Source organism: Meriones unguiculatus, chromosome 9 (assembly GCF_030254825.1).
Source record: "Meriones unguiculatus strain TT.TT164.6M chromosome 9, Bangor_MerUng_6.1, whole genome shotgun sequence".
NCBI classification, from domain to species: domain Eukaryota; kingdom Metazoa; phylum Chordata; class Mammalia; order Rodentia; family Muridae; genus Meriones; species Meriones unguiculatus.
Genome location: NC_083357.1, coordinates 56,185,757 through 56,244,398, shown reverse-complemented (window position 1 = coordinate 56,244,398; position 58,642 = coordinate 56,185,757). Strand labels below are relative to the sequence as shown.

Here is a 58,642-nt window from a genome sequence, read left to right as displayed (position 1 = left end):
AACTGCTTGCACTCGATGCCTCAGGAGCCTCAGAGACACTCTCCACCTGTGATGGTTGATTTGGTCCCCTTGACTCAGTGTAGAATCACAGTGTAGCATCTCAGCAAGGACTTATGTGGATCAGGTTGGGGTGTGAACATGTCTGTGTCAGATTACAATGACCACTGTGGGAAGACACTGCCTGAACTTGGGCAGCACCATTCCGAGTTTGGGCCCTGGGCACTGAACGAAATGGAGACAATGAGCAGAGCATGCCATGCCAACATCCTATGCTCTTTGTTCTTGATAATGGAGGGATGTGACAAGCTCTTCCAAGCTTCTGTTGCTGTGACTTCCATTCTAAGATGGACTGTAACCCAGAATTGTTAGGTTACATAAATTCTCTTCCTTCTAAGTGATCTTTTTCAGACTCATTTGTCATAGCAATTGGATAGGGAAGTAGGACACCATCCTTACTCCAGCAGACGTAAGAACACAGAGCAAATAGATAGGAGGCAAGTGACTAGAGTATGACCTCAGCAGATGAGATGATTTCAAACAGTGAAGGACACTCTTTTGTGGGTAATGGCGGTCTGCAATGAAAGAGGGAAATACTTGTAGTTCCAAAGGGGATTGTGATGAGAATCGTGTGCAGTTGCAAGGGGCCAGGTACAGGTCTGCAGCCTCTCAGTCCTGGTGTTGTCTGATCATTTGAGACAGACTGTCTTTGGAAGCAGCCTCTCTCACCAAAACTTTTCCTTTCTGGGGATCGCTGGGGCCAGAGCAAGGACAGCTCTAACCTTATAGGGATTTTGTTTGTACAGCTGAGCATGAGATCATATGTGACCAATACATTATTATTTATTCTTCTATAAGTGTGGCAAAAGTTTTGTAAATCTACAAATGAGGAAGTGGAAAACCTCAAAGCTTTAGGCAGTTATATATGCTATTTGAACAAATTACAACATCCTTTAAGTTTATTTTCTAAATAAATATACTTTTGCTCAAATATAAAGCTTCAATTAAAAATTCAAATATTTACCAATAATGTTGTCATTGCTCTTGCTTTTCTTCTCAGTGTTACTCTCTTTCATTATCTGACAACAAAGATTACAAACTTTGCTTCCCTAGTTTGTATTTTGCATTTGTAATGTATATGTGTTTGTTAACAGTGTGCAGTGTATCCTGGCACGGTGGCGCATGGCTTTAATCCCAGCACGCAGAGAGGCAGGAGCAGGTAGATCTCTATAAGTTCAAGAGCAGGCTGATCTGCAAAGTGAGTTCAGGATAGCGAAGGCTCCACAGAGAAACCCTGTCATGAAAAACCAAACCAATCCAAACCAAACCACCACCACCATCACCATCAACAACAAAAGCCAGTGTGCAGCTCTGTGTTTTTAAAATATATGCCAATAATAACTCATTGTAAGCATGATTGCCAAGGTTGATGTTTTCACTAAAATAATTTGAAAGCACGGAAACTTTGTAATAACCTATTTCAAAGTTTTGAACTGCTATGAATCATCTTAATTCAAGAAGAAACAATGTGTCACTTTCAAAGGGCCTTTGGTCAGGGCAGTGCCAGCAGAAGTAATGGCAGTCTCAATCAGAAGTCAGGTTCACAAAGATCAATAGGTCACTAGCAGTCATCTTCAGCCCTCTGCACAGTTCAGTCTGCCTGTATCTGCCCTTGCCACCTCTCCTCCCAAGTCAAGTGCACAGCTATGAGGGAACATGACCAAACAGACCACCCAGACTTAGAAGAAGCATGCCACAATCAGGCACTGATACTGTTACATTTCAAAAGCCACTAGGATTATTTTTAAGTATTTACAATTTCCATATTTCTCTTATAATGTGAGTTATACGGGTTATTCTTAGTTAAATTTATATTTCTGTGAAGAGACACCATGGCCTAGACAACATATAGAAAAAAGTTCATTTGGGCCTTACAGTTTCAGACAGTTGAGTCCCTACCATGAGCTTCATGGTAGGGAGCATGGCAGCAGGCCCGGGTGCATGGTACTGGAGCAGCCCCGAGACCATACATCTTGAGACACAGCACAAGGCAGGGAAAGTGACACTTGAAATTTCTCAAATCTTTTCAAACCTCAAAACAGACCATGCCTAGTAACTCTACCCAGTTTTATCAGCTGGGAACCAAGCATTCTTGAACCTATAGAGACCATTATCATGGAAAAAGACCATAGTGTTTATTATTTTTTTTATCTTTTAAAAATTATCATTTATTAAAGTTTATTTAATTTGTATCACTGTTGTCGCCCCCTCCCTCATCTCCTCCCAATCCCACCCTCCTTCCCTCTTCTCCCATTATGCTCCTCTCCTAGTCCACTGATAGGGGAGGTCATCCTCCACTTCTATTTGACCCTAGCCTATCAGGTCTCATCAGGACTGGTTGCATTATCTTCCTCTGTGGCCTTGCAAGGCTGCACCACCTCCAGGGGTAGGTGATCAGAGAGACTGTCATTGAGTTCATGCCAGACAAAGCCCCTGCTCCCCTTACTAGGGCACCCACTTGGAGACTCAGCCTATGGTTTGGAGCTCCTGTCCCCTCCAGTTCTTTCTATCTCCCCCTTCTTTCATAAAATTTCATGCACTCTGCTCAAAATTTGGGTACGTGTCTCACCTCTGCTTCGTTATTTCAATCAGTAGTCTTTCAGAGGCCCTCTGTGGTAAGCTCCTCTCCTGTTCCCTGTCTTCTTCTGCTTCCAATATCGATCACATTTGTCCTTCTGAGTGAGGACTGAACATCTTCCCTAGGGACTTCTTGTTGTTTGCAACCTGAAGGCAGAAAGAAGAACATGGTATATGGTCACTTAGAAGTGGATATTAGCCATATAATATAGGATAAACATACTAAAATCTATACTGCTATTATTATTATTCTTGAAGTGATGGAGACTGACCCTAAGGCCTCATGCATGATAAGCTAAGTGCTGTATCAGTAAATAATACCTATGCTATTTAAAAATAAATTATATATATGTAATAGAAAATTGTCGTTTTTCTTTGCAAAATTTTATTAGGCTTAGTTTCTAATGATGAATGTTTCTAATGTGAAAAAAAAATGGTATTTTAAGTAGTGGCATTCCTTTAACAATATAACATTCATTCATGTATTAATTAAATAAATATTTTAGCTATTTTTTTAGGCTTATTCCATTTGTCCAAGTATGGGGATAACACAATTGAGAAAGTTTGTTTCTTTCCTCAAAAGTAATTTGGTAGTGGTTAAATATGTGTTAACATTCCTTGCTTGTGTCATTTTTTTTTTCCAGTGGATTACAACATGTACAAAACTGGCTACATGAGACACTTAGAAATGACATGGAAATGTATTACCAGGTAATACAACACACAAGGTGCAATTAAACCTGTCACAACTACTATTCAGAATTACAGAAATACCATCCCATAGCTACAGGTGTCGTAGGCAAAATAAAAGAGCCAAGAACAGCACACTGTCATTGACTTCTGAGAATATAGGTCAACAATCTTCCAAGGTTCACACATTGCCCACATGTGTATGCGGTGTGTCTACCCAACACATAGCCATTTCCTGTTTAATTCTGAGCTCACAATCATCTTTTCACTATAACTGTAATCTTTCCTAACGTAAAAGGTTAGGGTCCACATCATCCAGTAGCTCAGAAAATGAACTCCTTCCTTGGCCTGATGATTATACTCTTCTTAGTGCTTGGTAAGTGGAATGACTCATTGAGCTTCTGTCTTGCCCCATGCTATTGATGTAAACTTTTAAAACTCTTTTTCCTATGAAGCAGAACCCAGATCATAGCTGTACTGAACTGTTATTAATTTCTCTTTTTAGGAGAAAGCAATGGAGACTCGGTTACTCAAACAGAAGGCCAAGTGACACTCTCTAAAGGGAGTTCTATGACTGTGAATTGTTCCTATGAAACTAAACAGTACCCCTCCCTGTTCTGGTATGTGCAGTTTCCTGGAGAAGGTCCACAGCTCCTCTTTAGAGTCTCAAAGGCTAATGACAAGGGAAGCAGCAGAGGGTTTGAAGCCACACATGATGAGGAAACCAAATCCTTCCACTTGCAGAAAGCCTCAGTGCAAGAGTCCGACTCGGCTGTGTACTACTGTGCTCTGAGTGACACAGTGACAGAAACCGCAGGGGGAGCTGAGCACAGACTCTGAAGAGGAAGAGACTGGCTGCTGAGTGTTCTGAGATCACTCTTTTAGGGACCACAGGCAGGTCTTCTATTGTTGATAATCACCACACACCTAGGTACTTCTAGAGTACAAAAGCATCCAAACTAACGTTAAGAACAAATTAGGAAGGAAGCATGACTTACTTTAGATTTTATCAGGATGAGTGAAAGCAGTCACACACACAGTGATTTCCCTTTTTTTTTTTGTTTTGTTTTTATTTTATGAGATGGGATTTCAGGTAACCCAAGCTGGCCTTGGACAACTTGTGAAGCTGAGGTTGGCCTTGAACTCTTCTCCTGCACCCCTAGTGATCTAGAGTTATAGGCATGAATCACCATCAAGGCAGAATGTGTGATTTCTTAAATACAAACTCTTTTGTTGAATGAAACTGTCTGTATGCTCATCATCCTCTATAATTCTAACCTGTGGAACATGACTCATGTCATTCATGGAATTATTATGTGTAGAGACAAGCCAAGACTTATGAGGTTGCATGTTCCTTCACATCTTCATTGTAAACTGCAGAGATAAAGGGTTAATTCTTTATTTCCTCTCAAAGTCTGATAATGTATTTGTTACTTGTAAAGATTCTTATGTTTGACTGAATTTAGAAGTAGAAGCTCTCAGTGGAAACAATTTATGTCTTGTGAAAATACATTCCTCCCATTTTTATTTGGCTTTCTTTGTTCTTTTGGCCAAAATCTAGCACATTCTGTAGCTTCTTCCTTATGTTTCTAGTGTGTTCTTTTTCAGTGTAATCTGTCAGCAGTCGTGATATGCATGGACTAAAAAGGTGATGCATCTTGGGTGCTTTGGTCCTGGGGGAAAAGTAGAGTAAGATGAAGAGATGAGAGGACTCAGTTCTGTTTACAGGTCAAAGAGAGAAATACTGAATCAAGCACTGGGCAATTCAGAGGTGACCTTGTTAGGAGAAATAAACTTGGATTGTGGTGCACTTAGAAGATAACAGAGGGCAAGAATTAGATAAAGTGGTATAGACAACTATTCCAAAGAGATTCATAGACGTCCAGGAAATCTAGGGACAAATAGATGGACATTCACAAGTTGATGGAAGGAATATTCCTTCTTTCTGTAGGATATTCCAAAAGACAAAATGGATCCCAGACCCAAAATGTAACAACCAACTTATGAATCATTTTCCAAAAATGTATTCAGTTTGGATGGTGTCTCTGTGTGTGTGTGAAGGGAGGGGGAAGAGAGAGAAAGGGAGAGAGAGAGAGGACACATCAAGTGTCCTAGAGCTGTAAGTTACAGGCATCTCACAGCTGGGAGCCAAACTGCAAAAACAGTTAGTGCTCCAAGCTACTGAGCCATCTCTCAAGCCCCAGCATAACATGTTTAAGTAACAGAGGTAAACTTTCATGACATGATTTGGGCAAATGTGTCTAGGTTATGACAATGAAAGGGCAAGAAAACAGTGAATATAAAATATAAACTGAAGATAAAATATAAACTGAAGATAAAATAGTTGGTCCTCACCGATGTGAGAAACATTTAATTTTTTAATTAATAAATTGATTAACCCTAAATTCTGGTTGAAACTTCCCCTCTGTCTTCTCCTCTAAGCCCCTCCCTCAGTTCTCCCCTCCCCACCACCTATGCCTACTTCTGTTCTTCTCAGAGAAGGGGAGACCTCCTGGGGGTATCAACCCACCTTGGCAGATCAAGTAGAACAGGGCTCATCTTCTTCTCTTGAGGCTAGACAAAGCAGTCCAGATAGAGGAGAGAGATCTAAAGACAGGCAACAGAGTCAGAGATAGTGCCTGCTCCTGCTCTTAGAGTTTCCATATGAGGATCAAGCTGTATGTCTGAAGAAACATTTAATTTTTACTTTTTTCAATGCTAGGGTTGAACTTAGGCCTCAATGAATGCTAGGCAAGTGTTCTTCTAAGAACAAAAAGTATATCTTTCCTTAAGTGTTCAATGAAAATATGACATATTGCAATGCAACAGAAGACAGACCGAAAAAAAAAAAAAGAGAATATCATCATAGGCATCAAGAACACCAGAATTTTAGAACTGAAAACATCTTAATTTAAGTAATACATGTATTACTTACATGATTGGCAAACGTTTCCTTCAACTTTGGGATTCTCTTTTTGCTTTATTAATGGTATACTTTAAATCATAAACATACTTCCTCTGGTATGTCTTCTTTTCTTGAGTTACTATTTTTTAACTCAATCTCACTGGCTTGTTGAAAGATACATACCAGCTGTATATCTGATAGAATTCAGAGTTCATCAGTTTGACTGATAAACTGTAGTTATAGCGCACAGATGAGAAGTAACAAAAACAAGGCCAGCATGCAATACTGAGAACATGATTGCACCCTCTCTCCCAGTCAGATCCTTTATCAACTTCCATTTTCACCTCCTGCGTATATGAAGTTCAGAAGTTTTAATGTCTTTAAGTAAAAGCTGTCAAATTTCACAGATCATGAAAGTAGTTCAATTTCCCATATATCCAATATTTTCCCTGAGAGTGCAAGAAACAAAAATAAACAGATGAGAAGAAAACTAAAAAAAAAGATACAAAAAAGGAAAAGGAGATAGAAGACCGTGTTATATATAAGCAGTAATGCCTGTCCCGATCAATCTCCATGCTGGACTTTGTGTCTGCCATGAACGTGCACAGGTCTCGAGCATGCTGTACCAGCCACTCTGGGTTCACATGTATAACTTCCCGCTGTGTTTGGAAAATGCTTTGTAGTCACCCACCACCTCCACTCTTGCATTTTCCACTTTCTCTTCTGCAATAACTCCTGAGCCTCGGGAGGAAGGATGTAACACAGATGTCCAGTTTTTGGCTGGTCACTTTGCAGTGTCTTGTCTCTGTATCTTGGCTGGTTGTGGGTCTCTGTGTTAATTTCCGTTTACTTAAACATGATGAAGCTACACCATATCACACTACTGAAGAAAACCTGACTTTCTCCCCTAGCAGCTAACAACTGCTAATAGCTCCTCATCAGGGTGTGGGAACTCATGAGCCCCTCCTCCATGCTGCAATGCTGACTGGCTTAGTCACATTCAGGTCTGTTCAGGCACTCATAGCATTCTGAGTGCAACAGTTCTGTCATATCCTGATGTCACTATTTCATTCCTGACCTGTGGCTCTTAGAACCATCCTACACAACCTTTTCTGATATTTTCTGAGCCTTCTGGAGGAAGTGCTGTTATATAGATGCGAGGATTATAGCTGTGCACTCCGTAGACATTTAATCTTAGCACTGCGACTAGTTGCTAGTATATGTATTAGCCACCATCTACAGCACACACAAACGTTTCTCTAATTAGGACTGACTGCCACACTGACCTATGGATATGGTGAAAGTAGAGGGAAGTTTGATACTTCATCCATTTAGCAAAAATGATATCAGTAGCTTCCCCTCGGGGCCTATTAGCTCCATAGGCATAGGTTCTTGGCCAGGTTTACAGTAGCAGCCATGCATGTTTCTGCTGTGAAGAGCCTGCAATCTAATCAGAACGTGGTTGGCCATCCCATAACATTTAGTCCACTCCTGCACCCATGGGCAGATCTGTATCTTGCTATGCTGGTCATTATTGAAGCTCTCAGTGCTCACAGCTGGTTAAGGCTGTTGTTGACTTTTCTCCCCTAGCAGCCTGAGTAGCACTTCCTAACACTATAAAATGTAGCCAGCAGGAAGGAAGTCTCCTGAGTCAAACTGGCTTGATGTCTCTAAGTCCTGTGACCAAAATGTGTCCTGTCTTCACAACATGATCCTGTAATCAAGTTCTGGAGGGTAACAAAGAGCAGTGGCAACAGGTTATTGTTTTAGGGTCTCTATGACTGCCTAGACCAACAGTTTTAGGGGATGTGTCCCATACCTGGTACCAGACTTTTTATTTGGCAATCTATTGCTCCTGGGGGAAGTATTAGGCTTTGTGTAGAATAATTTACTTAGTCTCTCTCTCTCTCTCTCTCTCTCTCTCTCTCACACACACACACACACACACACACACACACACTCACAAAAATACAATTTTCAAACATCCTCTATGTTAGCTGTCCCTCCCCCCACCTGTCCTTTCTGCTATACTCACCCCCTCCAAATTTAACATTCTGTTGTCCAGAAAACTTGATATTGACTGAAAATTAAAATTTATCTTTCCTTTCTCCATAAGGATGAATCATAGTGACATTTTGATTTAAAATGTTTTAACTCAGCTTGTTATTCAATGGCTACAAGAGAATGTACCTCTCTCTAGTTTGCTAGTAATGACTCAGAAATTCAACCACTCCCAATCTCTGCAAATTTACTCACAACATGAGGTAATTAGGGATGTGTCCACAAGGTGGCAGGAGGCCGCAACTGATGAAAAGTGTGCAGCAAGCTCTTGTCATTGCATTCTGAAGGAATAGATGAGAGAGAAGCATATGTTTTCTTATTGGCTGGTTAAATAACATAAGAAGAAAAGGGGACAACCTGGAGACACAAATAGCTTGCTTGTCAAGAGATTGCAAGTCTGCATTGACCCAGGCAGGAAGAGCAATGAAGCCATCCATTCCTACTGTAGTCCCTTTCTTGTGGCTGTGGATGAACTGTGAGTTGAAGTTCTGGGGGCAAGAGAAAATATGTGGTGGATATTTCTTAGGCTTCCATGGGAAATCCACTTCACACAGTTCCCTCTAGGTATCCTAGACAAAGAATTCAGCAGAGTGCTGCTGACTGTCCTCCTCCTTTCTGTTTTTCTTTCTGTGTAGGGGAGAGCCTCGGAGAGCAGGTGGAGCAGCACCCTTCTTCCCTGAGTGTTCAAGAGGGAGGCAGCGCTGTCATCAACTGCACTTACACAGACAGTGCTTCCTTATACTTCCCTTGGTACAAACAAGAAGCTGGAAAGGGTCCCCACCTTGGGATAGACATTCATGGAAATGTGGACAGAAAGCAGAACCAAAGGCTCACCATTTTCTTGGATAAGAAAGCCAAATGCTTCTCCCTGCACATCACAGACGCTCAGCCTGGAGACTCAGCCGTGTACTTCTGTGCAGCAAGCACACACTGGTTCCCAGGCACTTGCAGCCTGTCCTCAAACTTGCTATGGGGGTGGAGACCCTTGCACATCCTGTGTCTTGCAACCAAGCATTTGCCATATTGTCTATTGGAAACTGTAACATACAGGGCAGGAGATATGCTTTCTTCAGAAATTTGCTCCCTGGAGGTCAATAGCAGGTCTTCCTGACCACCTAAGTCAAAAAGACGCAGTCTAGGGTCTCTATGCTTTTTTGGTCATGGTTATGGGGCTGGGTTAATGAGTTTTTTGATTTTTCTCTATGATTCCTGAAACAGTACAGTTAACTATTCAAGGAAATATATTTTTGATAGTTTACCAAAAGCTTTAACAAGAATAGGGCAGAAGAAAAGTAGTTTTAAGAGAAGTAATGAATTACATTTAGTATTAAAAGTATAATAAGAATAGTGAAAAAATAATGGGCTTCTTCTTAGGAAAAAATAGCATGAGAAGTACAGCTGGCTCGAGCTTGCCCCCCCTTAGCATCTTGACTTCACTTTGGTGGAAAGGTTGACAGAGCTATCTGTACAAATATGACCTGAGTTGGCCCTTTTTGTTCTCAGGACCTATCACCCAGAAGAGACAGAATTAGGGGGGGGTGAAAGCTTGGCTTGTCTTACAACCCAGCCTAGGTTTCTCAGAGCAGGCAGACCCCTCCCTGAGCACAGCCAAGAGCATGGAGACAATTGCTTGGGCCTGGGGTTATGAAAGTCTTAAGTATCACTCAGAGGAGACTCCCCCAGCTTAAATGCAAGCACAGTTACATAAGTATTTGGCTTTTCTTGGAGGGGACTTCATGGGGTTCTGGTTCACTGGAGTCTTACTGATAAGGGTCTCTATGGTGCACATGCAGGTTTAGTATCCAGAAGGCCTGGCCTGAGTGTCTGTGCCAAAGCCCAGGAATCTGGAAGTCAACATGTCCCTCTAGTGTCTCATGCATAGTCTAGGGTTATAACTGCTCTGTGCTAAAATAGGAATTTTAGAGAGCAAATGACCTTGTGAACACAGATGAATACTGGAGAATCCAGGGAAGTTAACACAGAGACTTAACCTACAAAGAAAGGAGATGTTTACTAGTCTCCACCCCCCCCTCCAGGAATGGTGGGAAAGACTGTAGTTTAAAGTCTGATGAGCATTTCCAATTTGAAGAGAATTGTATGGCCCGTATCACTCAGAAATGATTTTTTGTCCTGTATGCTTCTCACCGGAATCTGGAGCATTGCCTCTAAGTTTATTAAATCCTTCCTCATGAGAGATGTCACTTGTAGTTTATAGTAACCTAAGTCCATTTTATGTGTTTTTAGGGCCTGGTCCATCTGGGTTACAATTGGCATTATGCTTACCTCAGTGATTCTCCCCAGACCTTAAATTTTGAGCACTGTTTTTGCATCAACACTAACCATCTGTCAGGGAGATTCCATATGGACTTTGAAAAGAGATTCCATGTAAACATGTCTTAAGCTTTGTCATAGACACAGATTGAGCTAATTCTTTTTCAAAGCTGGTGGTATGTTTAAATATGTCTAAAACAAAGGACCTCATGTCAGACTCTAAAAGTATGAACCCTTTATGGACAGCTAATTCAAGCAAAACTGTTTCTTGTCTCTCCCTGGATCCTTCGGCTTCTGGACATGTATCCTTAAGGGACTCCTGCACATCGTATTGTCTGGGAATCCCACATGTTTCTGAGACTAAAAAAAGCTAAGAATAGAAGAGGAATCACATTCCTATGAAATTCAAATGAGTCCTTCAACTCAGGAGTACTCCAAAGAGTCTACTTGCACATTCCTTTAAAAACATTCCTGGAAGGTACACTGAGATAGAAAAGAGGTAGAACTGGTTTGGAAATTTGTGGCTTGCACAGATGTGTGTGTGTGTGTGTGTGTGTGTGTGTGTGTGTGTGTGCGCGCACTCGCATCTCTGTGTGTTTCAGGTTGTTAGGATATTGTTTTCAATGCTGAATGCTGAACCCAGTGATTTGAGTATGCCAGGCTGCTCTCTACCATGGGTGTGAATATTAATCCCCTTTCTTCTTTGCCACATGAGATGGTTCCTCCATAACTCAAGCTTTCCCATTTGCTCAGTAGAAAGACTAATAATGTTATGTATGTCAGAGGGTGACTCTGAGGACTGAGTGATGGGAAGCTAAGGAGCCTGGGATGCAATGGACTCCACACTGAGATTTCAGGTCCCTTTGCTCTTGTCTGTTGGTGAAGAGGAGGGCAGTGCTGGGGAGAAGTCATTCCAGGGAGGGAGCAGCTGCCTCCCAGAATAAAGGAGGCTCAGAGAGGTAGAATACAGGTAACCATCCTGGAACCCTGAGGAGGGCCTCCTCTTTAATGAGAAACCAAGTGGGGAAGGAAAGGAGAGGAGGGAGAGGAGTGGGATTGGAGTGTAAGGTGATTAAACAAATAAAATTTTACAATGTGTGAAGAGATGGAATCTGCCTTTTTAATGTTTTGATAAATGAATTATTTTTTATTATTTTTTTTATTAATTACAGTTTATTCACTTAGTATCCCACGGTCGTTCCTTCCCACGTCCCCTCCCAATCCTACCCTCCCTACCTCTTCCTCACCCATGACCCTTCCCCAGTACACTGATAAGGGAGGTTCTCCTCCCTTTCCATCTGATCCTATCTATCAGGTCTCATCAGGAGTGGCTGCATTATCTTACTCTTTCTGGTAAGGCTGCTCCTCCCTCAGAGTGAGGTGATCAAAGAGCAGGCAATCAGTTTCTGTGTGAGACAGTCCCTGTCCCCATTACTATGAACATATTGGACACTGAACTGCCATGGGCTACCTCTGTGCAGGGGTTCCAGGCATCTCCGTGAGTGATCCTTGGCTGGAGTATCACTCTCAGAAAAGACCCCTGTGCCCAGACTTTTGAATCTGTTGCTCCCCTTGTGGAGCTCCTGTCCTCTCCAGGTCTTACTATCTCCCACTTCTTTCATAAGATTCCCTGCACTCTGCCCAAAGTTTGGCCATAAGTCTGACCATCTGCTTTGATACCCTGAAGGGTAGAGACTTTCAGAGGCCCTCTGTGGTAGGCTACTGTCCTGTTCCCTGTTTTCTCTCTCTTCTGATGTCCATTCACTGTGCCTATCTGAATGAGGATTGAGCATCTTAGCCAGAGTCCTTCCTTCTTGATTAGCTGCCTTAGGTGTACAGGTTTTAATATGTTTATCCTATACTATATGTTTAACATCCACTTATGAATGAGTATATACCCTGTGTGTCTTTCTGCTTCTGGGACACCTCTCAGGATGATCTTTTCCAGTTCCCACCATTTATCTGCAAATTTCATGGTTTCCTTGTTTTTTTATCACTGAAGAATAATTAATTTATATATATATATATATATATATATATATATATATATATATATATATTACAATTTCTGTATCCATTCCTCAGTTGAGGGGCATCTGGGCTGTTTCTAGCTTGTGGCTATTACAAATAAGGCTGCTACAAACATGGTTGAGCAAATGTCCTTGTTGTATACTTGAGCATCTTTTGGATATATGCCTAGGAGTAGTATAGCTGGATCTTGAGGAAGCGCTTTTCCTAATTGTCTGAGAAAGGACCAGATTGATTACCAAAGTAGTTGTACAAGTTCACATTCCCACCAGCAGTGGAGGAGGGTTCCCCTTTCTCCACATCATCTCCAGTATGTGTTGTCACTTGACTTTTTGATCTTAGCCATTCTGAAGGGTGTAAGGTGAAATATCATGGTTGTTTCAATTTGCATTTTCCTGATGACTAAAGACATTGAACATTTCTTTAAGTGTTTCTCTGCCATTCATCAACCCTATATCTGACAGAGGGCTAATATCCAGTACATATACAGAACTCAAGAAGTTAAACAGCACCAAAGAAGTAATCCACTTAAAAATGGGGTACAGAGCTAAACAGAGAATTTTCAATACAGGAATCTGCATTTTTAATCATAAGGAAATACATTTTAAAAACAGTTATTAACAGGGTAGTCAATAAAATAGTGAGTAATCTAACCAAAGTTTATAAAACAATAAGAAGAATATATAAGTCAAAATAAGAAATTCAAAAACCAAAACAGCCAAAATAACAACTACCACAACCAAGACAGCAAAACAAAAAACTGAAATTTGCACAGAAAATTATGCTTATCAGTCTTCTCTCAGTGAAGATTTAGCAAGACGGTGCCACAGCCTGTGGCTTATCTTGAACACTTAGTGGCAAGAGAGACAGAAGTTTTCTCAAGGGGAGTTGTCAGAAAAGAGAAGGGAATGAGAGGCCAAAGCAGCCTAGCTGGCTCACTGGCTAGATAAAATTAGGGCCTGTTCATACAGAGGAAACCAATTCTGCATAATACAATCCCTCAAAGGAATTCAGTGTTTCTTGGGGCTGGGGATCAGCAGGTGGCTCCTGATGCAGCAGCTCCTTCTGCAGGAGTTTCTCCTCATGGGCTGTGGCCACTTCCATTTGAAGGTGCAGCTTTTCAGACCTGGGAGAGGAAGGCAGTTAAGACACAGTCCTGGTTGCAACACCTCATCTCAGCCTTCAAGCTGCTCCCTCCCACCACTTCAGCTGTGCTCCACAGTCAACATTGATCTCTTCATTGAAGTCATTGTTTGTAATTCAAGACATGAGGGTCATACAGTATCTGTGCCTACAAATGTTTCCGCTATTAAATGCATGTTAGAATTAGATCTAGGAACTGTATGTTCTCTGTTCTACTACAAAGACTAGCCCTTTCTCCTACAGCCCAGGAACATCATTATATAAAAGAACCTACCCAAAAATGACCAAAATATAAGTTATTCATGATGACTCACTGATGGATCACGTCATTTAAATAGATAGAAATACATCCTTGCAACCTGGGCCACTGAACAATGTCATGAGGCTAGCTCATTTCTCCTGCTCAGGAGGCTCCTTGTACCCAAATACCATGCATGATGGAGCCTGGCATGCTGGAGCAGCGTTTCGTGTGTTGTGTGCCTGCCAACAATAGTCCTGCACAGGCTGAGGTACCAGACTGAGGTACCAGACTGAAAGCTGTGTTTTCCTAAGAACTAGAGCTGGCAGACCACATCCTGGCTCATTATGGGAGTGAGTTACAGAACACTCCTTGAATGTCTGATAGTCCCTGCTTCAGAGACATCTGCCTGGCTTCTGGAAACTCCTTAACCTATTCTTTCCCGAGAACCCTTCTCACAGAAATGGGTAAACACTGCAGAGATTAGGGCTTAAGGGGAGAATCTGATCACTACACGGGTTGCTCTTAAACAAAAGTATAATTTCAGCCTGGTGTGGTGTGCACATCTTGAGTTCCCATCACTTGGGAGGCAGATGTTGGCAGATCTTGTGACTTTAAACACAGTCTGCTAAGGATATTGTAAAGAACTAGGAGGGGGTCACAATGCTCTAGACACATAAGGTGCCAATCACATTGTTTCCTTGACAGAAGTTCCTGTAAACTGGGTCAGCACAACTCTTTGAGATGTTCTTTCCCAGGAGGGGCTCTTAGCCTTGCTGGAGAGCAAAAGCCCATTAAAGACAGAGAATCTAGGTACAGGGTCCCCAGATGTCTTCAACTTCTCCTCCCAGCCTGGGTTCCTACCTCATCTGGAGGACTTCAAATTGATGCTGCATCTTTATGGCTAAGTCCCTTTCCTGTATGGCCAGCTGAGTCTGCTTCCTCAAATACTGCAGGAGTTTCTCCAGTCTTTCCCGCTCCTGTTCATGACAAGATGGTGTTCTCAGTGGAGGGCTGCACACTGGCTTGCACACACTGTCTTACAAGAGCAAGCATAGATAGAGGACCCAAGAGCTTGCAGGACAGCCACCCTAGCCAGAAGATCCAGCTTCAAGGGAAGTAAGAACCCTGTTCCAAGGTAGAAACTGACATGAAAGAAACCCAATGGCCTCCTGTGGACAATGACCACATGCATGATTGTCCACAAAGATCATGGGCTTCCTGCTAGAAGAACATGGAGTTGAGACATAGCACACAAGCAATTTTTCAATGGTCTCACAACTCTGCTATCATCCATTTGGGAGCTAAGTTAGCTGTGAAGAGCTTGCTCTGCTTGGCTAGACTATGTTGAGGTGGTTAGTTACTTTTTCCCTCTGAAGTCTCAAGATTCTGACCTCCACAAATTGTCTGTCAAAAGTCCTTCCCATGTCCCTTGATGTCCAGTCAGCTCCAGACTATACACACTCCCGCAAAACCCAAAGGAAACAGGGCTAAGAAACTAGAAATCAGGCATGTATCAGTGTGAATTAAGAGCTGGCCAAATAGAAACAACCCATTGCAGTGACGAAGAATGGGGCAGGACACATGACATTGGCATTGATGACAAAATTTGAAGAATAGCACTAGGCTCTTCCTTTGCAAGCTCCTTCCTACCTTGAAGTCACATGACCCTACCACGCAAAATAGTCACAGGACCCAGAAGGTACCAATAATCAGTTTACATTACAGCCCAGCTATCCAGGGACCATGTAATTGTGGGTTATCATATTCCCCAACTCTGCGTTTTGGAATGCACCTTCAAGCAGAAGAGGAGGGTATGCTTGCCAATAATAGAGTTTCTCACAAGGGGTTAATTTTCCAGAATACTTATGCAGTGGCAGAGAAAAGAAGTCAGATGGCATGATGTGGGCAGATGGTGGCAAGTATAAATTAGTAAGGAGGGTGATGGGTGAGAGCTCAGGTATGTAGATGAGCAGACAAAGAGTCCAGTGGGCAAATGGTTCCAGACCTTGTCCAGTTGCGGTGTCTGGTGGTCACTGGTGTTCTCCTCTTGGTCCTTACACATCTCCTGCATTTCTGCCAACTGGTGCTTTAACAGGACCCAATTCTCTTGGGCCATCTCATTGTCCTGCTTCATCATGTCCATCTTCTTTTTCAGCTGAATCTGTTCCATCAGGAGCCGGCTGTGGAGGTTGCTGGAAACATCCTCTGAAGAATAAGCCTCTGCCAGCCTCCTCATGCCCCCCCCCCCCCCCGCCAGCATGCATTTGCCATTCCTACCTTCAGGGCCTATCAACAGCACAAGGTTTCCATGTGGATCTAGGAAAGAGCCCAATACAACCATGCCTGCTGCACTAAGCAGACCATAGAGAGAACAGCTAATTCACAAAAGAATATCAACTACAAAAGTCCCCAACACTGATAGGGTTCCCTGTCCCTCATGAAGAAATAGAAGTCTCCATGTGTCCTTTATTGTTGCAAGTAATGCTGAAACATCAAAAAATGTGAATAAATGCCCTCAGGGTAGGAAAGGAGAACCAAGGGGAGCACATTCTGTCTATCTATCTGTTCCATAACACCCAGGTCTGTAAAACCCTGCCTGATTCCCAGATACCCAGTACGGCCTGTGATGCTATGAATTGATTTCTATGTAGAGTCTCCTGAGGTTCAAAACAAAAATCCTTGGAGAGGCTAACAGTCTCTTTCATACTTAGCAAATCTGAGTCCAAAAGAAACATGTAGGCAGATGGCTCAGAGGCAGAAGGGATAAGACCAGTACTGGGGACTCCCAGTCCAGAATAAAGGCAAACAGAGACACCATTTCACAACTGTTGGGGTCCATGACAGGCACTTACCGATAGAAGCCAGTCTCCTTGTCAAGATCCTTGAGGTTCTGTGAGGCTTCAGCATGCTCCTGCTCCACCGTCTTCAGCTTCAATATCACCCGCTTGTGCTGAGTCTTGAGTATTTCATAGAAAGGATTTGACCTGGGGTAGGGCATGCCCCAAATAAAAGAAGCCCATGAATACAGGACTCAAGGAACTTGTGAATCCTGGCTGTGACCTAAACTATCCATGCACAGAAGATACCACATTGTGGACCCTCTAGACTGGTTCATTCTGCTGCTTATACTACTTGTTATCCTGGCCCAGGACCAGCAGAGGCTATAGTTATCCACCTGAAAAGCACCCTGGTTGCATAAGCTCACTCAGTAAGTGTGGAGGGGCTGTCTATCCCGTTACAGTTAAGGGGTGTCATTCCACAAGTGTTGGTCCACCAAAGATCTGTGATTTCATTCCTCCTGTTTTCAGAACAACGATTCTTGATCCTTGGTGACTATTTCTACAGAGTTGGACATAATTCTGGGATTGAGACCCAGCGTAGAGCAGCCTTAAAAACTGCCCAAGGGATTCTACTGTGCCTCCTATCTGGCCACATAGGCTAAGTAATGCTTAAACTGGCACACCCAAAACTCAGAACTGGCATCACATTAAGACTGAGACTCACAGGCCCCACCTCACACCACTGGCACCAAGACTCTAAAGGGATACACAAACATGCAAATATTTATGTACACAAACAGATAGACAGAGAGACAGAAAGAGAGAGAATGAGAGAGTGAGAGAGAAAGAGGGGGATATATTAGAGAGACAGATATATATAGAGGAGACAGAGACAGAGTGAGAGAGAGGTGACAGAAATAGATAAAGACAGTCAGTGATGAAATGAACATTGGGATGCTGAAAAAAATTGCATCCCATGTACTGTCTAAAGATTATAAGGCACAAGGAGAGAGATAAACATTGTTGAGCTCCAGTCCTTCCTATCCTCCACTGAGATAAACCTAGAGGGAGCAGGTCCCTGCAGCAGCTACCAGGAGCTTCCTGCATTAAATCTCCTGCCAGGCAAGTAAATATCTCATGCTAAACCCACAGTAGCTATTGTCTCACACTATCCCCCACATATGAAGACCTTTCCAAATGCATGCTGGGAACTCACTCTCTACTGCCTCAATCCCTGTTTTGTGTGACTCAGAGAACAGGCTCAGGGTTTCATTTGGAAGAAGCATATGTGTTTTTTCCAGATATCACTGCTGCCAAAGCTTAATTTCCTGCCTCTCCTCCGAGCAGCATTTAGGAACATGACACCCTGGAGGTGTCCTTAAAAGGATTAGATGACTTTGCAGAGCCAAGACTGATACCATGGGGGTGGAAAAAAATGGATACCGATTGTCCAAGGATCCTTCTGTGAGGAGCAGGAGGCGATCTTGCAGCTCATTTCTCTCCCTGGTCATCAGCTTCAGCTGAGTGGTCAACCTGTCCATTTCCTTCTTCAGCTGCTTCTTGGAGGGGAGCTTTGTGGGACATGGTGTCTCCCCACTGGCCCCTGTAGAGAGAACAAAAGTGAACTTATATAGTGAGAAGGCACAGTGGATGGAGACAAATAGAGCATGCCTAGAACCCAGTGACAAGATTTTATAGATTGTGGCTTCAGGCTGAGATGCCTGCTCTCTGTATCTCAGATCTGCCATCACTCTGTTAAGAAGTGGGTATCTAAGCAGCCAGGTATTTCTGTTGCTTCTCTACATGTGCTTCAGATGAGTACAGAGATGGACGCTTCAGGCTTCTTCACAAACCCACAAGATGCAGATTGGTTTTTGAGGCCTCAGGCCTGTGGTTACAGAACCCAAGAGAATAATGGCAGAGTTCACAAGCATTCAGGTGCTTTAGAGATATACAATGCTCCTGCCTTTCCACTCTATGACCACGATTGTGGTTTAGACAGTCCAGCAGCAGCAGAACATGATCAAGAGACTGAATAGTTCTGCCCAGAGACACACCAAAACACCACACAGCTGGCAGTAAAGACTCATTCTCTATCTGGTCTACTGCCTCTGACATTTTGCCTGTAGTAGAGAAATGCCTTCCACCCACAACTACTGATTCAGTATCCTAAGGGCACCACTGTCAGGAAGAGGTTTTCAGAGGTGTTATTAGTACATGCACATTTCTGTCCCTGTAACTACTGTCAGATAGCACCTAAACTAAACCTGTGAGAGTGAAGTGCAGTGATGCCCTGCCATAAACTGGGAAATGTTAATTAAACCCCTTGACCCTTGATGGTCTCCTTTTGTCCTCATGTTGAACCACAAATGCCCAATAAGTGTAAAGCTAAGAACTTCCAATGAAACAGCTTTGACCTTGCCAGCTCCTGGTTTTGGGGACAGACAAAATAATGTTCTGGAACTTTTAACTTTCATGACCTATGTTAAGCAGGAACATCCATTTGTTTTCCAGAGGGTCCTGTTCCACTGCCTTACTTTTGTAGCTCCCACCTCAAGCCCATCTTCTCTGCCCAGGACTCACTGTGCCTTCCCCAGGACAACTTCTTTCTTGATATTTTAAAATGAGATGGAAGGCCATCTGCCTTCTGCCTCTCTTTGATTTTTCGACTGTCCATATTCTCTTTCCCAAAGATACTTCTCAGTCTCGCCCACATGGCTGCTGATGAGACCTATAGGCAACTGCCCTAAGAGCAGTTGGTGTTGCCACAACACTAGTGACATCACGGCGTTGCCAAGAGCCCACCAGGATACAATAGAATGTAGAGAAATGGACGGCTGATGTCACGGGGAACCCTGCTGATGTTCACTTTATGCTTACCATTAGCTGAGGGGCCCTTTCCAGGACACTCTCCTGGGACATTGCCATTGACCACCACCTCTTTCAAAGCTACAGATAACTCTAGCCATGATTAGAATCATGTTAGTTTTGCCATGTGAAGAACTGAGTTTTAACTTTCCAACCATGCCTAGCAAAGTCTCATTCTTTCCTCAAAACCTCCTTTTTAGCAATATGAGAAATTAAACAGTATTGAAATCTCATAACAGGATGAATGTGGCAGAGGAATGGTCTCTTACCTTATGTGTACAAGTGTCTGTGAGAACTTCCAGGAAGAGCCTACAGTGCTGGTTACAATGTGGGATGTTTGCTAGAGGGCACAGTCACAGAAGCCATGTGCCTTGCCTTTGAAATTTGCCTCCAGATGCCTTAGCCAATGGAGAATGTAGCCATCATAGTGCACCGTTGGTAAAGAAACTTATACAGTGGAGGCACCAAGAGAAAAGGTCTTCAGGCTGAGTGTGGTGCTCTCTGTCTACCACAGATACCAAAGCCCTTTTGGTTACAGGATTTCTGTGACTTACATAGTGAGATATCATCTCAAAAAAGAGAAAAGTCACCAGGAGTGGGTATGAATATATGTTATTTATAGCTCACTTGGCAGAATGACTGCCTAGCATTGAATAGGTTAAGGAATTTCAGGCAGATGCCTCTGCTGTAGGGATGATCAGATCCATCACTGAAGTCCTCTGAAACACACTCACATAGAAAGCCAGCATGCAGTTGCTAGCTCTATTCCTAAGGAAATTGAGGTTCCTGTTCGGTGCCTGAGCCTGTGCAGTGCTGTTTCCCTCAGGCATACAACTCAGGATATGCTTCTCCTGCATGCCAGGCTCTATCTTGCATGATGCTTGGGTGCAAGGTGCCATCAGAGAAGGAAAACGGAGCTAGTTTCCTGATCTTGTTCAGGTGAGCTGGTAGCATGGGTATATTATGCCTATCGACAAAACTATGTGTTACATCAGCAGCTCATCATGAATAACATAGATATCACTCAGATCCTGTTGACTGTGATATATTTTTACAAAACAATGTCCAGTAATATCTGAGAAAGTAGTGTTCTCTCTAGTACAACAGAGAACATGCAATACTCAGATCAACTTCTGACATGCATTTAAGGATAAGAAGAGCTCTAGACACAGCTGATGTGTGACTCTTATTCCTTGGGGTGCAAACAATGACTTCAGTCAAAAGCCAAATTCAAGAATGGACTTTGACCTGAACTATTTTGCCAGAAGGACACATCAGGAGGCTCCTTGTGGGTGTCAGTGTCTATAAGTCCTGGCGACACAATGTACATGAATACATTAACAGCAGTGACTACTAGCATTTCAATTAACCTCGGAGTGTTTGTGCGCTGTCTGGGTCATGGAGAAATGCAGCTCAGGGAACTGGAACCATTTACAATCACATTGATGAGAGAACACACAGAAACTTAATGAGCTGAGTTGGGGTGTGAGAACAGAGGCAAACACCTGTCCAATCATTTAACAATATGGTCCTAAAGGGGTATGCACCTTGCGCGCAATAGGGACCCCTATCACAGGTCCTACTCCTGATAGCTGCTCCATGAGAGGAGAATTTCCCTCACCTTGGGGACTGCAGTGTGCAGTACATGGACCTCTTGCTGTTCTCCATGGTGTTGATGTACACCATGACCTCACTGAGAACAGCCACACTGTCACATTTCAGGGCGTAGATGAAATGGCTCAGCATTTCATTGTTCACCAGAAAGGGAAAAAAGTCTGCAGGACTGCTTGACAGTAGTTTTAGCATCACATTGAAAAGTTTCAGTAGTTCCACAGGTGCACATGCACACACACACATGAAGGTCAGAGAACAGTTTGGGGAAGGTTTGTTCTAACACGTGGGTCTCTTGGAGGAACTCAGTTCCATAAGCTTGGCATCATCTCTCAAGGCAGTCACCTGAATCAAGGTGTTTTATAGGCCACATAATCTGTATTTGTTCTCTATACATGTATCTATACTTCATTGGTAAGAACAGATTCCTTGTCCACTAAGAAAGAAAACTCGCCTTAGTGAAAATACATGTTACCTAGTGGAGACAATGGAGAGACTGGTGTTGAGTTGAAGTGTGGAGGATTTAAAGTGTCTATGGAGACACCCATTTTGTTGACTGTTAAAGGACAGGTTCACCTCTTTTTCTCTGACTGGAAGGCCTGGCTGTCAAGTGGCATTATTAGGGGGAAATGAATACGAGGCTTCTACCTCGAGAATGGTGGGCAGTGCTGGTCAGCTACTGTATGAGCTTCCAATTGTCCACTGGATGTTTTGTGTTCATTTTGGGTTTTGTGCTGGAGATGGAACCAAAAGCCTTTTGCATGCTTGGCGTGTGCACTACTGCTAAGCCACTGACCCGACTCTGCATGGACCTTGTGTCAGAAAAGAAAATCTTATATATTCAGGGCAGTGTCAACTACAATTTTGCATATCTTGTTACCTGAACGCTGGAGCATACCTGCTTTCTCCAGCCATCTCTAGAAGGAACAACTCAATATTTGTCAGCATTAGAATTTTCAAGTCCTTTCTAATTTATTTTACATAATTATTTCTGTATGAGTTTATGCCTCTTTGTGTGTACACGTGAACACATACATGGACACACACATGCCATGGTTCCAATGTGAAGTTAGAGGACAACTTGTAGGGTTTTTAACTCTCCTTTCTCTCAGTTCACATGGCCTGGCAACACATACTTTGCCAAGATGAGAAATCTAACCAGCCCCATCAACTACTTTCTAGAAGAAGGTCAACTTCAAGATGACTTGATATCTTTACCATCCTGTATTGACTTAAAATACAGTTGGCAGGACCTTCATTCAACATGCCAGTGCACATAAAAATAAATAAATCTTAAAAATGTATTATGTATAAAATTGCTTGTTTCATCATCTTACATACCTTTATAATCATAGTCATTTTTACGAAGTTCATTTTCATAGAAAATGACAGAATATATGTTCGTTTTCTCCACCCTTGCCCTGCACAACATCCTTCTGAATAAGCATCCATTGCTGCCATGTGGATTAATCTGTACAGCCCCAGGTCTGCTGCCATAAAAATGTCTCTGCAATACCAAATTCTCATTCACTGTGATTCCCTCCTTCCACTCTCACCTTACTTTTTCATGTCTGTCCAAAGGCAAAACACTGGAGTTTGGCTACTAAATTACCCTGTATTGTAATTTCATCTTTTCCTTGCAGGTGGAATGCCAAGGTGGGGCTTAGAAGCCTTCAAAGGAAGCAGCTTTTACAATTTTTGTAAGTGTGCTAAGGTGTGGTAGGTGTTCAGATAGAAAGCTTACCCCCTCAGACATTTTAAGGTGGGGACCTGGGAGAAGTAGAAGGGAGGAACGTATGTGTTTGTGATCAAAGCACATTGTGTACAATGTATGAAATTCTCCAGTGATAAATTAAAAAACCAGTACAAAGGTAAATATTATTAAGACATTCATATTATAAAACCAGCCAACTCTAGAACTCTTCATTCTGTGAAAATAAAACTTTGTACTTTTCAAACAACCCATTTTCATTCAATTTTCAGCTATTGTCTGTGTATAAGAATAAATTTCATATCTGATGTTTACAGAGTTTCTGTTTAGGATAGTTCTGTGAAAAGTTCTGATGATGTGACTTGTAAAGAGAAGAGAAGACGAGAAGAGAAGAAGAAGGGATACATGAACTCAGTATCAGGCCTTGGCTTTGTTCCTTGTGTCTGCATCTGAGGAAGCACACATAGGTTGGTTCTGTGCTGATGAGCTTCTTTATCTGTGGAGAGTTGGTGCCAGCCTGGCCCATGCTCTAATCGGTGTGGAAAGCATCCTTCCTGCTGGACTGCCATTGGAGCACAGCTTCAGCACATGCCTCTTGGTCGTCAGCCCTACGCCGAAGACACAGAAGAGGTGAGTCAATAAGGCATCAAGATCAGATCATTGGATAAGGATTCAGTTGTTTATGTTATGGAGTTTGTTCTATCTAGAATTCATACTTTCCAGTTTTCAGTGACTCTGAAATATCAGTAGAACTTGTATATAGATTATGGAGTGAGGAAAACTTCTATAGAAAGATGACGGTCTTAAAATATTGTTTTTATGGCTGTTCAAGTAATGACTCTGCTCCCCAAACCAGCTCTTCCTCATTGGTATTTCCTTTCTCAAATACAAATTGCCATCTTGCACATGTAAATCTCTGCCTTGTAGGTTGGAAAGCGGTCTGATGGAGCAAATTCTCCATCACAAGTTTACTTCTTACTGCTTTCTGTGGTTTTAACCTGAAGCACTTTCATGGGATTTCTGTGGGTTGCCAGCTGACTCATGAAAGATGCATGGACATATAAAGGCCTATGTTCAAGGGTCTAGCTTCGATCTTAAGTAAAAGAACCTTGAGGTGCTCTCCTATGGCTGATGTATGCCGTAATAACTGTGCTTAAATGTGAAGGGTGGAAAGACTGACATCTGCATCATTAACAAAGTCAGAGAAAGGCTCAGGTTAACATCCATGCTCAGTTCAGTTTCTGTACAGCAGGGGGCGGGGTCTCCTAACACAGGCTCATTTCTGTGTCATTTATATCTGAGCAGAGTCATAGCTTCTCTGAGTTAACACCTCTTCATGCTAAACATCAAGACCGTTTTCTAGATGACAGTAAAGATGGACTTTTCTCCAGGCTTCGTGGCTGCGCTGATTCTCATACTAGGTAAATAAAGTGACTTTAAATATCAAAGTCTTTAGCTGGAATTTACTTAAGAACATTATTCTCAAGGGGATACTGAGAGCGTGCGCTCTCTCTCTATCTCTCCTTTTCTCTCCTTTCCTTGCACTCTAGGAAGGACCCATGGAGACTCAGTGACTCAAACAGGAGGCCAAGTGACCATCTCAGAAGGCAAGTTCCTGACAATAAATTGCACGTATTCAACCACAAGTATAGCATATGCTGTTCTTTCCTGGTATGTCCGATATCCTGGAGAAGGCCCCCAGCTCCTCCTGAAAGTCATCACAGCTGGCGAGAAGGGAAGCAGCAGAGGGTTTGAAGCCACATATGATAGAGGAACCACCTCCTTCCACTTGCAGAAAGCCTCAGTACAGGAGTCAGACTCGGCTGTGTACTACTGTGCTCTGGGTGGCACAGTGGCAGACACTGCCGGGGGAGCTGAGCACAAACTGAGAGGAAACACGTGGCCTGGCTGCTGCGCACCTGCCTCTGAAATCACTGACTTCAGCACAGTCTCTGTGAGGCCTTCCATGTCTCTGCTGGTGAAAATCACAGAAATGTCCGCATGCCAGGCCACATTAACTTCACAAATTAGTAGAATGAAGACGGCTCCAGGGTCATGGCGGTAACTCATTTAATCCATGTTCTCTCAGTGATGGGGATCAAAACCAGAGCCCCGCACATACCAGACAAGCAGTCTACTAGTGAGCCACATTTTAAACCTTATCTGCCTTCAGGTAATCAAATGTGCTGGAGAAAGTGATGTTTACATAATGTGACCTAACAGAGTCTAGAAGAAAGGTGGCAGAAAATTGCCACAGACTGGCCCTGTCTTGTGCCCTGCATTCTTGGGAGAATCAGAGAATTCATATATCAGGAAGGCACAGATAGGCAAAATGACACAGACCACACCAGGTAGTTGGTTTGGATCTTCTGCGCTTTACTGAAGTCAAGCCAACACTTTTATAGTAATCTTACAAAGAAGAACCTTAAAGTTGACATATTTCCTGGAGCATTCAGACTTTTTACCAACTATACGAAGTTTACATTTTAACTGAAAGAGTAACCTGGTGGATGGAAGCAGTGTCTACAAAAAATCTTGACCTAACAGCCTCTTAAGAAGAGCAAACATAGAACTAGTGGTGTTTATGCAGTTTACTGCTACTAATTAGTGAGTGGAAGGCCAGGGGCTATCATGGCCCTTTGAACCAAGTTGGCTAAAGATTTACAACCCCTGCTAGAGTTAAGCATTGTGGGGAATTCCTCATGTTTCTCTTGCTAAGGATTTACAATCTTTCCTTAGAGATAAGCTGCTTGAGCTAACCTGTCTGTAAAACTTATAGTAACAAAACTCTCTGACCTTCTATGTTTGCCTATCTTCCTTTTGCCTTATCATAAACACCTGTGTTTGGTAATGGTTTTGAAATATTTTTACTGCAGTGGGAATATTCAGAGCATTTATCCTAACAGAACCTGATTAAATATTTTCTTTAGAAAACCCTAAAACTCTTGTCCCTTTATTATCTACAAAGTTTGGTTTTTCCACAAGCAATTCCTGATGCTGAATCTGATTTATAACCTCTCCTAAGATTTTATTTCCTTCTACTCTTATTTGCTAAAGCTTTTTAGTGATCCATTAGAAATGTTTCCTTGAATAATTAATTGTACTGTTTCAAGAATCATAGAGAAACAGCAAAAAACTCATCAATTTAATCCTGCATCAAGTAAGCGTGGGACTTAGAACATGTCTTTTGGCTTAGATGGTCATGTTAGGGTTCTTGCTAGGGACTTCCAGGAAGCTGATTCCCTTAGGAAATGTGTCTTCCTTCTTGTAGCACAATATATTGATATGCTACACTGACGATACTGGAGTTAGTGTAGCAGAAAATGGCAATGATTCCCTAACAAAGCTCTGTGGAATTCTTTCTTTTTCTCTCACATACAAATCCCAACTGCAATTTCCCCTCCTCCCACCAGTCTCTGTCCCTACCCCCACACCCACTCTCCCTGAACCATCAGCCCTCTGTTTCTCCTCAGAAAATAGCAAGCCTCCCAGAGACAACAACCAAACACGATAATACAACTTACAGTAAGACCAGAAATTTCCTGTCAGAAATAATCCCTGCTCCCCTTATTATAGGAAACCAATTGGTTACTGAGCTACCACAGACTTCATCTGAGCAGAGGTTCTAGGTTATATCCATACATGGTCCTTGGTGGAGTGTCAGTCTCAGAATAGACCCCTATTTGGTCTTTGTGGAGCTCCTATCCTTTCCACGCCATAGAAACTCCCCCTTCTTTCATATAATCCCCTGCACTCTGCTGAAGGTTTGGTTATGAGTCTTAGTATCTGCTTTGATACACTGCTAGGTAGAGTCTTTCAGGGGCCCTCTGCGGTAGGCTCCTGTCCTGTTACTTGTTTTCTTCTACATCAAATGCAACTCCCATTTGTCTTTCTAAGTGAGGATTGATTATCTTACCCTGGGTCCACTTTCTTGTTTATCTTCTTTAGGTGTATAGATTTCATTATGTTTATCATATCTTATAGGACTATGACTGAGTATATACCATGTGTGTCTTTCTCCTTCTGGGATACCTCACTCAGAATGATCTTTTCTAGATCCCACCATTTGCCTGCAAATTTCATGATTTCCTCATTTTTGATTGCTGAGTAGTATTCCATTGGGTAAAAATACCACAATTTCTGTATCCATTCCTCCATTGATGGACATCTGGGTTGTTTCCGGGTTCTGGCTATTACAAATAAAGCTGCTATAAACATGGTTGAGCAAATGTCCTTGTTGTGTACTTGAGCAAATTTTGAATATATGCCTAGGAGTGGTATAGCAGGCTCTTTGAACTCCCCATCCTCCAAGGGAGGAGCAGTCCTGCTAGGCCACAGAGGAGGACTTTGCAGCTAGTCCTGAAGATACCTGATAAAACAGGTTCAGAATCAGTGGACTTGGAAAGGGACAGGGAGGAGATGAGGGAGGGAGGAAGGGTTTGGGAGGAAATGAGGGAGCAGGATACAGCTGGGATACAGAGTTAATAAAAATGTAACTAATAAAAAATAAAAATAAAAAAAAACTCTTCTAACCAAACCAAACAAAACAAAACAAACAAACCAGAAATTTATAATCACATCAAGGCTGGATAACGCTACCCAGTAGGAAAATGGTCCCACAAGTAGGCAAAAGAGTCAATGGCAGCCTCATCTCCTATTGTTAGGAATCCTACAAGAACAAGCTACTCAGCCATAACATATACACAGAGGAGAGAGAGCAGACCCCTCCTGGCTTCCTGATCCCTGCAAGCACCCATGAGTCCCCTGGGTCAGCCCATGAGTCAGTTGATTCTGTGGGCTGACCCCTCTGGTTCCTCCAATCCTTCCTCTCCCCCTCTCCCTTCTCCACAAGACTCCAGGGGCTCAGCCTAACGTTTGGCTGTAGGATTCTGTATCTGCTCCCAGCAGTTGCTGGATGCAGTCTCTCTGGTCCCTTTGATGAAGATTCTGCCAGGCTCTACTCCCAGAACACTCTGCAGAAAGGACAAAATGTAAGTCTAAGGCTTTGTGGCTAGGCTGGTGTCTAAGTCCCTCCACTTGAGGCCTTGCCTGGCTTCAGAAGATGGCTCTGTGTCCCCATTACAGGAGTCTTTGCTAGGGGAAAGTAACCCTAGCAAACATGCCTCACCTAATTCTCAAGGAGAAGAAGGAAAAGTAGGGACTCAGGTGCTGCAGCATGAAGAGATGAAGGAGACACTGATTGTGCAGAAGACAGGTCACCTTCACAAGCCAAGAGAATGTCTTCTGTTGAGGGAAACTGCTCTCTCTCTCTCTCTCTCTCTCTCTCTCTCTCTCTCCTTTCTTTTCTTTTTCCTTTATTTTAATTTGAGACAGGGTTTCTTTCTATAGACTTGGCTGTCATGGAACTCTCTTTGTAGACCAGGCTGGCCTCAAACTCACAGAGATTTGCCCTCCTCTGCCTCCCAAGTGTTGAGATTAAAGGTGTGAATCACTAGCATTTTTCTTAAATCCTCCAAATGATCATATGAGATCCACCTATTTCACAGTGAGATTTAGCCGAGTGTTAGACTAATTGTCTGGGTTCTGTGGCCTGGCTATGCTGCCAGAAAAACTAGTGATCACATTGTCTTTACTTCTCATAATTCTCTTCTCAAAACCTGTCTTGTCCTGTATGAAAGAAGTATTCTAGCTTTGATTTTCAGCCATTCTTTTTGCTTATTTCATCTCTGTGAATTATTAGTTCTCATATATACAGTTAATCTTCAAATATCTAAACAATTTTTACATTTTGTATTTGTGCTCTTTGATCACCTCCCCCTGAGGGGGTAGCATTTTTACCAGGCCACAGAAGATGACAATGCAGCCACTCCTGATGTGTTCTGATAGAGTAAGATCAGAAGGAAGGAGAGGAGGACCTCCCCTATCAGTGGAGTTCCAAATTTCACTGAGAAATAAGAAGCTTTAAGAAAGGAATTTTCACACCCTTCAGCATATTCCACTTGTCAGTATTTCTGCCAGATGCTCAACTATTTCTCTGTTAGTGTGTAATTCCTGAGCACAGAATTGCTGATCCTTAGCTTTTGTGACCAACTTGAGGATAGGTCTTGAAAAGTATTTTTGAAATAATAATGAATGATTTAAAAGCCTATCATTACTAGAGGATTTAACATTCGCTCAGAAATACTTTGTATACAAAAATGAAATTGTCAAAGAATTAATACAAATATTTTTTTTACATTTTTATGAAAACATCTCGTATTTTAAGGGACTTGAACTTGGCTGTACCTCACAGCAGGTAAATAATACAACTTGAAGTCTATCTGACTTAGCCTGATATCCTACAATGTACTCAGCCTCTTTGTTTAAACAACCTTTAAGTGAACAATGTAAGTACTACTCTTTTTAAAATTTAATTTATTTTATTAATTACACTTTATTCACTGTGTCCTCCCATAAGCCCCTCCTTCCCCTTTCTTCACACATGCCCCTCCCCAAGTCCATTGATAGGGGAGGTCCTCCTCTCCTTCCTTCTGATCTTAGTCTATCAGATCACATCAGATCACAGTGGCTGCATTGTCATCTTCTGTGGCCTGGTAAAGATGCTTCCCCCTGAGGGGGAGGTGATCAAAGAGCACAAATAGAAATATTTTTAAACAGAATTTTAATGTACCCGTTTTTGACAAAACACATTTTTTTGAAACGGGTGACATAGTTGCAAATAGAACGGAGGAAATGTCACATTATAAAGGAATTTACATTTTAGGTGAGGGCCTAGTTCAGGCTAGTCATGATCATTAGCTCCTACTGTGAATCATTTCTATTCAAACTTTCAGAAGTCCTTAGGCATCTACTTTCAGAGAAGGAAAGTAGATATTAACTGTCTTATGTAGAGCCAGAGTTGAACTAAGGTCCTGAAATACAGTCGCATGGACACTCTACTGTGGTTTCTATACATCCATAAGAATTTACATTCTGCATCACATCACCAACAGTAAAAAGCAACCACAAAATGCTTACTCTAAGGTTTTGAGCAACTATAGCGCTGACCGCGAGATGGCAGTGTTGGCATTGGTCCTGTCTCCAGGAGCTGATGTGAGCATCGGGTCTCTGATTGGCTGGTAATACTTCTTGAGAGTTCTCATTTAAAGTACAGGAAAGAGCTGAGGAAATGAGGCAGCAGCTTTGGAGCACACTTCTGCAGTAAAAATGGAGAAGCACCTGCGTGCCTGCTGGGTGCTTTTGTGGCTGTATTTTCAGCGTAAGTGAGTGGAGGTGTTAGCCAGGGGCAAAGAACATTTCGTAGGATTTGGGGGAAAGATGAAATACCTTGGGGTGAAAGGAGGAAAGAAAATCGACCTATTTCTAGCTAACCTGAGATGCTTGTCTATGTTAAGGAAAGATGCTAACTACAAGTGCTAAGTGTGGATGATCGATGTCTGGAACTTCACACTGTTTTCTGAACAGGGGTGGCTGGCAAGACCCAAGTGGAGCAGAGTCCTGAGTCCTTGGTCGTACTTGAGGGAGAGAGCTGTGTCCTTCAGTGCAACTACAGTGTGAGCCCCTTTAACAACTTAAGGTGGTACAAACAAGACACAGGCAGAGGTCCTGTGTCTCTGGCAATGATGACTTACGCAGAGAACAAAAGGTCAAATGGAAGGTACTCAGCAATTCTGGATGCAGATGCTAAGCACAGCACCCTGCATTTCACAGCCTCCCTGCTGGAAGACACGGCCTCCTACATCTGTGTGGTGGGTGCACCATGCTCCCCAGGTACTTACAGCCAGCACCAAAACCTGCTCCTTGGAGGCTTCAGGGAGGCAGAGGTGATAGAGAAGTCTTTCTAACACTGTATTGGGGAACTGAATTTCGCTTTTGGGGTTATTAGTATCATTAGAAAGACAACTTTAAAATAGACTGAAAAGCAAGCTTGAGGATTTTTTAATAGATTTTTGAGAGAAAGACAACAGCATAGGAAAGCAGAATATCCTGGGAGTTACCATGAGGTGGGGAGATGGAAAAACCTTAGCCTTTCAGTTAAGCACAGAGGTCAAAGAACAGCTAGGAAGCCAAGAATGTCAAGAAAAATAATTTGGGAGCCTGAGCCATGCATCTCTGCACAGAGGGCAGGCAGTGCCACATCTTGTGCCCCAGATAAAAGGGTTGCACCAGAGTTACACATTTAGAAATGGTACCATACACTAGACCTGCATAGGTTCAAACCAGACAGGGTCCCAGAACTGATAGAAAGAATAGGGGTAGGATAGTTGGTCCTACTCATAATAATGAAGCTATTTGAAATGGATACCTGCTGGGAAAGAAAAAACTTTTTTTTTTTGCAGTAGATTTCTCACTGAGTAGACCAACCACACACCATTTTCCCATAATAAGGAGAAGTTGGTCAACATAGAATGAACTCCATGGTTTTTGTTGCTGTTGTTTATTTTTATTTTGTTTTTTAAAAAACATGTCTGTGAGGAGCTCTTTGTTTTGGCAGGTTTTGTCTTGTTTGTTTTTTTTGTTTGTTTGTTTTTATTTTTGTTGTTTTGGGTTTATTTATGGCTTATGAGAGAGAGACCATGAGAGCAAGAGTGAGCCCAAATGAGCAAGTGAGCCAGAGAGAGAGAGAGATAGAGAAAGAGAGTGAGAGTGAGAAGACATAAATTTGGATAGGTAGGAAGATGGATAGAATCTAGGAGGAATTGTTGTAGAGTAAAAGCATAATCAATATATTGACTGAAATTTTGAAAACACTCTCCAAATCGATAACAACTATTTCCAATAAACACAAGAAGTCTTCAGAGGAACAAAGAAGGGCCAGACACACTCTGGAGCTTTTGACTTGAGGGATGATAGACTGGTGAACTTTCTGGCTTTTTGTTTGTTTGTTTCACAACCTTATCCTGTCATGCATAAGAAAACAAATTGGAACAGTGAGTAGGCACTCTCTCTCTCTCTCTCTCTCTCTCTCTCTCTCTCTGTCTGTCTCTCTCTCTCTCTCATGTTTGCATACTCACTAAAGTCTCATGAAAATCATGTTGCCTTCAGCCAGATGCTCTCATGTTAAGAAAATCCTGTTATTAGGGCAGCTGACCCATCAATAGTAGCCAAAAAGCAGATAAAATCTGACTGCACAAGAACTAACAATAAAAGTAATTGAAAGTTGTATTTTCTTATTTCTGCTCCATGTTTCTTTATGTTTCCTTTTATTGAAAATAGATTTTTTTCTCACAAAATATATATTGAATACAGTAGCCATGACCTCTACTCCTTCCATTTTCTCGTGTCTCTGCTCTCATCTGGATCTAACATATTTCTCTCTCTCATTAGAAAACAACCAAGAGCTAGGTACAGTGGCATATACCTGTAGTCCAGAACTCAGGGAGGCAGAGGCAAGCAGATCTCAGTGAGTTCAAGGCCGGCCTGGTGTACAAAATGAGTCTAGGACTGCCAAGAGTACACAGAGAAAACATATCTCAAAAAAAAAATCAGAGTTCTAAAAGATAATAAACAAAACAAAACAGAACTAACATTTTGGAGTTGGACAAAACAAACAATTCAAAGGAAAAAGCCTAAGAAAAGGCACAAAAGAACAGACCCACTTGTTCATACATCCAGGAATCCCATATATACTCTAAACTGGAAGCCATAATTATATGTATATATCCAAAGGACCTGAAACCGATGTGTGCAAGACTATGCATTCTGCCTCAGTCTCTCTGAATTCATATGAGCTTTGATCATGTTGATTTAGAGGGCCTTGTTTTCTTGGTGTCCTCCATCCCTTCTGGCACTTATATTCTTCCTGCTTTCTCTTAAGCAGGCTTCCCTAAACTCTAAGAAGTTGAGTGAAGAGATTTGAAGAAGATATCTCATTTATGGCTGAAGGTTCCAAGGTCTCTCACTTTCTGTATAACATCTGTCTGTTAGTCTCTGTATTTGTTCCCATCTGCTGATGGCTAAGCAAGACACTGATCTATGAGTTTGGGAGAATGTCATTAAAAATAATTTAATTGTTACATTTTTGAAGAATAATAGTATTTTCTTTTGCCCTAGGTCCCTACGATATCTACTATTAGTTTCTTGGTCACTCAAGCAGTGTCAGGTAGGAGCTCCATATCATGGAGTGGGCCTTAGTCCCGATATTGATCGGTTACTGCCACAACCTTTGCCACCATTTCCTTAGTACATCTTGCGCACAAGGCACCATTGAAGATCAAAGGGCTTGTAGCTGAGTTGGTGCTTACATTTGTCTTTTGGTAGTGTGCAGAATATTTTTCTATATCAAAGATGCTAGAACATAGAGGCAAAAGCTCTGTATAGGCACCAGCTCGAGTTTACATGATAAATGAATTGTGTAAATGATGTCTTCAGCAATGAGGCCTTGCCATTAGTTTGTGGAGAGCAGCGTATAGTCCTGACAACAGCTTGGGTTGTTTGGGGAATCTCATGGGACCTCTTTGGTCAACAACTCAATTAGATATAATCCAATCACAGTAATGGAAGCTTCATTGTGGACAAGTGATGTCCAGTTGGGACTTTGTCTCCCCCATTATTTGGCAATTTAATTTAGATCAACTTCATATATGTATACATTTTATGAAGCTTCTACTGTATTAGGTTTCTACAGCACTCCTCAAATAGTCTTTAAAGTTCTTTAGCATTTTCTGTGTCTCTCCTTATATTCCCTCCCCCTTCGCTGGCTCTGACAGTCCTTAAACTATATAGGGCCTATGCAGTGGTTTGCTATTATCAAAGTGAAATTTCTTATCAAAGAACAGTGCTTGATTGCCTAGGCCTTTCAGGTGTCTCTCTGAAGGAGCAACCCAAAGAAACTGAGTGTATTTCCTGTAACCAAGGATTCTACCAAGGCAGAGGAGTCACTTTGTGGAGGGAAATACTTTAAAAATGCACTAGAATGAGTAAACAACATTTTTATCACACAAAATAAAGGATTCTTAAAATTGAAGGTCAATTGATATGACCCAATCTGAAAAGGAGGAATCACACAGACACACACACACAGAGAGAGACAGAGAGACAGAGAAAGACAGAGAGAGAGAGAGAGAGAGAGAAAATGGATAGAATCTGAGACCCACAGAACATTTTCTTATGTAAATACATCAATACAATTATCCTAGGAGGAAGACTGAGAAGGAGGAATAGTTGAACAAACCTTGACCACAAATCTCAAACTTGATGGAAGGTAAAAAGGTGCAAGTCCATGAAGCTCAGTACCAACCCAGAGGACAGTCGCAATGCCACCTGCCCTGAGCTTCTCTAGAATGGCATTGTTGAGGAAAGAACAGTCTATAAAGCTGATCCAGAGAATGCCCAACACAGGAGAGTTAGCAAGTTCAGTAATTTTTCCTATGAAACTGTGTCAGCCTGACGATGGTGGGATGAGATATCTAAAGATATAAAAGAGAAAAATACTGCCCATTTGTGACTGTGTACTTGGTAAATTCACTTATAAAGGAAATACTGAGACTTTCTAAGGTAAATCAGAACTAGATTGTCCATCTCTTGTGCACTCTCATTAAGGGAAATCATGGAGACTATAGACTGTTGGGAATAGAAGTGTCAATTTTCTTTTTTTTCCCCTTCCTTCCTTCCTTCCTTCCTTCCTTCCTTCCTTCCTTCTTTCTTTCTTTCTTTCTTTCTTTCTTTCTTTCTTCCCTCAAATATTCTGAGATATGCCCTTACTGTTCAGTGCTGGCTGCACTTTGTCTTTAAGGTTTTATATTGAATTTTCAGACATTTTCTAAGGCATGATGGGTGTTTTTTTTTATGCTGTTGCTATGCCTCTTTTGTCACTCATTTTATTAAGAAATCTCTTTCTTATGTTTTAAAAGAGCAAGGAGTTCATGGGGAAAAGGATTTTAGCATGGGTTTCTTGGCTGCTGCTATACACATCAGATAGTTCTGGCTCATTAGTTGGACACAGGTTTGTCATTAATGCAGAATACAATGCTGTATTGTAAGGAAATCTGGACTTTATTAAAAGTCGTATTTTAATTTAAAATAAAGATAATTAAAATAAATAAATACAATTATTATAGAAAATGAAAAGCATTCGTAGGACAGCTTGATTTATGCAGTGGGTTCTGGGCCACCCAGTACTACAAAGAGAGACTTTAAGTCTTAGTTAGGGTTTGTATTGCTGTGAAGAAGTGCTATGACTGTGGCAGCTCTAATAAAGGAAAGCATTTTATTGTGTCTACATTACAGTTCAAAAATTTAGTCCATTGTCAGCCTGTCAGGAAACATGACAGCATGCTTGCAGACATATTGGTGGAGAAAGAGCTGAGAGTTCTGCAGGCAGCAGATAAAAAGAGTACCTGGGCCTGGCTTGAGCACTTGAAACCTCAAAGCCCACCTTGAGTGACACACTTTCTCTAAAAGGCCACACTTCCTAGTAGTGCCACTCCCCATGAGCCTATGGTGGGCATTTTCCTTTATACCACCACCACACCCTGTCTTAATTTTCTACCACTATGATGAGACACAATGATCAAGATAACTTATAGAAGAAAGAGTTTAATGGGGGCTTACAGTTCACAGGGTAAGTCTATAATCATCACAGCAGGTAGAATTGCAGGCAGGCATAGTGCTGGATCAGTAGTTGAGAGCTTTCAACCTGGTCCACAAATGGAGGACAGAGAGAAAGGGCTAACTGGAAGTGGCTTAGGGTTTTGAAACCTCTAAACCCATCAGCAGTAACATTCCTCTTCCAAGAAGGCCACACTTCTTAATTCTTCCCAAACATTCCACCAACTAGTGAACAAACAGAAATATATGAGCCTAAGAGAGGCATTCTAATTCAAACTACCATAACAGACCCTGCTTCAAAAAATGTGTTCCTTAGATTTTAAGAAGGAAGTGTTTTTAGTAAGTGATACTTTTACCCATTTATAGTTTTTCCAGAATTCCTTTAATTAGATGACATTATTCCAAAAGTCAAAGGTGAAGTGTTTTATGCAGGTGTGCAGTCTGGCCCAGAAAGCAGCTGTGCAGTGTAAAGACTCCTGATCTACAAGAACCTCACTCAGAGTTGGGGACAGAAAAAGTGCAGACCATTAAACACAAGAAAGTGGGTGCTTGAGGTAACAGGATGTATTTCAAACTTAACTTGAAATATGTGAAAACATGCATGTTCCTGCACACTGACTTGGAGCAAATGTCTCCTAACTTTGTGTTTAACTAAGATGGCAGATTTTTACTTTTAGAAACTCACTTAAGAAAGGTTTATTTTTAGCAATTCTTTGGTCACTGTCAGTATCCACAAGATGGCAGCCTCTTCTCAGAGACTGGGGAAAACTCTCAAGTGGTTTTGAGTGAGAAATTTGTGGAGAAAAGGGGAGGAGAAAAGAGGTAATGAAGGAGGGGAGGGGTTTGATGATGAAAACAAAAGGTGGTGAAAAGTGCTTTTTTTCTCTACTTGGTGGAACTGTATCTTGATGTTTCCTGAAGAAGAAACATTAGAAATGTGAGACCAATTGGGGGGGGGGTTTAAAATCTGAATCCTCAGTGAAGAAGGGAAGAGAGAGTGATGAAATCCTTGAGCTTTTTGCTGGTGTTCCTGTGGCTTCAGTTTAACTGTGAGTTTGGACATTTCCTTTGTATATAAATTGTGGTGTGTGAAGTTGTTTCAGTTATTACTCTAGGATAATGGTAGAAACACCAATGTTTTAAGTCTTTATTTAAAGGGTGGGAGTCCCATGGACAAGTGTCAGCATTCTACAGTGTTAGTATCCCCATGCCTCCATTCCTGTTTGCCTGAGTTTGTCTTTCTGCACAGGGGTGAGCAGCCAGCAGAAGGTGCAGCAGAACCCAGAATCCCTCAGTGTCCCAGGGGGAGCCATGGCCTCTCTCAACTGCACTTTCAGTGATAGTGCTTCCAACAACTTCAGGTGGTACAGACAGCTTTCCGGGAAAGGCCTCGAGTTGCTGGTGTCCATCTTCTCCAATGGTGACAAGGAAGAAGGCAGATTCACAGCTCACCTCAATAAAGCCAGCCTGCATGTTGCCCTGCACATCAGAGACTCCCAGCCCAGTGACTCTGCTGTCTACCTCTGTGCAGCGAGCACACAGTGCTCCCCAGGCACCTGCAGCCTGCACACAAACATGATATGTACAGGAAGATCTGAGCTCGAGCATGCTTGATTTTGAAAGTATTTACTTTATGAAAACACCTCATCTGGAACACATAGTGCCCTAAGCTTCATGTCCCCTATTCCTTCTTTTTTTTTTTTTTATAACCCACTGAATCTAATTAGTGGTGGCATATGCTTATGGGTGTGGGATCATCCACTGTTGCATGGGAACCTACAAGTGTCCACCTTCCTAAAGAAAGATGACTCTCCTCACCCACCATCTATCAATTGCCAATATCTCCTCAGTAAGAAAAGAGGGGCCTCAGGAGTCCTGTTGCTCTCCATACTTGAATTTCTAGCTGTTTTGGTTTTGTGCATTTCTGGTGCAGGAAACCACCAGGTCCTGTGGATTCATGTTGTGCAACAGTCACGTCATGTCCAGAAGACATTTTGAAGTTCTCCTTCCTCTCTTCTACATTTTTCCACTTTTCTTCCAAGATGTTCCCTAGGCTTTGTTGTGACAAGGAGTTGGTAGAGATGTTTCAGTTGTAGCTGATCACTCACAATCTCCTTTTCTCAGCACTTGGAGCGTTCTCCCTATCGTTGGAATGCTTCAGTTTTCCAACTCCTTCTGTGGTATTTTCCTGGCTGTGGAGGGGTTCATATAGATACCCCATTTAGTTTTGAGTTCTCAATACTCACATTCATTACCATGGACAGTTATGCATCTCTGCATTAACCCACTGGGGGAAAAAAAAGCGTTTTTGACCAAGCTTGAGAACAACACTATTCTAATTGTTAGCTCTTGTTTGACCTCAGTCTCATTGGTTCCTTGCAGCTGGGAGATACACTTTGAGTCTTCTTTGGATCAGATCATCAATGCTGGTTCATAGATGGAGTCTCAGAACAGGTCACACCTCTATGAATTTCCTCAGGGCTCCTGGTGTAAACACCATCTCTGCTCCTGCCAACATCAGTTTTCCCCTTGTTGAATTTTGTACAGATCCAATTCAGTTTCCTTTCTGAAGTCTCACAGTATTCTCTTGTCCCACGCAGCTATTTTTATTACCAAAGAGACGAAAAAGCTTAATATATTTAACAGCACTAAAGACACATGAAATGCAGAAGTGTCAACAGCAGCTAGTGACTTGCTGTCAGGCAGTCAAAGTCGGTATCCAAGAATGTGCATGTCAGAGGTAGTACCTAAATATTATATGACCATATCCCAAGTTGAAACATGCATGAAGAATGATCACCCAGATGATTAGGTAATCCCAACATCATTACATCTGCACATGCCCAGTCTCTTCCATAGCCTTATGAGAACCTTAGACAAGAAGACAGACAGCTTTTTCCTCTCTGAAATGGTATTCTCTTTGAGGTTTCTCTACTTTTCCTTAATTTCCCTCTTTTTTTATAATTCTCTTAATAAAAATTGCTTTGACTTTGCATACACATACAAGAGCCCACATCTCTTACCTACACTGATAGAAGATCACAAACTCAGATCCTGTTCCAGGTTACACTTTGGTGAATATGAGTGTCTGGCACTGGGGCTTTTGGTCATGTTACACTGTAAAAACAAATAAAAAACTATATATATATATATAATTCTTTTTGCATTCATATGCTATTGAATTAAACTGTTACCTTTTAATCTGTTCTAGGATAAGTCAGAGAATGGATGTCTTTGAAATTTCTTCTTAATTAGCTGACATTCAGGCATCTCACAGTGTGTTCCAGTGACAGGATGAGGTGGAGGTGGCAAGCACCAGATGACAAACGACAGGATGGTGGTGCTTCTGTCCTTTAAACCATGGTTTTAAGAAATTACCACTGTTTGTGTGTTGTGTGTGTGTGTGTGTGTGTGTGTGTATTTGTGTCTCTCTGTGTGTGTCTGTTTGTAGATTGATCTTTCCTCTGCCTGGTTAGGTTAAAAACCAAGGGCTCTAGAAAACAGAATAGATACATACTCCATAGCAGGAACTCTTCTTTCTTTGGAACCTAGTTCCAAATGAGGATCAGAACCACATCCCCTGTGATAAAGGGGAGCATGGATAAACTCTGGGAGTTATGGGGGCTGTAAGCCTACAACCAGCTGGTGATTTCAATCTATCAGTAATGGAAACAGGGACATCTAAGTTCAGAAGCTGCATCATTGATGAGGCCAGGTCTTCTTGATAATTTGAAAATGAACTTGGAAAATATATGTGCTGATTTCTGAGCTCTAGCCCATGTTTCTGTTCAACAGTGAACAACCTACAAGGAGAAGATTCTTCCATGCCCCAAGCATCTAAGAGACTGGACATGTCGACAATAACTGCAGCCACAAAACTTCCATAGCTGCACTGCAGAGGCACAGGGTGTGCATAGATAGAAGCCCTTCCCTGAGAAGATTAATAAATTTAACTGTGAGAGAGAACTAGTGGACAACTAAGAATCACCACTCTTTCAGAGGGAATAGTGTTAAATAGATTCACTGTTGTGCAAACAGGTAATCAGAGGTGCCATATACTTAGCAACAATGTTGGAATCCAAAATGGTTGGCTTTTTCTTCAGCCTCTTGAACTGAGATAAAGCTTGGCAGTATAATACAGAGGCCTGATGAGGCTTTTCTCCAGTAGTTGGCCTCCTGCTGCTGTTGGACCTGAACAAGTTCTAGGCCTGATCAGTACATGCTTATGTCAAAGCTGTGCGTCAATCATCCATCTTGTGTTTATTCAAACTGAGCAACCCTAAATGAGGAGAGGAAAAGCTCTTAAAGACCCTTACAAACACCAGTCTTGGAGAAGACACGAGAATTTTGGGTTCCTTAATGTCCTCTCTGTGTTCTCTGTCCTCTATCTCTCTCTCTTTCGTTCTCTCTCTCTCTTCCTCTTTATGTTGCTGTCCCCCCCCCGTGTGTGTGCACGTGTGCAAGCTCATGCACACAGTTGTGTGTTTGTTTCTTTGTTTAGCTTTTATTCATCAGTCGATTCTGTATACTGTGTTTTCCCTTCTTTGTTTTGCAGTCAAAATTTTCCCTGCCTTGTACTTTAGCTGGCAGAGAAAAGAAACTGATCACATCCACCAGATAGTCACAGACCTCTCCTCAAAGCAGTTTCCTGTTCCTTTCCTGACTGCTTACTTATGTGCTCAGATGGAGTGCCCACATGCATGTTACTGTAATGCAAACTCTCAGAGCTGCTTCCTGCAAACCCTACTTATGGATGAAATCAGTACTTTTCTCATGAAGAAACACCCATTATCAATAAAAAAGATGAACCCTTTCAAAACTTCTGACTTTTAAAACCATCTTTGATTGAAGCAAAAATACCATCTGCTTAGATTAAAAACAAAACAAAACAAAACAAAAACCCAGGTTCAGTTCCGGGCAATCTTACATACATGCCTTAAAGTGTAGTAATCTTGCATTTCTTCCCTTGAAATGAAGGATTCAGATTAACAAACACAAAAGATTCCCCAAGCTCTGACATCAGAAAAAGGAGTCTTGGGTCCCTGCAGATCATGATGAAGGACTGCCCAGTACTACTGAAAGCCGTAAAGGCTTCATATGCAGTCTCAAGGCCTAGATAGTTCTTTCCAACACTAAGATGAATCTTGTATTCTTCCAATTCCAGGAAGTGCTGTTTCATCAGGTGTTATACTGAGTAGGTTACTGAAGTGTTATGATTTGAATGTAAGTATTCCTGTGAGGAATTATTTCTAGTATATAGTTATCCTTGCTTCTAACACCCACATGCACTATAGTTTTCAAATCCTGCAGCTTTTTTCAGCTGATATTTACTCTTGCTGGAATCTCAAACATCCAGTGTTCCTATTGTACCTCAGGTTTCGCCCTCATCATGTCACTCATTGACCTCTCAAGGCTTTCAGGGACTCTGATTCTGCCACACAGCATCTGGCATCCTTCACTTTCCTCTGAGCCTCAGTGAAGGTCTTGCTGATGCAGGGCTGGTATATTCTTCATATCTTGAAAACAAGCACCTTGCAGATGACACTGACTTCTGCTGCCAACTTTCCCTGTAGCCTGCCCCCTTTATCATGCAGTGAGAGGAACACAGTGAGAGGGGTAAACTAAGGAAAACACTTTTCATCATGACCTCTTTCCAGAAAGTGCCAAAGAGACTGTTTCCCCAAGAACCTTTTCTTTAAGTGAAAGTCTTCTGTTTCCATACTCTGGGGAATCTTACCTTCCAGGCACCATTTCTCTTGGCTGACTGAAAAGTAACAGGTATTCTCTACAGTAGCAATAATCTCTTTAATAATTACAGTTGAGAGGCTTTTGATGACAACTTCTATTTCCTTAAAGGTTATAGTTTATTTAAATTCCTAACCTGAACTTTATTTAACTGTGGTACATGGTATCTATCAAGAAAATCATACATTTCATTTAGATTTTCCAATGTAGTGGAGCACAGGTTTTCAAAGTATGATCTAAAAATTCTTTGGATGTCACCTTTGGATTTTCTGTTGTCTTATCCAATCCTTTACATTCCTAATTTTATTAATTTGGATACTCTCCCTCTGTCTTTTAGTTAGTTTGGCAAAAAGTTTGTTTATCTTGTTGATTTTCTCAAAAACCAGCTCTTGGTTTTGTCATTTCTCTGTGGTTTTAGCACAGAATTCTACTGGATGTTCAAAGAAGAACTAAAACTAATACACCTCAAACTATTCCACAAAATGGTAGCAGAAGGAACATTGCCAAACTCATTCTATGAGGCCACAGTCACCCTGATACCTAACCACACAAAGACCCAACAAAGAAAGAAATTTTCAAATGAATCTCCCTTATGAACATTGATGCAAAAATACTCAACAAAATATCTTTTCCACACCCTGGCTTAGCACACTAATGCCTCATCCTAAGGTGCTATAACTGCCCTTGAGGGAAATGGAACCCATTGTCTCTGTCCCAGAGCTGAGCTCCAGTACCCAGCTCCAGTCCAGGCCTCTGCCAACAGGAATGACAGGTTTCTTCTCCTTTATTTATATCATTTGTAGATTCAATCTCATTATGATGCCCTAGCTTTCATGGATATTTTCTCCCAGGATTATTTTTTTTTATTTAACATTTTCTTTGACAGAGATATTTGTCCATTTCTTCCACCTTGTCTTCAATGAGATTCCATGTCTTGTACTGTGTTGGTGAAGCTTACCTCTGATGCTTACCAAAGGTTTATTTTTATATATATGAGGATGGCATGAAGGAAAGGAGATTAATTAGAGAGAGTGCTAAGAGGGTTCATAAGAATGAGGCAAGCTGGGTCTTCTGCAAGGCTTGATTCAGTACCTGAAATACGGAAACGGAGAAGGACAGTCCCATTCAAGTGGTTGGCCTCATGAGTAGGGATGAAACTGGGGAAATTTCACTGTAGGGCATGAGGGTGAGTGAGGATGGGCTACCTATTTCCCAGACAGGTGTGGCCTCCAGGGTTCCAGGGGGAGTGTCTCTGTTGGCATTTGACACAAAGTAATATGGGTGAGGGAGGAGATAAAATGCAGAGAGGTTCAGCTGAATCCCAGAGAACAGAGGAAGAGTGAAAGAATTGGCCCCTGCAAGTGGTCTGTTACAGGGCTGGGGATGGTACCAGGGAACTGAAATAGAGGACAGTAACTCTGGCCTACGTGCTTCATGAGCCCACATATACTAGATTTCCAGATACATGGTGTCTTTAGATATTTGCAGTAGACACAAAGGAAAGAACATGGGCTAGAATCAAAGGGGTGCCAGGAAGAGCCAGAGGAAGGAGGAAAGCTGGGTTGTTGCAGTACTTGGCAGATTCTCCAGGGGATCCACACTACTTTTCTATCAGTAATTCAGTCGACAACACTGGATGCTGTGAGAATAAGCCACATGGATGTTGCCACTCTCATGACCAAATGACTCATGAGACCTTTTCTAAGAGTAGCTATGTGCATTTGTGATTCCAGGCTGGTTTCTATGGAATGCAAGATACAAGCATAGAAACATCGTAGTTATATTATCAACAAGAAATCACGGAAATAGAAAGAACGCTGTCTTCTTGCTACTGAAAGCCCATAAGAGACTTGAAAAAGCATTTTCTTGAGTGCTGTAATTCACAAGGACAACTACATACATAACCATTTTTCTCTAAGAAATGGGAGAATGCTTGATGAATGATCCAAGAATTCTGCAGTGTGAGAGTGGAAAGGTCAAAACAGTTCTAGACAGAACAAATGTGACACACACACAGACACACACACTCACAAACACACCCATATATACACCACATACATAGATTTATATATGAACATTTTATGTACATACATTCGTATATGAAGCATCATACATAGCCTATACTACATGTAAAGAAAAGAAACAGCTTCACTAGTATGTACAAATACTATTCTTTCTCTCTTAGTTTTAGAACCTACGTGATATGACATATTGTGTTTTATGCCTCTGAGACACATAGGGTCAGAGAACACTTAACCAGACTCTTTGCTGTTTAGAGATTCAAACACAAGGTGGCAGTAATTCTCAACTGCTGGGGAGGATGCAGAGAATTCATTTCCTTGTGTGCTGACTGTGCAGAAGCTAAGCCCTTTCCTCAGTGGCTGAGGGGAAGACTCCAGAACTAGAATTGTTACTGAGAAAGAACAACACCCTGGTAGCTGTAGCTGACCTGCTGGTTGTCACGATTGACACTGGATTTCAATTTCATTGGGAAGAACAATGAAGACATGTGTTTCTACTTTATTCATGTTTCTGTGGCTGCAGATGGATGGTGAGTTAATATTTTAGGGTCACAGAATAACCAGTGGGCATTTCTGAGACATCTGGGGGAATCGATATTTTATTCAGGTTTTCTCTAGTTACTGTAACTGTAGTAAAAGAGATTTCTGATATGTGATGACCTGACAACCTTTCTCCTTTCTCTCCATCTTTCTGCATAGGGATGAGCCAAGGAGAGCAGGTGGAGCAGCACCTTTCCATCCTGAGAGTCCAGGAGGGAGCCAGCGCTGTCATCAACTGCACTTACACAGACAGTGCCTCGGACTATTTCTCTTGGTATAAGCAAGAACCTGGGAAAGGTCCTCAGTTCTTCATGGACATTCGTTCAAATGTGGACAGAAAGCAGAACCAAAGACTCACAGTTTTACTGGATAAGAAGGCCAAACACTTCTCCCTGCACATCACAGACACTCAGCCTGGAGACTCAGCTATGTACCTCTGTGCAGCAAGTACACACTGCCCCACTGGCACCTGCTGCCTGTCCTCAAACCATGGGGCTGTGTCCACATCCTGTGTCAAGGGCCTTCCAGGGCAGCATTTGCCAGTTGCTAGTTTGCAAGTGCCAAGTATAATGTAGACATTAAAAACACAAAATAAGAAAGTTAGCTTCAACTCCCTCAGACAATTTAGGACAGTTTTCTCCATCCTTAAAAAAAAATATTTTATCAAAGAGCCAGCCACTGAGTTCATGTCAAAGACAGTCCCTGCTCCCCGTATTAGGGAAATCACTTGGAGACTGAGCTGCCATGGGCTACATCTGCGCAGGGGTTCTAGGTTATCTCCATGAATGGTTCTTGATTGGAGTATCAGTCTCAGAAAAGGCACCTGGGCCCAGATTTTTGGTTCTGTTGTTCTCCCTGTGGAGCTTCTGTCCCTTCCAGGTCTTTCTATCTCCCCCTTTTATATAAGATTCCCTGCACTCTGCCCAAAGTTTGACTATGAGTCTCAGCATCTGCTTTGATACTTTGCTGGGTAGAGTCTTTCGGAGGCCCTCTGTGGTAGGCTCTTTTTCTGTGCCCTGTTTTCTCCTTTTTCCAATGTCCATGCCCTTAGTCTTTCTGAGTGAGGATTGATCATCTTATCCAGAGTCCTCCTTCTTGCTTAGTTTCTTTAGGTGTACAGATTTTAGCATGATTACCCTATACTATATGTCAGTGAGTATATACCATATATGTCTTTCTGCTTATGGGATATCTCACTCAGGATGATTGTTTCTAGATCCCACCATTTGCATGCAAATTTCATGATTTCCTTGTTTTTAATTGCTGAGTAGTATTCCATTGTGTAAGTATACCACAATTTCTGTATCCATTCCTCAACTGAGGGACAACTGGGTTGTTTCCAGCTTCTGGCTATTACCAATAAAGCTGCTATGAACATGGTTGAGCAAATGACTTTGTTGTATATTTGAGCATCTTTTGGATATATACCCAGGAGTGGTATAGCTGGATCTTGAAGTAGCACTATTCCTAATTGTCTGAGAAAGTGCCAGATTGGTTTCCAAAGTGGTTGTACAAGTTTATATTCCCACCAGAAATGGAGGAGGTTTCCACTTTCTCCACAACCTGTTCAGAATGTGTTGTCAGTAGAGTTTTTGATCTTAGCCATTCTGATGGGTGTAAGGTAAAATCTCAAGGTCGTTTTGATTTGTGTTTCCCTGATGACTAAGGATTTTGAGCATTTCTTTAAGTGTTTCTTTGCCATTCACAATTCCTTTATTGAGAATCTCCTTTTAGCTCTCTACCCCATTTTTTAATTGGATTACTTGTTTGTTGCTGTTTAACTTCTTGACTTCTTTATATATTTGGGATATTAGCCCTCTGTCATATATACGGTTGGTGAAGACCCTTTCCCAGTCTGTAGCTGTCATTGTGTTATGATGAAAGTGTCTTTTGTTTCAGGGAAGCTTTTCAGTTTCATGAAGTCCCTTAGGAGTGGGGGCATCCTTACCAGGCCACAGAGGAAGACAGTGTAGACAGCCCTGATGGCTAGTGTCAGATGGAAGGGGAGGAGGACCTCCACTATCAGTGGCCTGGAGGAGGGGTGGGAGAGGAGAAGAGGGAGGAAGAGTGAGATTGGGAGGGGGCTACATCTGGGATACAATGTGAATAAACTGTAATTAATTTGAAAATAAATAAAATTTTAAAAAGAATATTTAAATTTTATGAAAAGAAAAAAATTAAGTTAATAATTTGTCTATTCTTACCTCAGTATAAATGTTGGATTAATTAATTATTCAGAATAATAAATCAATTTTAACTAATAAACTAATGAGGTATACCCTTCAGCTTATCAAAAATTAAATTAAAATATTAAAACAAATAATTTATTAAAAAGAGGTGAATGTTAAATGCTAAAACTTTATTAACAATAATGTCAAAATTAATATATTATTTTAATAAGGTGTGTGCTGTTATTAATTGCAATGTTAACTCAACAAAAATGTAATTGTCACAGTGAATTGAATATGAAAGTTTAATATGTAAAAGCAATTAAACTATTTTAACAATTGGAATATATTTTCATTATCCTCCCCTTGTTGCAGCGCATGGTGAATGTCAAAGAGCAAGAACCCACTGTGCTGACGAAGAGAAGAGACGATGTGTCAGCCACCAAGATGGGGGACCACATGTCAGCCACCAAGATGGGGCTCTCTATCCCATGACCTCCTCCCAAGGCTCAGCAGTCATTGAGGAAGAGGAGGTGGAAAGACTAGAAGAGCCATAGGTGGTGGACAAACACAAGGAAACAGTGTTTTCTGGGCACAGCAAGACAGCTGCCCATATGAACTCACAGAGGCTGGCAGCAGACAGAAGACTAGCAAAGGATCAGGCCAGAAAACTCCATCACAGAGAGGGAAGGAGCCAAGGAGCTGATGGCACTTTGTGCCTACTGGGAGAGAGATTCCACTTTCTTTAAAGGTGAAGCTCATGGTGCAGGTAGGGAAGAGTGGATGGATATATCAGGAGTGGAAACGTAGATGAGTATAATCAAAATTCATTGAATAATATTCTCTAAGAACTACAGTAAGAACAAGTAGATAAATATTTGCAGAGGTATATTTGTGTGTGTGTGTATTTTTTTTTTCTTGATACTACAAGCTTTTATTTAATCCAAGCCTTGGGCAGCAGAGGCATAGGTGGAGGCGGAAACAGAGGCAGATGGATCTTTGTGAGTTCCAGGCCAATTTGGTCTGCATAGCAATTTCCAGACATTCCACAGCTTGAAAGTGAGATCCTTTCTCAAAAACAATCAAATGTACAATTTGAAGGAACATTTCCATATTCTTTGTACATAGCCAGTGTCATCCTGATACCACAATTGTGTGTGTGTATTTTTATGTGCACTCATCACATTAAATAACATAGGATACATAAAGATCAGGACCATTGGTGATTTCAGGCTTTCATTGGGGACTTGAGGCCTGCCTCCTTAGGGTGAGGTTTCAAGGGAAATCAGCAGAGGGCGCTGCCTTTACAGATGTGGTTAGCATCTCCTTCAGGTGTCTTAACATGACAGACTCACTGTGCAGACAGAGGTCCTTGTCCATGAGTGAGGAGTTTGACGAGGTCCTGCTGAAGACTTGCCCTGTGAGATTGGTGCACTCAAGGACCAAGTGTCATTTCTTCTATGAACATGCTTCCTGTCACCTGCTCAGTTCTTGTGCTCCTCTTCATGCTCAGTAAGTTACATTTTACCCTGAGTGTTAATGATGTCTTTGTCTTACAACTATGACAGCCTTTAACCTTCCTCCTCACACAGAACAGTAATTCCTCCTTGTTTGTTTGTTTTTTAGGAAGGAGCAATGGAGACTCAGTGACGCAGACAGAAGGCTTGGTCACTCTCACAGAGGGGATGCCTGTGATGCTGAACTGCACCTATCAGACTACTTACTCAACTCATTTCCTCTTCTGGTATGTGCAGTATCTCAAGAAAGCCCCTCAGCTACTCCTGAGGAGCTCCACAGACAACAAGAGGACAGAGCACCGAGGGTTCCATGCCACTCTCCACAAGAGCAGCAGCTCCTTCCACCTGCAGACGTCCTCAGTGCAGCTCTCAGACTCTGCCCTGTACTACTGTGCTCTGGGTGACACAGTGAGGGAGACTGCAGGGGAAGCTGCACACAAACCACAGTGCAGGAGGCCTAGGGGAGCAGCCCTGTGAGGGAGGCTGTGTGCTTTCTCCAAGTGCTGCTCACCAACTTCCTGAAAAACAGAAACAAGTCCCAGGTCAAATATCTAGAGACCTAGGATCTGTGGATATTCTGACTGACAGGATGGAAGACAGTGCTGAGAAAACCCAGGCTGTGATCCCTTGAAATAAAGTTCTCTCCCTAACTGGAAGTCTTAACAGCAAAAATCTCAAGAAAAGTCATGAAGTATTCTCCAGCAATCTTCTGTCATTACCCCACAAATTTATGATGCAAATGAGAAACATAGACTGTAGTCTTTAAAAAATCTGCTTCAGTCTCACTCCACAAGTTATTTACATCCTTCCTCTCTTTTGTCCAGGCTACAGAGTTCAGCTCAACTTCCCATCTCAGTTACTAGCCGATTGCTGAAAAGAGAAACCACGACCAAGACAATTTAAAAGCATTTACTTGGGAGCTAGGTCACAGTTTCAGAAGGCGACTATCATGTTGGCCAGTACAGTGTCAGGCAGGCAGGCAGGCATGGTCCTGGAACAGTAGCTGAGCTTTTACATCTGATCACACGCATGAGGGATGGAGGGACGGAGGAAGGGGGGAGAGAAAGAAAGGGAGAGAGGAAGGGAGGGAGAGAGAGAGAAAGAGGGGGGGAGACTGACTTAGCCTGGCTTTGGCTTTGAGATTACAAAGCCTACCACCAGTGATATTCCTCTTCTGACAAGGCCACACCTCCTGAAACTTCTTAACCAGTGCACCAACTGGGGACCAGACATTCAGATGTTGAGCCCCTGGGGGTCATTCTCATTCAAGCCACCACACTCCCTGACAGTCTTTACTTAGTGAAGCTGCTCATGAAATACAGCTGTTGGAGCTCTTAAGAAGAGTCTTTGAGAGGCAGGTACTTCTCTGTCCTACACATTGTGTAGGAGACAGCATGATCACAAAAGACTGTCCAGAAATCCCTTCCCCTTAAAGTCTACTCTTGTCTGCCTTTGCAGGTATGTTAGATCTTCATGATGTGGTGTACTCACTCACTGGAATTAGAGTCAGGGTCTCTGATAATTCTTCTGAAACATGGAAAAGGAAGCCAAGGTTTTTATTCATTTCAATTATGTCACCAAAATACTGGTTTAAATTAAAATTCTCTAGGGCTCATATTTATTTCTCTGTAAAGGAAAGGAGATCTGAAATAAAAACAATAATGTCTCTCTCAAAAGATTAATGTTTCTGTACAGAAAAAAACAAAACAAAACAAAACAAAACAAAAAAACCAGCATAGAAGTCCATGCTGTCTTACTGGTTAGGGAGCACAATAGAATTCCAAATTCAATTTCTAATCCCCCAAAACTACTTCTAATGGCACAGAATAGCATAGAACATCTCAGATGAGAGTTTGTCAAACTTAGAACAAATTCAAAATCTAAAAGATCCCAGTGCCAGGCATGGACAATTCACCCTCAAGGTGTTGGTCAGGGGCTTCAAGGGTTTCTTCCAAATGAAATAGTTCATCACCATTGTCCTTGATTGCCTCATAGAACTTGAAGGTAAGATATTTTGCTTAGGACACCACACACTTCAGACATAGGACTTGGAGGAATTTAGCTAGAACTGACCTGAAGACTCCTCACTAAGGCTAAATTCTCATAGTATCTAAATGTGTTATGTAAGATTCCAAAGAAGAAAAGCAATAAATAATTCTACCAAAATGCAGATCCTCTGAACCAAAACAATGACCAACATGAAGATATCCACAAGGGTGGAATAGCAGCATTTTCATCTTGGGAGAAACTAACATATGTCTACTGGACTTAAGGGCTGCTCCATAGGAAGTGTTTCTGCACCAATACTGTAAATCTAGTCAACTACCCCGGGATGGAGAGGCCATAAACACTAGAGGAGAACCTATGATGGCCACTTTCCTAAATCAATGTAGCTTCTAACAGTATTCAAAATCTATATAATTCCACACTGAGATAAGGGTAGTTTTTCCCTCTCATCAAAGAAATTTTATTTTGAAGCATATATAGGCTTCTACAGTGATGGACAACTGGTCTAGATAGAGAGTAAGTGGCTGTGAGGTCTCTGTCCAAGTTATAAAACAGAGTCCCTTACCCAAGTAGACTCGAGATCTAAGCCGAACCCAGTGGCATGATCACATGACATAGTCTTCAGTTTTTCATTGTATCCAAAAAGTAAAACATTTTGAAAATTGTTCTTTACCACATACCCATCAGTTACAATTTCTATTGGCCGGGTGATAATAAAGTTGCCATAAATATATTTTGGATCTGGCTAGGATGAATGACTGAGTTGGACTTATTCATGAAACCCATGACTCTTCATTGAACACATAGGTGTTGCCATTGAGATTTTACCACCCTAGTTAATGCTGGTTTACATTTTGAGTATTTGCTTCTTGGTTTCCTAACTCAAGGCCATATTGGTTTGTTTTCAGAACATATTTGGTGGGAATCTGTGTCTCTCCAACTGATTCCAACCTTCTTTTCCGCTCTCATTGTTTGCTACTACCACACTTGCACTCTTAAATATTTGAAGAAGATTCTGTCCTTTGTGTTCTGTTTTTGGCATAAAAATGCCTTACTAAATGGTACCTGTTAAGGTTCTCTTTTTTTTTCCATTTCTTTTTTTTTTAATTTTATTCACTTTGTATCCCCCCGTGGTTCCCTCCCTCCTCCAGTCCCAATCCCTCCCTTCCTCCACCCTCTGCATGCATGCCCCTCCCCAGGTCCACTGATAGGGGAGGACTTCCCTTCCTTCCTTCTGATCCCAGTCAACCAGGTCTCATCAGGAGTGGCTGCATTGTCTTCTTCTGTGGCCTGGTAATGCTGCTTCCCCCTCAGGGGGAGGTAATTAAAGAGCAGGCCCATCAGTTCATGTCAGAGACAGTCCCTGTTCCTATTACAAAGGAACCCACTTGGATACTGAAGTGCCCTGGGCTACATCTGTGCAGGGGTCTTAGGTTATCTCCATGCATAGTCCTTGGTTGGAATAGCAGTCTCAGGAAAGACCCCTGTGCTCAGATTTTTTGGTTCTGTTGCTCTCCTTGTGGAGTTCCTGTCCTCTCCAGATCTTACTGTTTCCCACTTCTTTCCTAAGATTCCCTGAACTCTGCCCAAAGGTTGCCCATAAGTCTCAGCATCTACATTGATAGTCTGCAGGGCAGAGCTTTTCAGAGGTCTTCTGTGTCAGGCTCCTGACTTGTTCCCTCTTTTCTCCTTCTTCTGATGTTCAGCCTCTTTGCCTTTCTGGATAGAAATTGAACATTTTAGCAAGAGTCCTCCCTTCCTCTTAATTAGTTTCTTAAGTGTACAGATTTTAGTAGATTCATCCTATATTATATGTCTATGTGAATAAGTATATACCATGTGCATCTTTCTGCTTTTGGGATAGCTCACTCAGGATGATCTTTTCCACGTCACACCATTTACCTGCAAATTTCATGATTTCCTTGTTTTTTATTGCTGAGTAATATTCCATTGTGTAGATATACCACAATTTGTGCATCCATTCCTCCACTGAGGGGCATCTGGGCTGTTTCCAGATTCTGGCTATTACAAATAAGGCTGATACAAACATGGTCAAGCAAATGTCCTTATTGTGTATTTGAGAATCTTTTGGATATATGCCTAGGAGTGGTATAGCTGGATCTTGAGGAAACACTATTCCTAGTTGTCTGAGAAAGCACCAGATTGCTTTCCAGAGTGGTTGTACAAGTTTATATTCCCACCAGCAGTGGAGGAGGGTTCCCCTTTCTCCACAACCTCTTCAGCATGTGTTGTCTCTTGAGTTTTTGAACTTAGCCATTCTGATGGGTGTAAGGTGAAATCTTAGGGTCATTTTGATTTGCATTTCTCTGATGGCTAATGAGGTTGAGCATTTCTTTAAGTGTTTTTCTGCCATTCCATATTCCTTTACAGAGAATTTTCTGTTTAGCTCTGTACCCCATTTTTAATTGAATTACTTGATTTTTTTGCTGTTTAACTTCTTTAGTTCTTTATATATACTAGATATTAGCCCTCTGTCAGATATAGGGTTAGTGAAGATCTTTTCCCAATCTGTAGGCTGTGGTTTTCTTCTGAGGACAGTGTCCTTTGCTTTACAGAAGCTTATCAGTTTCATGAGATCCCATTTATTGATTGTTGCTCTTAGAGTCTGTGCTGTTGGTGTTCTGTTCAGGAAGTTGTCTCCTGTGCCAATGAGTTCAAGACTCTTCCCCACTTTTTCTTCTAAGCGGTTTAGTGTGTCTAGTTTTATGTTGAGGTCTTTGATCCACTTGGACTTTAGTTTTGTGCAGGGTGATAAGTATGGATCTATTTGCATTTTTCTACATGCAGACTTCCAGTTAGACCAGCACCATTTGTTGAAGATGATGTCTTTTTTCCATTGAGTGGATTTGGCATCTTTGTCAAAAATCAGGTGTCCATAAGTGTGTGGATTTATGTCAGGGTCTTCTATTCAATTCCATTAATCCACCAGTCTGTTTCTATGCCAGTAACATGCAGTTCTTAGTATTGTTGCTCTATAGTACAGCTTGAGATCAGGGATGGAGATAACTCCTGAAGATCTTTTACTGTAGAGAATTGTTTTAGCAATTCTGGGTCTTGTTGTTCCATATGAAGGTGAGAATTTTTCTTTCAAGGTCTGTAAAGAATTGTGTTGGTAATTTGATGGGAATTGCATTGAATCTGTAGATTGCTTTTGGTAAGATGGCCATTTTTACTATGTTAATCCTGCTAAGCCATGAGCATGAGAGATCTTTCTATCTTCTCATATCTTTTTCTAATTCTTTCTTCAGAGACTGGAAAGTTTTTTCATACAAGTCTTTGACTTGCTTGGTTAGGTTCACACCAAGGTACTTTATATCCTTTGTGGCTATTGTGAAAGGTGTTGTTTCCCTAATTTCTTTCTCAGCCCTTTTGTCCTTTGTATACAGGAAGGCTACTGATTTTTTTTTGAGTTAATTTTGTATCCAGCCACTTTGCTGAAGGTGTTAATCAGCTGTAGGAGTTCCCTGGTAGACTTTTTGGGATCACTCTATACTATCATATCATCTGCAAATAGTGATACTTTGACTTCTTCCTTTCCAATTTGTATCCCCTTGATCTCCTTCAATTGTCTTATTGCTCTAGCTAGGACTTCAAGCACAATGTTGACAAGATACAGAGAGACTGGATAGCCTTGCCTTGTCCCTGATTTCAGTGGGAATGATTTAAATTCCTCTCCATTGAGTTTGATGTTGGCTATAGGCTTGCAGTATATCGCCTTTACTATGTTCAGATATGTGCCTTGTATCCCTGATCTCTCCAATAATTTAAACATGAATGGATATTGGATTTTGTCAAATGCCTTTTCAGCATCTAAGGAGATGATCATGTTGCTTTTCTTCTTCAGTTTGTTTATTCGGTGGATCACATTGATGGATTTCCATATATTGAACCACCCCTGCATGCCTGGGATGAAGCCTACTTGGTCATAGTGGATGATGTCTTTGATGTGTTCTTGGATTCAGTTTGCAAGTATTTTGTTGAGTATTTTTGCATCAATGTTCATGAGGAAGATTGGCCTATAATTCTCTTTCTTTGTTGGGTCTTCTGTTAGGGTTCTCAATGACCACTTTTTGACAGATCACATGAGTGAGAGAAGAGGGTGGAGAAAAGAAGGCAGAGGGATGGAGAGAAGGGGAAAGGGGAAGGGGAGAGTGAAGAAGAAGCAGAGAGAGAGGGAAAGAGACTAATTGGTATAAGTTAACACCCAGAATCCTGCTACAGTGAAAAGTGTGAGAGTGGAATTGGAATCACTCCTGTTGTCTGTTGTTCATGCATGGCATAATCTCCTCCTGTGGGCAGGACTTTGATTATGGCAGGTGAGGCTTCAAAAATATGAAGTATTTTATAAGAACTTCCAAGGAACTGCATCGTACTAAGTCTCTCATCACCTTGTGTTTTCCTGAATTTGACTTTGAGTTCATCAAAGTGAATCTTGGCTGTGATGGGCTTGGTTTTGTGTACTGTACTCTTACAATATTTATTCAAATCCATACTTCCTAATTTACCTCTTCCTGTGAAAATCTGCAATACTTCTAGAAACACCAATCATATTTTTTTCTCAGACGTTTTGATGTCATTGTGTAGAACTCTATTACTATTCTGTATTCTGAATACTACGTTCTTGGCACTTGTTTTGAAATGTGTAGTTTTCTCATTCTAAAATATTTTTCTCCAATTTCAGTTCATAACTTTATATTCTTATTTTTAAAACCCACAAGTTTTACACTTAGAAAGCATAAACCGTTTCCTGTTTATGACCAGAACGCCTTGGAATTTACCCTGGGAAGGCAGCAAGGACAGTGGGAAGTCCACTGCCACTGTGAAATTCTCATTTCTCAACTGGGCTTCTAGAGGACATTCATTTCTAAAAAGTGGAAGAGCTACATAAACTCCATTTTTGCTTCATTTTAGGATCAGGCCTCACTTTAAAAGAAAAACGATGCCCTGGGTCACCAATTCAAGGAACAAAACCAGAAAATTCCTCACCCATGAAACAGCTTGGCTATGACCACAAGAATGGGAAGGTATCTCATCTCAGGATGGAGCATCTATACTGGGCAACCTTATTTTATCTTATAGTAGAACATTCATGGTACAGAAAAATATCTAATGTTCCTGAGGTCTGTAGATAGCTCACTCAATGTTAGTTATGTTAGTTAGCCAATCACTTTGAAACAGGCTCCCCTTGCTAAATGCCTCTCAATCTTGTAACTGCTAAGCTGGAAATTTCCAGTCCTTGTTCCAACCCTAATGAAAACCCTGCCTTTCAGCTGCTTGAGGCTCTCCTCCCTGATCCACTGCCTTGGTGACAGTTGGGAGTGTGAGTATAAGCCCTAATAAAGCTCCTTGCTCTTGCATATTTGGCCCGGCTCCTGGTGGTCTTTAGGGACCCTGAGATCTGGGCATAACAAAAAGCAAATGGCTTTTCCATAGATTAGAATAAACTCAGGAACCTTCCTTCTCAGTCCCACCATGCCATCCTCCTTCCACTTAATGCAACCCTGATCCAGTGACCACTTTTGACATTATACCCATGTTCTGTCACACTATCTTCTCTCTTAAGCTCCTTCCTCTTGCACTAAAGCCCCATTTTTTTGTTTTATGTTTTTTTTGTTTTTTGACTTTTTTTGGGAGAACAGGATATATTAGGTTTTGGGAGGAGCACAGTGGTGGTGGTAGTTGTGATCTGAATACATTATGTTAATGAATGAAATTACTGAATAGTTATTTTTTAAAACCTCCTCCACTGTTTTAGTAGGTGTTCTCACAGAACATATTCACACATATAGCAGAGGTACGCCAAAGGAAAGAAAGTGTCTCTTCCTAAACATCTCTCCAATGTTTGTAGGATGAAGGTATCAAAGCCTCCTGAAGCACAGAGCACCCTCTGTCTTCCTCTCCCACTCTTCAGGCTTTATTTGCTTCCTAGGAATCTCCAGGAGGAGGGAGCTGCTTCCTGCTCCCCTTGCTGACCTTGCTGAGCATCCTGGGCCTCGAGTGCTCTGTGAGTGTGTCTCTGCTTTAGTCCATCTTCACAGAAAGAGCACGGTGTGGCTTCACTCCGGACAGAGACCCACCTGTGGCTGAGTCCACACAGCACTGATGTAGCAGAAGGATGCAGAGCCCAGGGATGCCCCAACCTGATGGCTGCATCTGCGCATGTGCTGCAACCACTCTGGCACTGAGGAGCAGCTGCTCATCCCTTGTCCCTCAGGGTCTTTCCTGCATAGATGTCAGCCTCACCTGGGTCACTCTCACGTTGGTTGTTGTCTTGGACCTGATTGCAGTGTGTTCAGTGGTGATCACAGTTTTTTCCATGCCCTCTTTAGGAAAGTTCAGAGAGATAGTGGGGAGAAAGCCAAGAGATGGATTGCTAAGTTAATGGCAGTAAAACTGGTGAAAAGAATGAGACTGTTCCTGATAGAGAATGAGAAATGATGGCAGCTGGAGCCCAGAGCAAGATGTTTGTCAAGTCTTTCTGGGAAGAGACGGCTGATACTGTTTAGCACCAACAATATTCCAAGGAATGATGGACAGGGCTCTACCTTTGCAGCCTGAGATAGCAGGACTGTCCCTAAACTTAGAATTTTCTTGTTTCTTTGCCTGAGTTTTGTTTGAAAGTTTTCCGTTACATTGAAATGAAACTGAGATGAAATATTTGAGCAGAAGGGTGATGGCCCCTGCCTTTAAATCCCAACAGGAAGGATACAGAGACAGGGGGATCTCTACATTCTAGATCAGCCTGATTTACAAAATGAAATCTGGATGGGAACCCCCTGCTGGTAAAATGAAGCCACTTCCCAGGTCTGCATGCAGGAATAAAGGTTTTCAGGTTAAATTTTCCTCTTGCTATTAGCTCAGGTTGATGTTTTTACAGGCTGGATGCCACCAGCTCAGGCTTTTCCTTGGTTACTGCTGTCAGTGGTTCTGTTTGGTGATATAAGGTCCCAAAGTTATTTTGGGAGAAAGCATGCAAGCTGCATACCTCCTCCAGCCAAAACCTACTAAATGCTGATTGAGGTGAGAAGCCTCACTGTGCTGGCTGCAGCTTATCCCTCCAGACAATGTCCCCCAGGCATTCTCTTGGGGGACCGGTGGCAGTCATGCCTGACACAAAGAGACACAGGAGACCAGTGATGGCAGCAAAATATACCTACACCAGCAGCCTAATTAGGTCCACAAACTCAAAGGCAACAATTCCTATGTTTGAGAGGCATAACTTCCAATCCATGTGGAGGAAGGGGTGGGTTGAAAAGAGCTGCAGCAAATGTAGAAAACCAGGCCCAAACCTCTAAACAGGTACAAGGTGCCTGGGGTGTGCTTAAGCATTCAAGGTAGAAAGGAGTTTATATAGAGTTTGCTTAAAAGGAAAAGCCTTTTCTGTTGCTCTGCAGGGCAGGCAGATGTGAGGCTCTTCCATGGGGTGGGGTGGGGATGGGGTAACAGGTGGAGGTTTGTCGTGATGCAACTGGGGCCCAAAGGAGGATATTTGGATCTATAAAGTATTGTTTTGATTTCAACATGATAATGATTGTATGTTCAATGGTAATAGTACACATCCTCTTTGAGAGAAGTCAAAACGGAACAGATCTAGGTAAAGGAGAGACTGTTAAATTAAATCAGTCTATAGTTATATGACTTCAAACTACAGAACAAGTAGGTAACTTATATTGCTAATCTTGCTATAAGAAAATAGCTCTGAGACTGGCCCAGACATGAATGCCTGCACATAGCCAGCAATTCCTGTTGGCTACAGAATAACCATGACTTAATATTACATGCTATGTGGCATGAATGAAGATTTACAGATATCTTTCTTCTACTCATACAAAGAGCAGAGAACCATCCTTAATTGAGGTTCCCTCTTTTCAGATGACTTTTTCTTATGTCAAGCAGACAAAAACTAGCACAAGTTGACTCTTTGTCTTCTTGACTCATAAACCATCACCACAAAACCCCTAACCTTCCATGTTTTATTTGTTCCCCAAATGCAATGTTTATACTACAACATAAAGTTTAGCATATAAGATTTAGTTCAAGTTTAAAATGTTCAATGTCTCCTAGGAATATATCCAAAAGAGGCTCAAGTACACAATAAGGACATTTGCTCAACCATGTTTGTAGCAGCCTTATTTGTAATAGCCAGAAGCTGGAAACAGCCCAGATGCCCCTCAACTGAAGAATGGATACAAAAATTGTCGTACATCTACACAATGGAATATTACTCAGCAATGAAAAACAAGGAAATCATGAAATTTGCAGGTAAATGGTGGGATCTGGAAAGGATCATTCTGAATGAGCTATTCCAGAAGCAGAAATACACACATGGTATATACTCACTCATATAGACATATAATATTGGATAAACCTACTAAAATCTGTACACCTAAATAAACTAATAAAGAGGGAGGACTCTGACTAAAATGCTCATTCCCCACTCCTAATGGCAAAGAGGGTGGACACCAGAAAAAGAAGAAAACAAGAAACAAGTTAGGAGCCTCCCACAGAGGGCTTCTGAAAGGCTCTGCCCTGCAGACTATCAAAGCAGATGTGGAGACTTATGGCCAAACTTTGGGGAGAATGCAGGCAATCTTATGAAAGAAGTGGTAAATAATAGTAAGATCTGGAGAGGACAGGAGGTCCACAAGGAGAGCAACAGAACCAAAAAATCTGGGCACAGAGGTCTTTCCTGAGACTCGTACTCCAACCAAGTACCATGCATGGAGATAACCTAGAACCCCTGCACAGATGTAACCCATGGAAGTTCAGTGTCCAAGTGGGTTCCATAGTAATGGGAACAGGGACTGCTTCTGACATGAACTGATTGGCCTGCTCTTTGATCACCTCCCCCTGAGGGGGGAGCAGCCTTACCAGGCCACAGAGGAAGACAATGCAGCCACTCCTGATGAGACCTAACAGACTAGGATGAGAAGGAAGGAAAAGAAACCCTCCCCTACTAGTGGACTTGGGAAAGGGAGTGTGTGGAGAAGGGGGAGGATGGGAAGGATTGGAAGGAGAGGAAGGAGGGAACTAGAGGGGGGATACAAAGTAAATAAAGTATAATTAAAAATAAAAAATAAATAAATAAAAATGTTCAATGTCTCTTTAAAAGTTTTCAATTCTGGTCTCCTATAAAAATCATATATACATATTTATATATATTTATATTT

The 58,642-nt window shown here is 41.8% G+C and overlaps 6 gene segments (V, D, J or C); all 6 read left to right on the top strand.

Moving 5' to 3' along the window:
* The first annotated feature begins 3,654 nt into the window (after positions 1-3,654).
* LOC132656351 (T cell receptor alpha variable 9-1-like) lies at positions 3,655-4,164 on the top strand. The segment is given in 2 exon segments: positions 3,655-3,700; positions 3,830-4,164. Coding segments are annotated over 2 exon segments (381 nt in total).
* Positions 4,165-8,713: 4,549 nt separating this feature from the next.
* LOC132656350 (T cell receptor alpha variable 13-1-like) lies at positions 8,714-10,690 on the top strand. The segment is given in 3 exon segments: positions 8,714-8,765; positions 8,926-9,209; positions 10,535-10,690. Coding segments are annotated over 3 exon segments (492 nt in total).
* A 13,628-nt stretch (positions 10,691-24,318) lies between these two features.
* Positions 24,319-30,789, top strand: LOC132656349 (T cell receptor alpha variable 9-2-like). The segment is given in 4 exon segments: positions 24,319-24,364; positions 24,494-24,820; positions 26,458-26,487; positions 30,689-30,789. Coding segments are annotated over 4 exon segments (504 nt in total).
* A 5,664-nt stretch (positions 30,790-36,453) lies between these two features.
* Positions 36,454-39,340, top strand: LOC132656348 (T-cell receptor alpha chain V region 2B4-like). The segment is given in 3 exon segments: positions 36,454-36,502; positions 36,703-36,987; positions 39,249-39,340. Coding segments are annotated over 3 exon segments (426 nt in total).
* A 4,357-nt stretch (positions 39,341-43,697) lies between these two features.
* LOC132656347 (T cell receptor alpha variable 13-1-like) lies at positions 43,698-46,422 on the top strand. The segment is given in 3 exon segments: positions 43,698-43,749; positions 43,919-44,316; positions 46,303-46,422. Coding segments are annotated over 3 exon segments (570 nt in total).
* A 965-nt stretch (positions 46,423-47,387) lies between these two features.
* LOC132656346 (T-cell receptor alpha chain V region CTL-F3-like) lies at positions 47,388-47,921 on the top strand. The segment is given in 2 exon segments: positions 47,388-47,439; positions 47,554-47,921. Coding segments are annotated over 2 exon segments (420 nt in total).
* The last annotated feature ends 10,721 nt before the right edge of the window (positions 47,922-58,642 follow it).